Raw genomic sequence first — 72,089 nt, forward strand, 5'->3', positions numbered from 1 at the left:
TAATTTGGATGCAGTATTCCTGCAATTTTCTGTACTGCAGTACAAGTGTGGTAATTTGGATGCAGTTTTCCTGCAGTTTTCAGTACTGCAATACAAGTGTGGTAATATGGATTCAGTATCCCTGCAGTTTTCAGTACCGCAGTGCAAGTGTGGTAATTTGGACGCAGCATTCCTGCAGTTTTCAGTAATGCAGTGCAAGTGTGGTAATTTGTATGCAGTATTCCTGGAGTTTTCAGAACTGCAGTACAAGTGTGGTAATTTGGACGCTGTATTCCTACAATTTTCAGCACTGCAGTACAAGTGTGGTAATTTGGATGCAATATTCCTGCAATTTTCTCTACTGCAGTACAAGTGTGGTAATTTGGATGCAGTTTTCCTGCAGTTTTCAGTACTGCAATACAAGTGTAGTAATATGGATTCAGTATCCCTGCAGTTTTCAGTACCGCAGTTCAAGTGTGGTAAATAGGACGCAGCATTCCTGCAGTTTTCAGTACTGCAGTACAAGTGTGGTAATCTGGATGCAGTTTTCTTGCAGTTTTCAGTATTGCACTACAAGTGTGGTAATTTGGATGCAGTATCCCTGCAGTTTTCATTACTACAGTAGTACTGTGTCCAGTTTACCACACTTGTATTACACTTAAAAAACTGCAGTTATTTATTTTATTTTTTTTTACATACAAGGAGTCTAAGTTGATGGGTGACTCTGACTTAACATGCCATATCAATCAGTTATTCAGATATAGCACTGCATACAATATGCATACAGTTTTTAATATATAAACATAGTTAACAATTTATAATACAAAACAAAATACAATACAATCCTGAAAGGAATATTCCGGGTTCAATACAAATTAAGCTCAATTGACAACATTTGTGGCATAATGTTGATTACCACAAAAATTTATTTAGACTTGTCTCTCTTTAAAAAAAAAAAAAAAAAAAAATCAGGGTTACAGTGAGGCAGTTACAATGGAAGTGAATGGGACAAATCTGTAAACATTAAAATACTGTTTTAAAAGTATAGCAACAAGACATAAACACTATGTGCGTTACCATTATTTTATAAAATAATTATAAAATCGCTTACTAAGCTTTTCTGTGTAAAGTTATATACAATTTTATATTGTTGCCATGATGACGTAATACCGTAAACCCTAAAATGACCGTAAAAACAATGATTTCAACTTTACAGCTCAAATAATACACACATTTTTAATGTAAGGGCTTTTATAAAATAATAAGCTCAAATTTAAGCTTGGATTGGCCAAGAAAAAAAAAAAAAAAAATATATATATATATATATATATATAACTTGACCAACACAAAATAGGTATCGTTTTAAAGCTTAGAAGCTGTACATTACAACGCATGTAGGCAATATGACCAAAACTGAACAAGTGCTTTGAAATTTTCAGACAAATCAGAAGTGTTCCATTTTGATAATTTATATAAAAAAAACTGCATTGTACATGTTATTGTAATTGGTAAAACATTAAACTAATCAAATAGCCATGTGTCATATCTCGTTGGAAAGCTCTCAAAGAGTAGAATACAACAGGCCTATTGGTTTTACTCACAGACAAAAATATTGCGAGTAATAGCTGTCTTTGACATACGTTACATATAAACAGGTGTTGCTTATAAGCCGAGTTTCCACTTTAAACTTCACAAAAAAATAAACAGAACATAAAATATCATACCATTACTTAGAGGTGGGGATTCCTGTTAAATGAGCTACACAAAACATAATAAGGTGCATATATCATTAGATAATCCACATGAAGCAAAATGTGCAAACAGCACATAATGTGCTATCTGGCTAAAAACACTTTAGGTTTCCTGGATCAGATGACTTCATCAGAAATGATGTACTATGTTGTCCAGCATCATGAAATGCTAAGCCAATCATATTAGAATTCAGAACAGTGCAACCAGAGGTGGAAGTCATCTGAATATGGGCAGAGAGGATCATTTATCTAATTACATATGGCCAACAGTTCCCTATCTGTCACTCACTCGACGTTGTGTCGATGTAGTGACACTAGGGGTCACTCTTGGGAGCCCGAAACACCTCTGGTCTTTGATAAAAGGCCAATGAATATTGACGAGTGGTATTTGCATGCAACTCCCCCAGACATATGGGTATAAAAGGAGCTGGTATGCAACCACTCATTCAGATTTTCTCTTCGGAGCCGAACGGTCATGCTCATTGAGCTGAATTCTCATGACTGTTCATTCACCTCTGCTGGATCTGACGGCGCATTTCAGCGGCTTCTCCCTCCTCTGCACTGGTGCAATGCAGAGAATGCCCCTGGGCGCTTCGGCAGAAAGAAGAGAGTATATTTTTCTGAAAGAGTATATTTCTCTAAAAGAGCAGCACACACGGAACGTCTTTTTAAAGACAAGTCTTTTTAAAGATGCCTTTCTGATTGTGTGTTATTCCTGGTTGCGGTCGTTACCTCTCAACTTCAGACGGTCACGATCGCTGTCTTTCATGTCTGGGCGCGACCCACATGGAGGCAGCCTTCATGGATGGTTCATGTTCTCACTGTGAGAACATGACCATGGCAACGTTGCAGTCGCGGCTTGCTTTTGTAAGAAAGTAAGCCAACCCAGCGGCTCCCCGCCTCGGTCCTTCTACCTACGGGTTTGAGGCCAGCGCGGCTAGCACTGGGGGCAATTTGGGGACTCAAATGGGATTGCCTCCGCCGGGTATCACCCCGCGGACCTCCCATTCCCCAGCATGCTCGTCTGCCCTGATCAGGCTTCCGGATGAGTCTGCAGGCTCGTCTCATGGCGAGTCTGGCTTCTTCTTCGGAGCCCGCGAAGATGATGAGATCTCAAGCGCAGCATCGGAGAGCGGGCTTGTCCAGTCGGACACAGAAGCCTCAGCTGGGCTTCCCCCTTCGGGGTCGATTGCCCAGTCACAGGCTGATGCAGAGATGACAGGCATGCTTTCCCGGGCGGCCGCGAGCGTCGGGCTAGAGTGGAACCCTCCGCTCTACCCTGAACCCTCGCGGCTCGATGATTGGTTCCTGGGCTCGCGGTGCCGCTCAAAGCAGCCATGCCCCGCTCCAGTGCCTTTCTTCCCGGAAGTGCACGAGGAACTGACAAAATCATGGGAGGCACCTTTTACTGCCCAGTCCCGATTTCTCAGTTCCCCCGCCCACACTACCCTCGATGGCGGGGCGGCCAGGGGCTATACAGCGATTCCCCCGGGGATAAGGAGCTTGCGGTGCACCTATGCCCGCAGAGCGCTGCCACCTGGAGCGGATGCCCAAAGCTCCCGTCTAAGCCCTGTAGGTTCACGTCATCCCTGACGGCCAAAGCCTACAGCGCTGCAGGACAAGCCGCCTCTGCCCTGCACGCCATGGCTCTCCTGCAGATCCACCAAGCCAAGGTGCTAAAAGAACTGCATGAGGGTAGTTCCGTACCAGATCTGATGCAGGAACTGCACTCGGCGACCGACCTTGCTCTCCGAGCGACGAAGGTCATGACGCGGTCTCTCGGGCGGACGATGTCCACATTAGTGGTCCAGGAGCACCACCTTTGGCTCAACCTGGTTGAGATGGGTGAGGCCGACAAGACACAGTTCCTTGCTGCCCCCATCTCCCAGACTGGCCTATTTGGTGACACCGACGAGGACTTTGCCCAGCAGTTCTCGGTGGTGAAGCAGCAGACGGAGGCTATCTGGCATATCCTGCCCCAGCACGGCTCAAGATCCCACACCCCGTCTGCTCGTCGCCAAGGGCGTCCCTCTGCGATGACTGCACAGGCTCCGCCGTAGCCCATCCCTTCTGCCCAGCCCCAGCGTGGAGCCCACCGCAGGAAGCAGATGCCACCCGTCTCACGGCAGGCCACTAAGAACCCACGAAGGTCGTCAAAGCGCCCCTGAGACGGGCAACCCAGGGTCGACGAAACCCACAGCATTGGAGCTGGTAGTAAGACCACTCCATCCCCCGGTGGAGGGCCGGGTGGAGAATCTTTTGCCGCATGCCCAAGTGGCTGCGGTACCCAACAGTTCAGCAAAAGAGCAGTTTCCTCCTTCCCTGGGTCACATACCCAGTGTGCACGGTCGTCATCACGACCACCGTCCACGGGTTTTTCCTTGCAGGATTGGCGCGCCAGCAGCGGTCTCCCCGCCCCTGCACGCCCAGCTGTGGCACATATCCGCCCCCCATGTGACAGTCTCCACGGGTTGCGAGGACAGGCCTCTTCCTCCCCTGTCCCAGGCTGTTCCGGGGGTGGTCACAAGGAGCCAGGTAAGTGCTTCGATGTCCCTATACTCAGCACGGCCACGACATGGTGTGGCACCTTGAGCTCCGCCCTGCCGCGAAGCCCCACCTGCCGGTACGTCCGACAACATTGTCCCTTTGATCCCCCTTGCACGGAACTTGGATGCGTGGCTTGTGCTTTCCAATCTGTTGCGATGGCTGGTCCGGACCGTCCGACTCAGCTACGCAATTCAGTTCGCCAGGCATCTGCCCAGGTTCAGCGGTATCCACTTCACCTTGGTGAAGGTCAAAAACACTGCTACCTTGCATGTGGAGATCGATACCCTCCTACGGAAGGGTGTGATAGAACCTGTCCCTCTGGCCGAGATGAAGAAGGGGTTTTACAGCCACTACTTCATCGTACCTAAAAAAGGCGGTGGATTGCGGCCAATCTTGGACCTGCGAGTACTGAACCGACCTTTACACAGACTCCCGTTCAAGATGCTGACGCAAAAACGCATCCTGGCGAGTGTCCGGCATCAAGATTGGTTCGCGGCGGTAGACCTGAAGGACGCGTACTTTCACGTCTCGATTCTACCTCGATACAGACCCTTCCTGCGGTTTGCATTCGAGAGTCAGGCGTATCAGTACAAGGTCCTCCCTTTTGGCCTGTCCTTGTCCCCTCATGTCTTCCCGAAGGTCACAGAGGCAGCCCTTGCCATGTTAAGGGAAGTGGGCATTCGCATTCTCAACTATCTCAATGACTGGCTAATCCTAGCTCACTCTCGGGACATGTTGTGTGCACATAGGGACTTGGTGCTCTCGCACCTCAGCTGATTAGGGCTTCGGGTCAACTGGGAAAAGAGCAATCTCCTCCCGGTTCAGAGCATCTCTTTTCTCGGTTTGGAGTTGGACTCAGTCTCTTTGACAGTGTGCCTCACGAACGAGCGCACACAGTCGGTGCTGGCCTGTTTGAAGGTGTTCAAACAGAAAACAGCGGCTCCACTGAAACTCTTTCAGAGGCTCCTGGGGCATATGGCATCCTCAGCGGTGGCCACCCCTGAGCTTCAGACTCGAGTCCCGAGATGGGCATGGTGTTGCGGGACACATCGCATGGTCATCCTGCCGGTCTGTCACCATCTCTTCAGCCCTTGGACCAACCTCTCATTTGTACGGGCAGGTGTTCCCCTAGAGCAGGTCTCCAGGCACGTCGTGGTCATGACAGATGCCTCCAAAACGGGCTGGGGCGCTGTTTGCAACAGGCACGCAGCCGCCGGCTTATGGATGGGCCCACGGCTGCATTGGCACATCAATTGCCTCGAGTTGTTGGCAATTCTGCTCACCCTGCGGAGGTTCCGGCCGTTGATCCATGGCAAGCACGTGTTAGTTCGGACAGACAACACGGCAACGGTAGCATATGTCAACTGCCAAGGCGGTCTGCGCTCTCATAGTATGTCACAACTCGCCCGCCGTCTCCTCCTCTGGAATCGGCAGCACTTCAAGTCGCTGCGAGCCACTCACATCCTGGGCAACCTCAACACTACAACGGACACGCTGTTACAGCAGGTTACCCTAAGGGGAGAGTGGAGACTCCACCCTCAGGCGGTCCAGCTGATTTGGAATCGATTCAGACAGGCACAGGTAGACCTTTTCGCCTCCCAAGAATCCTCCCACTGCCCGCTCTGGTATGCCCTGACCGAGGCAACTCTCGGCATAGATGCGCTGGTCCCCTGGCCTACGCAAATATGCGTTTCCCCCAGTGAGCCTACTTGCACAGACTCTGTGCACGGTCAGGGGGTACGAGGAGCAGATCATCCTGGTAGCACCCTACTGGCCCACACAGACGTGGTTCTCGGACCTCACGCTCCTCGTGACAGCCCCCCTCTGTCGAATTCCCCTGAGGAAGGACCTTCTTTCTCAGGGACAGGGCACCATCTGGCACCTGCGACCAGACCTCTGGAATCTCCATGTCTGGCCTCTGGATGGGACGAGGAAGACCTAAACGGTCTACCACCCACGGTGGTAGACACAATCACTCAGGCTAGGGCCCCCTCTATGAGGCGCCTGTATGCCTTTAAGTGTCATCTGTTCGCTAAGTGGTGTTCTTCCCGACGGGAAGACCCCCAGAGATGCGCAGTCGGATCGGTGCTTTCCTTCCTGCAGGAGAGGTTGGAAGGGCAGCTGTCCCCTTCCACCTTGAAGGTGTACATTGCTGCTATAGCAGCACACCACAACACAGTGGACAGTAAGTCCTTAGGGAAGCACGACCTGATCATCAGGTTCCTGAGAGGCACCGTGAGGCTGAACCCGTCCAGACCGCGCCTCATTCCCTCATGGGACCTCTCTGTAGTTATTCAGGGTCTACAGAGAGCCCCCTTTGAGCCTTTGCAGTCAGCTGAGCTTAAGGCACTCTCCTTGAAGACTGCCCTCCTGACTGCGCTCACTTCCATCAAGAGGGTAGGAGACCTTCAAGTGTTCTCTGCCAGCGAAACGTGCCTGGAGTTTGGTCCGGGCTACTCTCACGTGATCTTGAGACCCCGACTGGGCTATGTGCCCAAGGTTCCCACAACCCCTTTTTGGGATCAGGTGGTGAACCTGCGAGTGCTGCCTCAGGAGGAGGCAGACCCAGCCCTGTCATTGCTGTGTCCGGTGCGTGCATTACTCATCTATTTGGATCGCACGCAGAGCTTTAGGATCTCTGAGCAGCTCTTTGTCTGCTTTGGTGCACAGCGGAAAGGAAGTCCTGTCTCCAAGCAGAGGATCGCCCACTGGCTCATTGACGCCATAGCTATGGCATATCACGCCCAGGATGTGCCGCCTTTTATCAAAATAATCAAATAATAAGGTATGAAATTCAGAGCTATATTGTGAATATAGTCACGACTGAAGGCACAACACAAAGTGGAGTGTCTGCAACCCCTTCAGCTGTGACTATATTCACAAAATGGCACAGACACAAATGCCTTATTGCTTTTATAAAACAGTAAACATGTAGTAAAAGTCCTAAAAAACAATTAAGTAATATGATTAAATGCCATCCTTCTACTTAAAGATATAGTTCCTGACAGTAAACAGTAAACAGAACCTTGCTATGCAACAACATTAACTGTCAGTGATGATAGTTGTGCAGTGATACAAATAGAAGATCTGTGAAGAGTTCATTACTGTGCTTTATCGTGAATAAAGAATGGTTACTGACCAATCAGCATCCAGGACCAGGATTATCCTTTTATAAAGTACAATATTCAACAAAACACATACAAGTAATGGTTTGCTGGGTGAAGAGTGCAGTTATGGGCAGAATAAGTAGAATTTTAATAAGAATTAAAAGTGGTAATCATTTAAACAGTATTAAATTGTATAAGTTATCTAGTCTGTACATGCAATATACTACGCAGCTGATGCATGTTCTCAATAGTAGCATTGTGTTCCATTTCAATGCAGGTCCAACAGCTTAAAAGCATGAATCTTATTAAAATGTTTATAATCCCTTTGATTGTATTAGATAGTTATGCTGCTATAACATTGAAATGGCAACCCTGGCAGAGGAGAGACTGTTGGTCAGTGTTGGGTGACTGCAGTAGACTATGGTTTAAAGATCCAAACAGAGCCTTGGACTCAGACCCCATCTGTACCATACACACAGAGTGATAGTGCAGTGCTGTGCACACTTTCTGCTGCTGTAAAATGACACCACTGGCTGAGTGGAATAGCACAAGTGCCAAAGTCATGCACATAGACCCAACCTGCAATAAAGTACACCAAATTGATGTAAATGTATAGACTTTCGCCTTCACTCCTCCATTTTTAACTCGCTGACCCTCTCTCTCATATATGCAGTCACACACACACGCTGTACGCAATGGCATTTACAGTCTCCAAGCTTGAGTCAGCCATTAGCCAGTAAATAAAACAGATGTTCTCACAATACAAAAACAATAGTCAAGGCTGACTACTCTGGCACATACTCATAATGTGAAAAAGGAGAGGCTTACAGACACTCAGCATGAATCCGAGCGCCCTTTCAGTATGTGCCTGAGCGAGTCAATACATGAAAATATAGTTAAGCTAACACATTCTCACACTCTGGCAAAGCTACCCACACCCAGGGACATGCACATATACACAGCTACACACACCACTCACTTAAATGTGTGCTGGCAGTTGTATTTTGATCCCCAGCTGACTACATTTATACATTTTAACTGGGCTTGAATTGGATAGGACAGAGCTGACACAATCTGACGCCCTCTTCTGAAGTCATTATAATGATTAATTTAACAGCTCGACAAGTGATACAGCATCCCAACTCTCTTTCCGTGCACACGACAATTAGCACTTGGGTTGGTTAGATTAAGGAGGCAAGGCAATGTTTAGATAGAAAAGTGTGCGTATGTGTAACGATGCTGGCAACAGGCAGATGAAGAGACGATGATGTGTGATGAACCCAAGTGCAGTTTTATTTCCAAATGTGAAATCCAAAAACCCTAACTATAAATGTAAACAAATACAAAACATGGACTTGACTGTAACTTGACATAACATTACTTGACTATAAACTTGACATAAATATGACTTAACTTGAACCAACATACACAAACAAACAATACCTGACAATGGACAATGGCAAACATGAGGCTTAAATACATGGACAAGGGTAACAAGACAAACAAGTTAACCAATGACAAGACAGAACTGATAACAAGGTAACTAGACAATAAACCAATGAAAACAAGACACATGAACATGGAGGGAAACATGAAATCACATGACCAGGGGACCACATGACAAGATCACATGACAGGAACAAACATGGCATGGAACACATACAACCCTGACATATCCCCCCCACCCCCCAGTGGCGGCTCCTGCTGCCCCTAAACAAAAACACAAAGTTCAAGAGGGAGCTGGGGGGGTATGACGACTTGACGTGGTTACGTGTCAGGACATGGAAACATGGTGAAACAATGTGTGGGCCATGGTCTGGTGAAAACATGGTGTGGAGCATGAGACCAGGGCAGAGCCTGTGAGGGGTGGAGCCATGAGAGGCTCGAGGGGCGGAGCCATGGAAGGCGGAGCCATATGAGGGTCGAGGGGTGAAACCATGGAGAACTGGATACCTGGAGAGTATCTCCTGGAGTGTCTGGGATATCTCAGAGGGCGATGATCGAACCAGTGGCTTGGGGGGAACCGGCAGATCAGGAGAACTCAGGGTGGGCACAAGGGCGGGAACCAATTCAAACTCAAATAGCCCAGTGTGAGATGGCTCTGGAATGGACGAGGTTTGCAATGCTGGCTCTGGGATGGATGAGGCTTGCAGCGCTGGTTCGTTGGACGTGGCAGACGTGGGCATTGGCTTGTTGACCGTGGCAGGCTTGGGCGTTGGCTCGTTGACCAGAGGTGAGCCTGAGACATTGCATGGAGCAGACTCAGGCGCGGCTGTGACATGGCATGGAGCAGACTCAGGCACGGCTGTGACATGGCATGGAGCAGACTCAGGCACGGCTGTGACATGGCATGGAGCAGGCTCAGGCATGGTTGTGACATGACATGGAGCAGACTCAGGCGTGGCTGTGACATGGCATGGAGCAGGCTCAGGCGCAGCTGTGACATGGTATGGAGCAGACTCAGGCATGGCTATGACATGGCATGACGGAGACTCAGGATCCGGGGCAAAAGATGGCACTTGCTCAGCAACCATGATGAAGAACTCTGGCTTGGCGGCCATGATGTGGGACTCTGGCTTGGCGGCCATGACGTGGGACTCTGGCTTGGCTGCCATGATGTGGGACTCTGGTTTGGCATCCACCTCTCCCACAGTGAACGATGAAGCACATATTAGTAGGGCAAGGTCAATATACTGAGCCAGGCTGTGGGTACTCTGACTGCCTGGCATCAGGGAAGAGATTGGCTCATTCAGTCCATGCGAAAACAGTTCTTGAGGGCAGTCTCATTAAAATCGACAAAGTAGCAAAGACCACAACACTCTGTGACATAATCCTCCAGGGGACGATTCCCCTGGCATAAACAAAGAAGCTGGATTGCTGGGTTCATTTTGGTCGGTCAGGTATTCTGTAACGATGCTGGCAACAGGCAGATGATGAGACGATGATGTGTGATGAACCCAAGTGCAGTTTTATTTCCAAACATGAAATCCAAAAATGTGAACAAAAACAAAACATGGACTTGACGATAACTTGACTTGAGATAACATGACTATAAACTTGGCATAAACATGACTTGACTTAAACCAATATACACAAACAAACAATACCTGACAATGGACAATGGCAAACATGAGGCTTAAATACATGGACAAGGGTAACAAGACAAACAAGTTAACCAATGACAAGACAGAACTGATAACAAGGTAACTAGACAATAAACCAATGAAAACAAGACACGTGAACATGGAGGGAAACATGAAATCACATGACCAGGGGACAACATGACAAGATCACCCTGACAGTATGCCCTCAGATGGAAATATTATTGACATTGTATCAGAGGTTGTTCTTTTATTACTCAGGAGATGTAAGGGAGTTATCAGTTATCATGTTATATTGAAATATCAACTTTGTCTCCAATAATTCTCCTAAAGATCCTTAGGAGAAATAAACAGAGAAACAAATGACACATTGGGCCTCATTCATAAAGACAAGCAGATTAAATCTCTGTGTAAATCATTCGTAATTTGGTTCTCATGTAAATTGTTGCATTTAATTGAAAGCAACCATACACTCACCGAGCACTTTATCAGGAACACCTGTACACCTACTTATTCATGCAATTATCTAATCAGCCAATCATGCGACAATAGTGCAATGTAAAAATCATGCAGATACGGGTCAGGAGCTGCAGTTAATGTTCATATCAGCCATCAGAATGGGGGAAAATTTGATCTCAGTGATTTTGACAGTGGCATGATTGTTGGTGCAGATGGGCTGATTTGAGTATTTCTGTAACTGTTGATCTCCTGGGATTTTCACACACAACAGTCTCTAGAGTTTATCTGTATGGTGCCAAAAAAAAAAAAAAAAAATCCAGTGAGCAGCAGTTCTGTGGATGGAAATGTCTTGTTGATGAGAGAGGTCAACAGAGAATGGCCAGACTGGTTTGAGCTGACAGAAAGGTTAAGGCAACTCAGATAACCACTCTGTACAATTGTAGTGAGCAGAATAGCATCTCAGAATTCACAACACATCGAACCTTGAGGTGGATGGGCTACAACAGCAGAAGACCACGTTGGGCACTTTGTTAGGACCATAGTGTTCCTAATAAAGTGCTGAGTGAGTGTATGTAAGAATGGTCTCATGAATGATTTACACATAGAAATTTGTTAATGTTTCATGATGGTCTTGGGAGAATTTGATGTTTGAGTTATATTTTTTGCAGACTTTGGTATCTTGGCAAATTTGAGCACAGTTTGTGACATGCTTGAGATCTCTTCTGAAACTCTAAAGGAAATGCGTAAGATTTCTCTGGCCTTTTTCTCAGTAGAAAAATCTGAGAAAGAGGAGACTTTAGCAAGTCTTCATTTGATCTGCCATTTAATCATATTGCTGTTTAGGAGGAACAATTGAGCTATTAAAGAGATCTCATTTGTGATTTTAATATCGTAAAGGTACCTTTGGTCAGTGAAGGGGCTCAGGGTTGAAACCTGCTGTCCTCCTCACTGCCACAAAAGCATGTTTCAGTTTACTTAAAATAAACTAAAACAACACGTCTAGAACATTTTGTCACTACTTGATTTCATTACGTTCTATCCATTTAAATTTGTAAAATGGAAGTTTACTCAATCAATTTGAGTTGGGACTACGTGAAGAACAGTTTTTGTGGTGTTAATGTAGCTGGGAAGAGGATTTCCATTTCCCGGCATGCTTTGCATGGGACTTGATAGGCAGAGTAGATGTTAAAATTAAGTGTTATTTTATGTGTTTCTGTGAAGGATGAATATATATATGTATATATACACACAGTGCATCCGGAAAGTATTCACAGCGCTTCACTTTTTCCACATTTTGTTATGTTACAGCCTTATTCCAAAATTGATTAAATTCAGTATTTTCCTCAAAATTCTACAAACAATACCCCATAATGACAATGTGAATGAAGTTTGTTTGAAATCTTTGCAAATTTATTAAAAAGAAAAAATGAAAAGAAAAAAAAATCACATGTACATAAGAATTCACAGCCTTTGCTCAATACTTTGTTGAAGCACCTTTGGCACCAATTACAGCCTCAGGTCTTTTTGAGTATGATGCTACAAGCTTGGCACACCTATTTTTGGGCAGTTTCTCCCATTCTTCGTTGCAGGACCTCTCAAGCTCCATCAGGTTGGATGGGGAGTGTCGGTGCACAGCCATTTTCAGATCTCTCCTGAGATGTTCAATCAGGTTCAAGTTTGGGCTCTGGCTGGGCCACTCAAGGACATTCACAGAGTTGTCCCGGAGCCACTCCTTTGTTATCTTGGCTGTGTGCTTAGGGTCGTTGTCCTGTTGGAAGATGAACCTTCGCCCCAGTCTGAGGTCCAGAGTGCTCTGGAGCAGGTTATCATCAAGGATGTCTCTGTACATTGCTGCATTCATCTTTCCCTCGATCCTGACTAGTCTCCCAGTACCTGCTGCTGAAAAACATCCCCACAGCACGATGCTGCACCACCATGCTTCACTGTAGGGATGGTATTGGCCAGGTGATGAGCAGTGCCTGGTTTACTCCAGACATGATGCTTGCCATTCAGGCCAAAGAGTTTAATCTTTGTTTCTCATGGTCTGAGAGTCCTTCAGGTGCCTTTTGGCAAACTCCAGGTGGGCTGTCATGTGCCTTTTACTGAGGAGTGGCTTCCATCTGGCCATTCTACCATACAGGCCTGATTGGTGGAGTGCTGCAGAGATGGTTGTTCTTCTGGAAGGTTCTCCTCTCTCCACAGAGAAATGCTGGAGCTCTGTCAGAGTGACCATTGGGTTCTTGGTCACCTCCCTGACTAAGGCCCTTCTCCCCTGATCGCTCAGTTTGGCCAGGCGGCCAGCTCTAGGAAGAGTCCTGGTGGTTCCAAACTTCTTCCATTTATGGATGATGGAGGCCACTGTGCTCATTGGGACCTTCAATGCTGCAGAAATGTTTCTGTACCCTTCCCCAGATCTGTGCCTCGATACAATCCTGTCTCGGAGGTCTACAGACAATTCATTGGACTTCATGGCTTGGTTTGTGTTCTGCACTGTTAACTGTGGGACCTTATATAGACAGGTGTGTGCCTTTCCAAATCATGTCCAATCAACTGAATTTACCACAGGTGGACTCCAATCAAGTTGTAGAAACATCTCAAGGACGATCAGTGGAAACAGGATGCACCTGCGCTCAATTTTGTGTGCACACTGGGACCTTGTGCTTCAGCGCCTCGACCGACTTGGGCTTCAGATCAACTGGGAGAAGATCAAGCTCTACCCTGTGCAGAGCATCTCTTTTCTTGGTATGGATTTGGACCCAGTCACCCTCAAAGCATGAAGACCTTCAGGCAGAAGATAGTGGTGCCAGTGAAACAATTTCAGAGGCTCCAGGGGCATATGGCATACTCGGCGGTGGTTCTCCCCCTCGGGTTGATGCACATGAGACCGCGTCAGCACTGGCTACAGACTCAAGTCCCGAGGTGGGCATGGTGCCACAGCACCCACCATGTGACCATCATGCCACAGTGCCATCAGACTTTCAGCCCTTGGTCGGACCTGGCATTTCTACAGGCAGGTGTTCCCCTACAGCAGGTCTCAAGGCGGGTCATGTCACGACGCAAACTCGGGCTGTGGTGCCTCCCAAGAGTCCTCTCACTGTCCCCTCTATGAGGCGGCTGTATGCCTTGAAGTGGCGTCTCTTCACGAACTGGTGTTCTTCCCGTGGGGAAGACCCACAGAAATGCACCGTTGGGTTTGTGCTGTCTTTCCTTCAGGAAGGGCTGGAGAGATGGCTGTCTCCCTCTACCCTGAAAGTGTATGTGGCTGCCATAGCAGCATACCATGATACACTGGAAGGGGGACCCTCACGACAGTGTGACCTGATCAGGTTCCTCAAGGGTGCGAGGATGTTGAATCCTCCTATACTGCACCTGATTCCCTCTTGGGATCTCTCTGTGGTCCTACCTGCCCTACAGAGAGCCCCCTTTGAGCCCCTGGAGCAGGCCGAGCTCAGCACTTTGTCTCTGAAGATGGCCCTTCTGGTGGCGCTCATTTCCATCAAGAGGGTGGGGGACCTGCAGGTGCTCTCTGTCACCAGCAAATGCCTGGAGTTCGGGCTGGCACACTCTCACGTGATCTTGAGACCCCGGCCCGGTTACGTGCCCAAAGTTCCCACCATTCCCTTTCGGGACCAGATGGTGAAACTTCAAGCGCTCCCTTCAGAGTAGGAAGACCCGGCCTTGTCGTTGCTGTGTCCAGTTCGCACCCTGCGCATCTACCTGGACTGCACACAGAGCTTTAGATGCTCGGAGCAGCTCTTTGTCTGTTTTGGAGGGCAGCAGAAGGTGAAAGCTGTCTCCAAGCAGAGGCTGGCCCATTGGATTGTGAATGCCATTTTCCTTGCATACCAATCGCAGTACTTGCCGTGCCCCTTGGGAGTCTGGGCGCACTCCACTAGAGGTGTTGCGTCCTCCTGGGCACTGGCAAGAGGGGCCTCTCTAGCAGACATATGCAGAGCTCTAGGTTGGGCTACACCCAATACCTTCATGAGGTTTTACAACCTACACATAGAGCCAGGTGTACCACTTGCATTGCGCCTTTCCCCTTTTTCAAAGGTTATAATGTGCGGCTTTTGTCCACAACAGTTCCCCGCATCCGGTGAAACCCGGACGCCTCTTTAATTCTTAAGCACTATTCGGTGACTAACTTGGTGAAGGAGTTATGGCACCAGGCCCAGAACTCGTGGTATGCCCTCTTTTCAGGTGAGTCTGTGTGCTCGGGCTCAGTGCTCCATATGTGGTGATTCCCCTTGGTAATCCCATATGATGAGTTTCCACTGTTCGGTTTCCCCGTAGGTGAACCCTGTGTTCCCCTTGCCAGAGCTTTCTCTGCCTCGGCCACTGTTGCTGCGTACCCTCTCTGTAGATATGGTCCTCCGGTGGTATCATTCCATCATCCCCGTTGGTAAGTCCATGTGAGGTATTCTCCACATGTTAACCTCCCTCCGGTAGGATGTGGTCTCCATAGTGCCCTCCCTCCAGGAGAGGGAAGAGCACTTCCCAGCATTATTCTAGAAAGTGCTCAGCGGGAAATTGCTTAACAGCAAATCAGGAAAGGCTCCGCCGGTAGCCTCCTTAGGTAAGTGCCTCCTTTCCCCTTAACGGGACTAGGGAGATGCCTTACCTAACTCGCTGGAAGGTCACGATGTGGTTGAGCGCTCGCTGCAAGGCACGCAGCAGCTTGTCCATGTCCACTCTTCCATACCTCGTGACGTGGTTCAGTGCCTGCGGCGTTTCCTATAGGAACCCCTTGTGTCACTACATTGACACAACGTTGATTGAGTGACAGACAGGGGACATCTTGGTTACTGATGTAACCTCTGTTCCCTTATGGAGGGAACGAGACTTTGTGTCCCTCCTGCCGCAGCGCTGAACCGTCCGCTGATATGGCCTGGACTCTCTATCGGCTCCTCAGCATAAATCTGAATAAGTGATGCACGCCATCTCCTTTTATACCCGTATGTCCGGGGTAGAGAGGCATGCAAATTCCACTCGCCAATTCTCATTGGCCTTTTCTATTTTAAGCAAAGGTGATTGGGGCTCTCAAGATCGAACCCCTAGTGTCAATACATCGACACGTCTCGTTCCCTCCATCAGTAACCAAGACATTATTTCTACAAAAATTGTTTGTGTTGAGAGTACATAGTAATTTTAAGTTAAAAAAACTCATTTAAAACACGTGGAACCACTGTCCACAACTGTATCAGCCAAAGAGCTATTTTTTGAGTGTACCTTCCAGCACCACAAACATAGTTTTTTATTTGAGTTCACCAGCACCACAAACAGTGTCAGAAATGTACAAATGTAAGAATGTATATAACTAGGCTTAGAACCAAATATTAAGAACTATAATATTCTATATATTAATCATAACTATATTATGTTTAAGAAAAAAATAAAATAAAAATTATGTGGGCATTTTTTGCCACGCATTTTGAAAATGAAAATGTTAATTTCTGACACAAATGGCCTTTATATATATATATATATATATATATATATATATATATATATATATATATATATATATATATAAAGTGATCTGTTAGTAATATCCGCCACTAAATAATTTACTAAATAGCAATCTGAATGTAGTACAGTGAAGTGTTTGTGATTTAGCTGGCTACCATCTACACCATCAAAGTATTTAAGCAATACCAGGTTTATTTGTATGTTAGGCCCTGCCACGTAGTCTAAACTAATAAGTATGCTTACTGTATTCTTTGTGTGTTGACATCTGTGTGCTTCACAATATATCATAGTTCATTTTGGCTTGTCATCTGCTGAAGGAAGTGTTAAGTGTTGGGAATAGGGAAGTATCTTTAGCATTGTTTAGTTTTAGTCATCAGCACTGTTGTTGCCAACTACTGTAAGTTAAAAGGCACATTTAGTCATATACATTCCGTCTAGATGGAATACTAAGCTAATGTTTTATCCTAATTAAGGATCGTCATGACACAACTATAACAGGCCTAATAAAATCAGCTGTATTACCTATTAAATACTAACTCTTCCTAAGGCACATGGGGTCGTACGTTCATTGTTTTGTCATGTTTTTGAAAGCTTTTAGTTCGAAATTCTGTTGGGTGCATTTGTTGTTTTGTTGTCTTTTATTTTGGAATGTCTTGTTCTGTTTCATGTTGTAGTCATGTGCTCATCCTGATTGTCTCCTCCTGTGTTTAATTTTGAAAACTAGCCAGGATAAACAGGCATACCATTGTGTTTGCCTCCAAGGGTTCAAGCTTTGACTAGTTAGCAAGCATGGTCCAATTAGCACCTGATGGTAGATGCCTAACTATTCCATTCTATGGGGGAAAAAAAAAGTTCCGTTCTCCATTGATGGCCTTTCAAAAGTAGCAGTGTATTAATATAAATGCCATTAAATTATAGTAGATGTTTCACCAGTGACGTTTTTGGAGCATTTTTAATAGTGTTACTTAGATTTTTCCCTGTCTTCTGCCTTTTACATCACAGCTCACATACCGACAGGGCAGTCGCTATTGAAGGCCTTGGGACTGTGTGTGTTCTTGTAGAGTGTCATCAGCCTATCAGTGTTGTCAGGACATCAGATGGCAGAATGCAAATCATGTATATTCAGAGGATTCAACTGCATTTGAGATAAATATGAATGCTAATGGACAGCTCTATCCAAGTATTGTTTGTTTGAACTGGCATTTGTCATGTAGTAAATGGTTAATGGTTTGTATTGCATAGTTTAATAGTTCTCCTCCATTGGTCTATGGATTTTTGCTGACACCTAATGGCATAGATGCAGCTTTTGACCTACACTTTTCATTGGACAGATTTGAAACTCAGGAAATAGTGTAGATCTGTTAAATCTGTTTTTGCACTTGCAGTGAATCTAGAAATTCTAGAATTTTCTAGAAATGTCCCACATCCTTAAAAATAAATTAATAATAATAATAATAAAAAGTTGAAGTTTATTCATTCAACCAGTAGAGAAAAAAGAGAATATGCATTTTATGTTGGATTATTGATTTTCGAGGTGACAACATTGGAGATGGCTTTTGGAGATCAGCAATATGAGACATAACAGGACTAAACAGGACTGTACTTTATTTTTGGCAACTTTTAAACTTCATAAAAAGTTTGTTGTTTTTGTAAACACTTGAGCAGCTAATATCCATCCGAACACTATGAAATGTCAAACTGTGTGACCGTTGCATGTTGTGGCACTCAGAAAATGCAGCGTCTAGAGGGATGTGGGGTGAGCGCATGTGGAGGAAACTTACAAAAGATCACAACTATGGAAGCACGTGGTGCAGAGCAGGGTCAGGTTTTATGTGCAGTCTAATGAGAGAGCCAGCTGGTCCTGTAAGTGATCCTGACAATTCTTTATGGCATGGCCAGGGTACATGTAATGTTGTTTCTCACCTCCACAGCTTGTTTTGGTTCACAATGGAACACAATGAGCAGTGGAGGGCAGTAGGGGATGAGGCTGGGGGTTTGGTAGTTCTGTAAGTAAGGTTTTAAGGAGAAGGAAAACATGCAACAGTGTATCTGTGCAAGTGATAGGGTGATGGAAGTGCCCTGAAAGGTACAGTCCAGGGGCCAATTGCATAAATCTATTTTAGACTAGTCTTACAAGTTAGTTGTTTAAAATTGTCCTTAAAGACTGGTCTTAACACTTAAATTCAGTTGCATAAAATGTAAAATCTGTCTAATTTAAGACCTAAAAGTGATACTGCATAGTGCATACTCTTAGGCTAATTTTGTTAACATTCTATGTCGAAACAGAGCTGGGATGATTTCTATGTATTTTCTGTCACTATGGGTAATGCCCTACCGGTAACTCAGCTTTCTCTCCCTCCAGGGATTCCCCAAAATATTAGAAATTTCTTACTATATTTCTATTGTTGTTTTTAATTAAGCACTTGTTCCCCAACTGTTGCTAGTTTTTTTTTCTTTTTTTTTTTTTCTTCTGTTGAATAGCTCCTCATTTGCCTCTTGCAGTAGGTTTTTAAAACATTTCTTAACATCTTTGATGGTCTGGGTGATGGACAGATTGACAAAATTAGCTTTCTCTGTTATTGTAGAACATTTAACAGCATTGAATTCCTCTAATATGCAGGTGTTTTCTTTGAGGAAAACTGTGTCAAGTGCCTACTGTCTGCCATTTTTTCTGAAGTTGTTCATTGTCTTACTTTTCCTACAATGCAGTATGAATTATAATTATTATTATAACATCTCGGGACTCAAGTCTGAAGCCATTGCTGAAGCGGTCTCATATGCATCAACCCGAACTGCGTGACCGCTGCTGAGGATGCCAAATGCCCCAGGAGCCTCTGAAATTGCTTCAGTGGGACCACCGTTCTCCGCCTGAACGATTTCAGGCAGTTCAGCACCGACTGCATGTGCTCGCTCGTGAGGCACGCCATCATCAAGACTGAGTCTAACTCCAACCCGAAAAAAGAGATGCTCTGAACCAGGGAGAGCTTGCTCTTTTCCCAGTTGACCTGAAGCCCCAGCCGGCTGAGGTGCCTGAGCACCAGGTCCCTGTGTGCACATAACAAATCCCGAGAGTGAGCTAGGATTAGCCAGTTGTCGAGATAGTTGAGGATGCGGATGCCCACTTCTCTTAGTGGGGCAAGAGCTGCCTCTGTGACTTTCGTGAAGACGCGTGGCGACAGGGACAGACCGAAGGGGAGGACCTTGTACTGGCATGCCTGGCCCTTGAAATCAAACCACAGGAAGGGTCTGTGTTGAGGTAAAACCAAGATGTGGAAGTACGCATCCTTCAGGTCTACTGCCGCAAACCAATCTTGATGATGAACGCTTGCAAAAATGCATTTTTGCATCAGCATCTTGAATGGGAGTCTGTGCAAGGCCCGGTTCAGAACTCGCAGGTCCAAGATTGGCCGCAACCCACCGCCTTTCTTTGGTACGATGAAGTAGGGGCTGTAGAATCCCTTATTCTTCTTGTCTGGAGGGACAGGCTCTATCGCGTCCTTCCGCAGAAGGGTCGCGATGTCCGCACGCAGGGCAGCGGCGTTCTCGCCCTTCACCGAGGTGAAGCAGACGCCGATGAACCTGGGCAGATGCCTGGCAATCTGCATAGCCAAGTCGGACGGTCCGGATCAGCCACCACGACGGGTTAGAGAGTGAAAGTCACGCCTCCAAACTCCGGGTGAGGGGGACCAAGGGGACAATCACATCGGACGTACCGGCGGGTGGGGCCTCGCAGCGGGGTGGAGCATGAGGGACTCGAGCCCTGAATCCGTGGCCGTGCTGAGTTTGGGGATGTTGAAGCACTTACTTGCTCTGGATACCCACCATAGGACCAGTCAGGGAGGGGGGCACTTCCTCAGGTCCTTGGCGGCGGGCCGTGAGACGGGGGGCGTCTTTTTCCTGCAGGTGGCTCCACGCCAGGGCCGGGCCGTGGGGGCAGGCTGCGGCGGAGCCGGTGTTGTTGCCGCAGGGGGACGCCCTTGGTGACGAGCAGACGGGGTGCGGGATCTTGATCCGCGCCAGGCAAGGATGTGCTGAATAGCCTCCATCTGCTTCTTAACTGCCGAGAACTGCTGGACCAAATCCTCGACGGTGTTGCCGAATAGGCCAGCCTGGGAGATGGGGGCGTCAAGGAACCGTGCCTTGTTGGCCTCCCTCATCTTGACCAGGTTGAGCCAAAGGTGGTGTTCCTGGACCACGAGAGTGGACATTGCCTGCCCGAGAGTCTGCGCCATGACCTTTGTCACCTGGAGAGCGAGGTCAGTTGCCGACATCACTCCCGGGTCAGAACTACCCTCGTGCAGTTCTTTTAGCATGGTGCACTTGCAGGAGAGCCATGGCGTGCAGGGTGGAGGCTGCCTGTCCAGTGGCACCGTAGGCCGACGTAAACCTACAGGCCCTGGATGGGAGTCTAGGGCGGTTCCACCAGGTGGCGGCACTCTGTGGGCATGGTTGCACCACGACCGCCTTATCCTCCTGGGGAATCACCGAGTACCCCCTGGCAGCCCCACCATCGAGGGTAGTGGAGAAGCTGAGAGACAGGGTTCAGGCAGTGAGAGGTGCCCACCACATCCTCGTAAGCTCCTCATGCACCTCCGTGAAGAAAGGGACCGGGGCAGAGCGCGGCCGTGAGCGGCGCACTGGCCCCAGGAACCAATCGTCAAACCGCAAGGGTTCAGGGGGGAGTGGAGGGTTCTGCTCCAGCCTGACGCTTGCAGCTGCCCGGGCAAACATGGACGCCATCTCCACGTCGGCCTGCGACTGGGCGATTACACCTGAAGGTGGGAGCCCAGCCGAGTCCTCAGCATCAGATTGAACGAGCCTGCTTTCTGATGCTGCGATCGACAACTCATCCTCTTCATGAGCCCCAAATGAGACCGTGAACCTGCCCTGAGATGAGCCGGCGGTCTCATCCCAGAAGTCGACAGGGGCAAACGAGCGTGCTGGGGAATGGAAGGTCCGCGGGGGCATACCCGGCAGAGTGGCTCCCATTGGGGTCCCCAAATTGCCCCCAGTGCTAACCGACCCGGCCTCATAACCGTAGGTAGAAGGACCGAGGCGGGGAGCCGCTGGGGTGGCTTTCCCTCTGATGAAAGAAAGCCACGACCGCAAAGTTGCCATGGTCATGTTCTCGCAGTGAGGACATGAACCGTACATGAATGCTGACTCCGCGTGGGCAGGGCCCAAACACGTAAGGCAGCAATCGTGGCCATCAGAAGCGGAGAGGTAACGACCGCAACCAGGAAAAATACACAAACGGAAAGGCATCTTTAAAAAGACGCTCCCCGTGAGTGCCACTCTTTTAGAGGAAAATATACTCTTTCAGAGGAAGAATATACTTTTTTAATCTGCCGAAGCACCCAGGGGCGTTATCTGCACTACACCAGTGCAGAGGGGGAGAAGCTGCTGTAATGCGCTGTAAATCCAGAAGTTTGTAGAGGTGAATGGATTGGCGGAGGAATTCAGCTCAGTGAAACACAACCGCTTGGCTCCAAAGAGAAACTCTGAATGAGTGGTTGCAAGCCAGCTCCTTTTATACCCGTATGTCTGGGGGAGTGGCATGCAAATTCCACTCGCCAGTTCCCATTGGCCTTTTCTCAAAGATCAGAGGTGTTTGGGGCTCCCAAGAGTGACCCCTAGTGTCACTACATCGACAAAACATCGAGTGAGTGACAGATAGGGAACCGAAGAACACTTTGGTCTGAAGTGAGAAATGTCTGATGAATCCTTAGGTGCACCATCAGACATAAACCAGGCACACCTCATTCTTTTCTGCAGTCATCTATGACTATTTCATAATCCCTAGTTAAAGCCATGACTCTGACAGACATGCTGAAGAAGCATATTTGATTTGACTACATCTCTAAAGCTCATGTTGTTAAGCATGGTTTTATAACCTTGATCAGGTTGAATCCATTACAGCTGTTTAATACTAGTTTCATTGTCCAAGATCATATCCCTACTTCTGTATTTCACTCTAGCTCATTCCAGTGAGAGTGTTGAACATCCAGAGACTGGAGGCATGAACAAGAGGTTTCATGACCAAAATTCATTGTGTTAAAGCATTTTAGCAAACAAGACTAATGGGTGAAATCAGAGGGTAACTGTGGGAGCACCGGCCCCTGTTTAAGTCAAACAGTGATTAAATTGCAGCTCTGCTCTCCTCTTCACTCCTTGTAACAGTGGGACTCAGGACTCTGTCTGTACTCTCTTCCAGCCCCTTTCTCAGAAACATCTGCTTCTCATTAACATGTTAGCTCTACTATGAGAGGTAAAAAAGTACCAAGTGAAAACAAAACAAAAAATGTGGATGGACACCCAGTTGCCTCTTTTTTGTTATTAATAAACATATACCCTGGAGTCAGAAGTGGACTTCAAGATGGTCTACACTAGGGTTTCCTGCCTCTGTTGTGTTTATCCTAATATTCTTTTTTTTTTTTATTTCCAGTCATCAAAGTTCAGGATGGATGGATCTTTATTGAGCCAAGTGCTCCATACAAGACTGAAGCTCATTGCCCATTCATGTTGTAAGATTAAGGCTATTACCCCAGATCATAGCCAACTCTGTGGTACCCTTCCAGCATGCACAGGGTTTCCACCTTCAAAGTTGAAATATACGGGACCTCTTTGAACAATTTTACTGTCCGACCGGGGTCTGTCAGGACAACAGGAGAAATTGCATCCCATATTGATTCGATACGGCATGCTTCAATCCCGTATTTAACGGGATGGTTGGAAACCCTTAGCATGAAAACATTTGAGACACACTGTGACTAGTCGGAGATATTATGATCAATTTCAAACTGTTTTGAAATCTGGCCAACCAGTCATCAGGCGTGCACTGTCCAAACAAGAGAGCAGAAGTTAGCAAAAACCAATGAGGAGGGTCAGGCAGTGGGAAGCGGTAGCCAACAAAAAATGAAAATAAACAAAAACTGCTCCTACATCTCCCCAACCACTGTATCATCCATATTTTGGAATATAAACCACACATTCTTTTTTCATGAATTCAGAAACAACCGTTCCTCTTTTTTTGCCAAAAATCAACTTTGCTCTTGCGTTGTTATGTGGGTGAGTTTGTGTAACACAATTTCCGGATCAAAACTACAGTCTGGATGCAGAATGATTAATGCACCTAGTCTGCGATTAGTTATTTACAGTGCATATCAACAAAACAGAAATTACCTTTTGTCTTTTAATGTACTTTTGGCCGTATTTGAACTGCAATGAGTAACCGGTGTTAACAATTACTGACTTGCTTTACCCACTACAAAAGTCTTTGTAGACACATATAACTGTTTCTCCACCTTTACTTTTCCTGATACCAGAGGCATTATTACTTCTGGAAGTGGATTGTAGTTTGGTCTGTGTGGCTGTTAAAGTTTGTAAAAAGCTTCGGCTGCATCTGTCAGCGCAACCTCCTCAGCACGCATGCCTCTGCATCTGGAATTGTTTCTTTTCAACACCCTTTCATGCTAGCACAGGACATGTGATGCATATATTTTCTCTTCAAACATTGGAGGATGGTGCCTTCATGCACACATGTGACCGCCCAACCGTTATCAAGTCATTTGATCATCTCTTGTTGTAATCCCAATCTTAAGTCTGCCTATAATCGCAGTAAAGTTTTCTCAGGCTTACATTTCACTCTTCCATAATGGTTCTTTGCAGCTGTGGTTTTGCCCCGACCATTGTTTTGTGTGTTAAGTAGTCCATAACCCACGTTAAGATGGCCAGATTATATACAGTATGAAGTAGGCCACTGCGGACCACCTCCCGTGAGCATGGAAACTCGACCTACACGTGTTTGGTTTACAATGCCTTGGTTATGATGGAAGACAACTTGCTTTGACTTTATGTAAATTGTTCAGTGGGTCAGATGGTTTGAGTTAGCCTACCCCCCACAGCCTAAAACAGCCAACGAGACGGCCGTTAGAGCTAAACAAAGACACTGCACCAGAGAGCTGGAAATGAGTTTTCAGTATTTACCTTAGTGCAGGACATGGGATCATTCAGGGAGGGAAGGTTGGTGTTATACAGTAGTGGTTTAAGTTTCACTAATTCAATCATCCTTGCTCCACTCACATTTTGCAGTGAAACAAACAGGTTTTGAAAAGTGCTTTGACCGTCTTATCTCGGTATCAATTTACTCTTTGTGTTAACTTTGTTGGGTTATCAGAGCTGCTTTGAGGGAAATAAAATACAGCCCATGTGTACCTCCCTGTTAGCTTGACCCATGAACACTACCACAATGGCAGAAGGTGAGCCAAATGCAGAACATTTATTCATCTTTGACCTTCCAACAATAAAGTGGTAAGGCTTGCTTAAAATGTGTGTCTATAGGCCACACATTTGTTGGGTGACTGCGTTCACCCTGTTGGTGTTTGTTTTGGCAGTTTGACAATAACAATTACACCATGTCTACAAAGGACACAAATGATGTTGCGTCGTGTCGTGCCGCAATGGCTTGAGGTTCTCTACACTGGACACTACGAAATGAACGTTCTAATTCATTTATTTGTCTTGTTAGCAGGAGTAGCGCCAACATGTGCAGCGCAAAATGGCCGTTTACTCTCGGCGCAGCTCTAGTCTGGTGTAGACAGGGTGTTATACTTCACAACATTCTAAATCAACTTCAAATTCAGCTTTAGAATGTTGATGTTTGTTGAGGCAGTGTGAATTGGCCTCTGTGATATTAGACTAATTTCTCAATACCTCATTGCCTTGAGACTCACAAGTATGAGAGTGTTAAAACAGAGATGTTTTAAATAGTCTCTGGTTTAAAATTAAAGGGATAGTTCACCCAAAAATGAAAATCCTGTCATTACTTACTAACTTATTTTTCCAAACAAGGGGTTCGTTTAATCGTTTGCCAACTATGCTCACAAGTTCCATCGTTACCAACATAGTTCAATGATTTGGCAAAAAGCATCGTAAAGTTGTGTGGTTGGAACTACATCTCTTTACCTGTGGTTAGAAGCATAGTTCCTTGTTAGTTTGCTGTGTTGACATCATTTGACTTCGCTGAGCCTTCTATATCTTTCATTCCATATATATCTTTCATTCTGTCAAGAATTTGACCACATTTACATCCATTTAAGAAAATTATTTATTTCTGTTTTTTACAGAAAGCGGCATTCTGAATTAACACGCAAATGTGAGGGATTAAAAGGATTAAAGGCTGATAGGAAAAAACACTTCATCACACACAGTTTCTGTTGAAGAATTTATTACTCCACCCCCTGCATAACGTCATTAACGACAGCTCCACTAACGTTGTTAGAACGATGGATGTACGACATAGTTACAATGGTTTCAGGAAACAGTCGTAACTAGCTAGTTCATTTCTACATCGATGCATCATACTATGGTGGTTACGCAGTAAGTTACGTCATTGTACGGGAAATGCACCTCTATATGACTTTCTATCTTTTGGGTGAACTATCCATTTAAGTAGCAAAAGTTGTGTTAGAGTTAATTAATTTCTGTTAATCACTTCAAATAGTCTGTATAATGAATCAGTTCAAAACTTGACAATTTAATTATTTGTTTGCATTATCACTCAAAAATGTTCATGGATTTCCCCATGTGCCATTTTTTTAATGTAATAAAATGTTTAAGTAAAGATACATGTAAAGGGAATATTGCTTTGTATCACTATGCATTGTTATATTGGTACATATAAAGACAATTTCTTACAATAAACTAAAGCAACAATGTCTGTTTGGTTGAAATATGGTTCAAATAACATCAAAAGATTGAAAAAATTATATAATTTGTATTACCACTATATTGACCAACCCTAGTACACATGCCCTTGTTTAGCAGTAACAGGCTGACCCAAAGAAGACCTGAAGAAAGTTCTTACATCCTTTGCAGTTGTTGCTGACATGGCCGCACATGTCCTCACGATACTGTGTGTGGTCGACCTGGCATGCTCAATTTAACAGCAGGCTCTGTCCAAATATTCCACAATTTTTAAAGCACTTGTTTCTGAAAGAATGAGCATAATACTCAGTGCAAGAATTACTTTAAAAAGCCATTTCTTAATACTAAAATGTTAATAAATTGATTCTGTAATTGTATTTTAAATTCAGCCTGAACATGTTTGAGGTTTGCTGGATATTTAAAAGGAAGTGGAACTTTGTTATACCTCAAATATCTGGTTTGCATAAACCATGAAATAAGGGGTCTGTTCTCAGCTACAAACCAAACTGCTAACAGGACTAAATCATATTCTGTTTGGAAACTAACAGATTAAATGTATTTGGGTGGTAGACAGTGGTGTGTGGTAAACCAAAGTCTTTTTTTCTTTTTTCTTTTTCTTTTTTTGACAGTCTGTTACTGTATTGGTTATGAGATTACATGGGATTCAAATAGGCCTGTAGAATGGCCAAAGCTAAAACTGTAATCGAAGGCAGTATGTACTGATGAATCAGATGGAAAAAACTAGTTGCATGACCTTCAACAGAGCTGCAATCCCTTTAAAGAATTTGAGTATTGGAGCTAATCTTGGGGAAAAGAAAAATGTCAATGCATGTTCCAGTAAAGTGTAATTTTCTCTCCTATTTCCAGTAATATGGATTTTCTTTGTGTAATAATAGTCTTACCACTCACTAGGGTACATGTGAGTGATTGCTATTCAAATTGAAGAAAAAATAAAATAAAATGAATAAAAAAAAAATGTGAAATTGTTTTGAAAATGATGACTAATATGAAAAGCTGTTTCACTTGTATTTGGTTGTCATCACCTGTGCCACATTTTTAAAGGGAACATGTACCACAACACACACTGTTCACAACCCGTTTTACTTCCATAATCTGAAGTATTTCCAAATGAAATGGCATATTTAACAAGACAAATATGTTATCCATCAGGAATTGACTGGATTGTGAAAAGAGGGCGTTCCATACCACAATGGAGCCAAGTGTTTAGAGTGGTTGAAAATGTAAGAGGGATTTGTGACGTCAGCAGAGCAGAATAGTTTCCGTTTTAGAGATGGAGCAAGTTTTAACATTTTGATAAAAGATTAAGCCAAAAATGTATACAGTATATTTGCAATAATGGGCACTAATGAACTGAGCACAATAAGACCAAGAACTGGCATCAATTTAGATTTTGTGTCAACTTTAAGGAAACACTTTTGGGTTATTCCATGTTAAATCAACAAATCAGTGTTTCAGAAACTTCTGGAAATTTTTGATTTTGTTAATACTTTTTCAGAAGAAAGATAAACATAAATGTGGATGAAAGCCAATATATTAAATGCAATGGATCAATATTTACTAAGTAATCCATTGTTTTGTAGAGGGGGGTCAAAATGACAATTTTCACCTACGATTTTGGAGAAAAACTACAGGTAAAAAAAAGAAAAAAAAAAAAAAAAAAGAAGAAGAACATAGAAAGGTAGCAGCTTCATTATGTCTTTTACTAAAAATCAGTTGACTTCAGCACCTCTTGTTGCATTATATGCCAAAGCTTTTTTTTTTTTGTTTTTCTGTTTTTCCAAAGTTGGAGTGCTATAACTTCATTAAAAATATCTTAATATCCTTCCAGATTTTGGTTCAGGTTCAAATTTTCTTTTTGTATCTTCATTGTTAACCTCCTGAGACCGGAGTGTGACTGCTGTGTGCATTTTCCATTCCTCTTTTTGATTTGTAACTAGTTGCACCTAATAAACATGCCTATATATATATATATATATATATATATATATATATATATATATATATATATATATATATATATATTTTTTTTTTTTTATTTTTTTTATTTTTTTTTTGACCAAATAGTTTTTTTTTTGTTTTTTTTTTAATTGATGTCCACATATGTGAATATATGAATTTTAAATAATACCAAGCTATAGAAAGTCTATCATCCTTGACATAGAAAGCTATTACAGTTTATTATGTTTCCAGGAGTGTTGGTTATTCATGTTTTTGAGACATTACAGACATTACATCAAAAATTTGCATAAATAATTCTGATCCAATGTAATGACCAGCATCATCCAATCACTGCCAACCATTTTGCAATAAAATTTTGCATGAAAAATTCTGAAACTGCATTGATTACCATTACCATGCCTGCCAAACATGTTGAGTGGTCCAAACATCATCTGCAGCCTGAAACTGAACTTTTGATTGGAAGTTTGGATTGAATGAACTATGCTGCATAGAGAGCTACATGATCCTCCCTTGCTCCCTATTTAGTGAATGACTTAAACTCCAGTGTGCTGTCTGTCTGCACTGTTCTCAGTACAGTTTGAAATGCACCTTATTTTCATTCTAACTCTGTATAAAGCCTCTGAAAGCAACATTTTTCATCTTTTTGATGCATCCATTGATTTTTAATGTGATAATGCACAGTGAATATAGAATATTATAAATGAAAATGAGCATTAAGGCCACGTACGTGGTCATTGTGTTTAACAGTGTGCTGTTTTGCAATAAATCGCTCAAATTAAAAAAAATTTGCATATCAGATGAAACTAGAGACTCTAATCTTTTGACTTAAATTGGTTTCAGTTGAAAAAACGTAATTGTTTTTTTTTACCAGATGTACTTTTATTGGCATTTCTCCTAAAGACAAACTCTGCCGTGATCTATGCCGTGTTGTTTGGTCACATGATTATGTAAGTCAAAAGTTTAACCCTTTACTGACAGCCCAGAGTCTCCTGAACTGAAATCAGTCTGTTTAAATTAAATTAAATTATGCATAGCGTATAGTGAAGCCAAAATACATTTCCACGTATGTGGATGCGGGGTCGCACAAGGTTAAGGCCCTTTATGGTGAATTCCCAAAGATATAAGGCTCTCAGTTTGGCTCCATCTTTCAACTGTTATATTTCACCCATTTTCAATGGTCAAAAAACAAATATGGGTCACATGGTATGAAGCTAGTTTTTCTTGTCCAACAAAACAAAGGACTGAAATACAAAAAATGTTGAAACTAAATAATTGATCCATTGCTGTTAATATACTGGCTTTCATCATCATATGTTTATCTTTCACCTGTAAAAAAAAAAAAAAAAAAAACAAATATTTTGAGGCTGGGACCTCTGGTTGAGTTGACACAAAATTACTCTATTGCATAATGAGTGACCAGGGTCCAGCACAAAATAATCTCAAAACATATTGAAATATTGACATGTTGCCAAATTTGGCTTTGAAGAGCAAACATTTGCATGCTTCAGGTCAAGCAACAACTTGAGCCCAAGAGGAAAGAAGCCAGGGTGATAAACAACAGCTAACCCTATATTTAGTCTATTCCAAGGTGGGCTTACCTCCTTGTTTCGCTGTGAAATGGAACTCCAGCCTCAAGAAGACTTTTAATACTCTCTCCATTCCAAACAGCTTATTACATTTACACTTTTCATCCTGGGCCAAGACAGAGAAGGAAAAAAAATCACATAAGAGAAAGAATAAAATTTACTGGGACTCATCATTGTCCTCATAATCTTGGCCGCCATCATAAGACGATAGTTTATAATGTAATCTTTTAATTTTCCTTTGCTAGATATCTTTAGTTCAGTTAACCAAAAGTGGTGTCAGCCTTTACCTCTAGAAAAGCCAAAAAGAGTCTAGTCCAAATAAATGTTCATTTATGGCCGACCGAGGAAAGCCACTACTGGGCATTTTAAGAATCAGCCATGTCAGTCACTTCATTAAGCCTAATTATGGTGTTATAAATACAGATGCCGGTGGCCATTTTAAAGGGATAACAATGGAAGTAGAAGATGTCCAAAAAATACACGTTATCAGGTGTGGATCATTTTTAGTGCTATAGCCGCCCTTTATAAATATATTACACATTTTACACAAAAAAGTCACAGACCTATTAGGTTATTTTGTGGTTCACAAATGCTACAGCTCCTGTCTGGCATTGATTCCAATGGTTGAGCATGAAACTGTTTTTAAAATAAGAAGAGGACAACAACAGCCTTGAATTGCTTTTTGTATAAAGTCCAACTTAAATGAACCTTGATTCACTATGTCACCCCAGTTTGGAAATGTGATTTTAGCTCAGAGCAGGCCTGTGCCTTGTCAAGGTAATTGGAGGAGAGTAGAAAGGGGGAGATGGATTGAGAAATGGAGTGAGCAGCAAGATTAGCACCACCCGAAGAATACATGTAGCATATGTATAAAAAAAAGTGTGCAATTTCTGTGCCACTAGCGTCACCAAACGGAACTGAAAATGTACTTTTGATTTTTTTATTTAAACAGGTTTCCCCTACACTCCCCTTGTGTTTCTTGGTTGGTCGTACAGATTATCCTGCCCTCAACTCATGCCATTGGTTGAGCCAATGTTGCTGTGTCGGGTTGGTCGGGATTCTCAAACAAACAGGGCCTCATTTTCCAATAACAACTGATTTTAGCTGTTAAGAGCATTTTCTACAAGCAATTTTACAAAAGTTTTTTTTTTTATTTACGTGTGTTACCCAAAGCTGCACTTAAAGGGATAGTTCACCCAAAAATGGAAATTCTCTAATCATTTACTCACCCTTATGCCATCCCAGATGTGTATGACTTTCTTGCTTCTGCATAACACAAACAAAGATTTTTAGAAGAATATTTCAGCTCTGTAGTTCCTCACAATGCAAGTGAATGAGTACCAAAATTTTAAAGCTCCAAAAAGCGCTTAAATTAATAAACACATAAATGTAATCTATAAGACTCCAGTGGTTAAATCTATATCTTCAGAAGAGAAATTATAGGTGTGGGTGAGAAACAGATAATTTTTTTTTACTATAAATTCTCCTCCCTGTCCAGTATGCACAAAGTATGCGAATCGTTAAAAAAAGAAGAAAAATGTGAAAGTGAAAGTAGAGACTGATAGAAAAAGGGCCAAAAACAAGTAAACCCCAGAGGGTAAGCTACCTTTAAAGCATACTCGGTTTAGGATTTAATCCTACATAAGGTGTGTGCAACCTCTTATCGATCAAATTTCATCAGTTCATTAACAGTGAGTAACACCATTTTCATCATCTTCAGCTGACGTTTGACTCCACTGAAGGACTTTGTGATGCTCCACACTCCAGCTCAGTAGGTGGCGGTAATGCACCATAATCTGGACTGCCAACACTTTCTTGCCTGTGACAGCACTATGGATCATGAAAAAACGTTTAACTAAATAGTACATCATTGGTGTTGATGTTAGATTTGCCGTTGTGTTCAGTCAATATGCGATATGAGAATCCAACATGATCCACAACGTGATGTTTCCAAAGGGGAGGAGATACTACAACAACAACTAAACTACCCCACCAGGCAATAATGATCTAGCGATTTAACCTAGTTACCTTTAACAGAAATGAGAGCAATGATAATGTAAGGTTATGGAAGATTCTTGGATTTACTTTTTCAAGACAACGTCACTCTGTTCCCCACTGAATTCATAGCAGAACCAAAAAAGGAATCAGCACTACCTTAATTTGACATTTTCAGAGTGGGATAATTTCATTTCATGTAATAATCATTTCATTCCAAACTGCTATCATGTAGCTTCAGAAGATAATGGTACTCATTAACTTTTTTTATGTGGAAACGTGGATATTCTTCAAAGATTAGCCTTTTGTGTATGGTTTCGTAACAGCATGAGGAGTAAATGATGACAGAATTTTCAGTTTGGTTGAAGTACTCCTTTACATGCTATTGTCAGACTTGGTAGTAATGAAGACAAACTCATTTGTTAACATAAGGTTGGCAATGCCATCTTCCAGCCTGTATATGTGTGATAAGATAAATGTGGTTCAGCAATGTGGGACCAGGTCTGGTTACTGGCAGGGCCTTTTCCATGTGTGAGGTGCTGTGCAACATGTGTTCCTGCTTTCTCATGAACTCTCCTGACCTCCTGTGAAAACAAGCTGCTTTCCATGAAGAACATGCAGCTTGGGAGCCACTCCCCATAAAATACTCAACTGGAGCAGGTAAAAGCTGAGATATTTGTGTCTCTGCGTTTGAATGGTGTGTACACTTCTGTAAAAGAACGGGTGAAAACTCTTGTTAACGTCTAAAGCATAAACATTTGACATCAGTTTCAGAGGTGGTGCCTCGCTACCACCTAACATTTCCATCCCAGACGCATATAACCCCCAAATTGCTCTCTCCGGGGCTGAGGTGGGGCATGAGGGGAAAAGGGCGTCTTTGTGCTCTTCGCGGCATGTAGCTGTGGTCTGTAAACAAGAGCTTGTCACTGGTAAAGTGTTGGCTGGGACACGTTGTTGCAAGTGATGTCATCTGTGTTTTTCCACCTTGGGTGTACAGCACAGTGTTGTGGACGTGGTGAGCTTTGCATTGTCACTCTCGGCAGAGGTTTTGACGCCTAACCTGGGTCTCGAGACCACACCCTAACTACACCCAGAGTTTCCCGGTGACTGTGTGTTTATGCTGTCTGCTGTAACGGCTGGCTGACACAGCACACTGAGCTAATAGAGCAGAGCAGAAAGAGCCTAATGCACTCCTGCTCAGCAGTCTGACTCAGCCCTGCCTGCCAGGGGAAATGTCACTGTCCTCCACAATACAGTGACACTCCTACAGTACGTGCCTGCAGGAGTTCAACAACAGTGAGATCAAACACGTACAATTAAAGGGATAGTTCACCCAAAAATTATAATTCATTCATCGTTTACTCACCTTTATGTCATCTCAAACTCGTATGACATTCTTTCTTCTGAAGAACACAAATGAAGTTATTTTGAAGGATTTATGATGTGCAAAACTTTCAATCTCTAAAAAAAAAAAAAAAAAAAAAAGAGACAAAGGCAGCATAAAAGTTATCTATTCGACTGGAGTAGTTTAATCCGTGCCGACTGGAGTGGTTTAATATGTGCCTTCAGAAGAAATATGAACGCTTCAGGAGAGAAACTGACCAAAATGTAAGTCTTTATTCACTCTAAATCTTGACATTTGCAGTCTCTTTGGCACATTCATGAGAGAAGCCCATTCACACTTCATCACGCTTGACATATGCATGTTTACAGCTTACTCTGTGTACGTCAAGCTTGTGGAAGTGTGAACAAGTATCTCTCATGAACGTGCCAAAGAGACTGTAAATCGCTTTAGAAGGCATGGATTAAACCACTCGAATTTACTCAAGATTATTTCTATGCTGCCTTTATGTCCATTCTGGAGCTTGAAAGTTTTGGACCCCATTGACTTGCATTGTATGGACAAAAACACAGCATAATGTACATCTTTAAAAAAAAAATCATGCGAGTTGGAGGTGGTATGAGGGTGAGTAAATGATGAGAGAATCATAATTTTAGGGTGAACTATCTCTTTAAGCAATGGTATCTTAAATAATAATAATAATAATAATAATAATAATAATAATAATAAAATTTTAAACTAGTTGTCACTTTTCTCCAATCACTATTTTAATTAAAGTGATAGTTTACCCAAAAAATGTAAATTCAGTCATTGTTTACTCACCCCTGTGTTTTTATAAACCAGTATGACTTTCTTTCTTTGGGTGAAATTCTGAAAAAAATAAAAATAAAATTTGATTAGTGATGTCATACAATGGCAGTTTATGGTGACCACCTCTTCAAGCTTCAAAAGGACACAAGTATAATTCAGAAGTCTAATAAATTATTGTATGCGACTCGTGCCTTGTTCTGAAGGCATACGATAACGTTTGGTGAGAAACAAACCGAAATATAATGTATTATTAAGGGAAACACCTGACCGGCCATGCTGTCCTATTTGTGCTCATGAGAGTGCACGAGAGCAGCAGTTATGCTGCACCCTTTCGCAAGATGGGGTGTTCAAATGAAATCTTGTTTTGTTTATCTAAAAACAGGCCCGCCACAGCGATAGTAACAACAGAAAACACAACTCAGCTGCACACAAACCAGAAAACAGAAATTACAAAACATGTCTGAAAAGTTTGTAGTTGAAGAATAGATGCATTTCTATGCCTAGCCTTATTTGTTTGTACTCAGTCAAGTACTCAACCAAACAGATAAAGCTAGAGGACCTGAAGGCAGCCACACATTCAAACTCAGATGCTACAATCAGACAGAGAGTACAGGAGACCGCAGTCTTTTGGAGGTTTCGCTTCCCGAAAGTGAACTGGAAGAACCGGAGAGAAAGGCAGAGGGAGTAGGAATGTCTGTTGTCTTCTCATTTCTGAAACGGCACCCTTAAAAAAAATCTAGAGTTCTGGCAAACTAGCCGCAAACTTTCTACAAATTTGCCATAAATTTGCAACTCATTATTTTCACATGCAAATGAGTAGGGATGCTCCGATCGATTGGCCACCGATCGGTATCGGCCGATATTCATGTCCTATGACTCATTCTGTAATTTGGCCGATCGCATAAACCGATTGCTCATGTCACAAAAGACGCGCTGCTCCTTTAAGATTCAGCACCACTGTCATGACATCACTCAGTGTGGGGAATACTGGCATAGGCTGTGTCTCATTTGGAAGGATGCGTCCTCCGGAGGTCGCATTTGTCGGCCGCATACATCATCGAGGCTGTCTAAAAATAAAATAAAATAAAAAAATGAAATGAGACAGCCTCGATGACATATGCGGCCGACAAATGCGACCTCTGGAGGACGCATCCTTCCAAACGAGACACAGCCATAGTGTTGTAAGACAACAAACTTGATTCAGCAGTTAAGAACAATGCAGTGGGAGAGGTATGGCGAATATGAAAAATTGTGTACTGTACTGTTAATGTGACATTTCCCACACGACAAGGCAAAGGGAAAACAGCGTGAGCTGTGAAACGGTCCTTATTATCATTCATTATGGAAGTTTCTCAGTCTCGGCCGGGCTTAGGCATCTCAGAAATAATTCGGGTTACAAGATGTGGTGTAATTCAAACATCTTTGTTCAATATCTCCTGATTAAACACCATTAACAATAGTAGCACCCGTAGAGTCCAGAAACATGCACTCTTTCTCTGCTTACCTTTCATCTCATGCCCTCATGAGAAAGCACGTGTTTCCTTAATTAAAGTTCAAGCAGCAAAAAGTGAAAAATGAACTAATACAATAATCCAACTAAATGAAAAGGCAGGGAAGGAATTTATAAATATAATGATTCTTTATACAATAATAAGATACCATAATATAATGTAATATATTGCAAAAATAAAATAGAAATAAAATTAGGAATTGAAATAATGTCAATTAATCAATAACCAAAAAATGTCACATTAAGTTTAATTGCACCTATGGGTTATCAGTTTGTCTTCAGTTTGACACTAAGCTTAATTTTTTATAGGGCTATCTATCGTAATATAGATAATAATTTGTTAGCCTATACTTGTTTTAAAGTCTTATTAAAAAATTTACAATTTGCCGCAAGTTTGCTGTAAAGCTCATTTGCATGTGAAAATAATTTCCGGCAAATGAACTCTCGATTTGTGTAAGGGTGTGCATTTGTGACAGACCTCCACCTGAAGAGTGTGAGACCTTAGCGAAAACAGTTGGTAGTTGTAACATTCTCAACCAAAATCAAGTATTTTTTAAGAGGCAAATGAGATACTGGCTTCACTATAATGTTCTGAGAAAGATTTTGGACCAGTGCCAGTTCATAGCGGACAGGGCTGCAGCTGCTTAGGACAAAAACTCTGATTAACATAGAAAATATAACTTTTATTGTGTGTCGTTTAGCGTCTGGTTAGGACACGGTGTGATTGTGGCTGCCTCCTCAATCTCTCTGTTTGACAGAGTCCTCTGGTTTAAACAAATACGGCAAGGCATAGAAATGCATCTTTCCCTATCTGTCACTCACTCGACGTTGTGTCGATGTAGTGACACTAGGGGTCACTCTTGGGAGCCCCAAACACCTCTGATCTTTGAAAAAAGGCCAATGGGAATTGGCAAGTGGAATTTGCATGCCACTCCCCTGGACATACGGGTATAAAAGGAGCAGGTATGCAACCACTCATTCAGATTTTCTCTTCAGAGCCGAGCGGTTCTATTCATTGAGCTGAATTCGCTGCGATTTTCATTCACCTCCTCTGCTGGATTCTTATGGCGCATTTCAGCGGCTTCTCCCCCTCTGCACTGGTGCAGTGCAGAGAATGTCCCTTGGTGCTTCGGCAGAAACAAACAAACAACAAAAAGAGTATATTCTAAAAGAGTATGTTTTCTTCACTAAAAGAGCGGCACACACGGAATGTCTTTTTAAAGATGCCTTTCCGTTCTTGGCGGTGAAGCAGCAGACGGAGGCCATTCAACATATCCTGCCCCGGCGTGGCTCAAGACCCCGCACCCCATCTGCTCATCGCCAAGGGCATCCTCCTGCAGCAACAGCACTAGCTCCTCCACAGCCCACCCCCACGGCCCGGCCCCGGCGTGGAGCCCACTGCAGGAAGCAGACACAACCCGTCTCACGGCCGGCCGCCAAGAAACAGAGAAAGGCTTCAAAGCGCCCCTGAGATGGGCGACCCAAGGACGAGGAGACCCGCTACTCTGGAGCTGGTGAACAGACCACTCCATCCCCGGTGGAGGGCTGGGAGGAGAATCTTTTGTTTCATTTTCATTTAATTTCGCTGCATGTCCAAGAGGCTGCAGTACCCAAAAGTTCAACAAAAGGGCTGTATTCTTGTTCCCTGGGTCACATATCTGGTGCGCACGGCCATCATCACAACCACCGTTGCGGCCAATCTTGGACCTGCGAGTACTGAACCGGGCTTTGCACAGACTCCCGTTCACCCCTTGCCCCGCTAAGGGATGTGGGCATTCGCATACTCAACTACCTTGACGACTGGCTGATCCTAGCTCACTCTCAAGAGTTACTGTGCGCACATAGGGACCTCAGCCAGCTGGGGCTTTGGGTCAACTGGGAAAAGAGCAAGCTCTTCCCATTCAGAGCATCTCTTTTCTCGGCTTGGAGTTGGACTCAGTCTCGATGACGGCACACCTCATGAAAGAGTGCGCACAGTCGGTGCTGAACTGTCTGAAGAAGTTCAGGTGGAAGACAGCGGTTCCACTGAAACTCTTTCAGAGGCTCCTGGGGCATATGGCATCCTCAGCGGTGGCCACACCACTCGGGTTGATGCATATGAGACTGCTTCAGCACTGGCTTCAGAATCGAGTCCCGAGATGGGCATGGAGCCAAGGAACACATTGCGTGGTCGTCATGCTGATCTGTCGCCGCCTCTTCAGCTCTTGGACCGACCTGACATTTCTATGGGCAGAGGTTCCCCTAGAACAGGTCTCCAGGCATGTCGTGGTTACGACGGATGCCTCCAAGATGGGCTGGGGCGCCATATGCAATGGGCACACAGCTGCCGGCTCCTGGACTGGCCCGCAGCTACGTTGGCACATCAACTGCCTCGAGTTGTTGGCAGTACTGCTTGCCCTGCAGAGGCTTTGGCTGTTGATCCAGGGCAAGCATGTGTTGGTTCGGACAGACAACACGGCAACGGTGGCATACATCAACCGACAAGGCAGCTTACACTCCCGTTGCATGTCACAACTCACCCGCAGTCTCCTCCTCTGGAGTCAGCAGCACCTCAAGTCGTTGCGAGCCACTCACATCCCAGGCGAACGCAACACCGCAGGGGATGTGCTGTCACTACAGGTTACGCTCAGGGGAGAGTGGAGACTCCACCCCCAGGTTGTCCAGCTGATTTGGAGTCAATTCGGTTGAGCACAGGTAGACCTGTTTGCTTCCAGGGAATCCTCCCACTGCCCGCTTTGGTACACCCTGACTGACGCTCCCCTCGGTATAGATGTGCTGGCATACTATGCAAATATGCGTTTCCCCCAGTGAGCCTACTTGCACAGACCATGTGCAAGGTCAGGGAGAATGAGGAGCAGGTCGTCCTGGTAGCACCCTACTGGCCAACCCATACATGGTTCTCAGACCTCACGCTCCTCGCAATAGCCCCCCCCCCCGGCGAATTCCCCTGAGGAAGGACCTTCTTTCTCAAGACAGGGCACCATCTGGCACCCGCGACCAGACCTCTGGAACCTCCATGTCTGGCCCCTGGATGGGACGCGGAAGACCTAAGTGGCCTACCACCCACGGTGGTAGACACAATCACTCAGACTAGGGCTCCCTCTACGAGGCACCTGTATGCTTTGAATTGTTGTCTGTTCGCTAAGTGGTGTTCTTTCTGATGCAGAGACCCCCAGAGATGCGCAGTCGGATCGGTGCTTTCCTTCCTGCAGGAGAGGTTGGAGGGGCGGCTGTCCCCCTCCACCTTGAAGGTGTATGTAGCCGCCATTTTGGCACAACATGATGCAGTGGATGATAAGTATTTGGGAAAGCACGACTTGATCATCAGGTTCCTGAGAGGCACTAGGAGGTTGAACCCCCCCAGGCCGTGCCTCATTCCCTCATGGGATCTCTCTGTAGTCCTTCGGGGACTACGGGGAGCTTCCTTTGTGCCGTTGGAGTCAGCCGAGCTAAAGGCACTCTCTCTGAAGACTGCCCTCCTGACTGCGCTCACTTCCATCAAGAGGGTAGGGGACCTGCAGGCGTTCTCTGTCAGCGAAATGTGCCTGGAGTTCGGGCCGGGCTACTCTCACGTGATCCTGAGACCCCGACCGGACTATGTGCCCAAGGTTCCCAAGACCCCATTTAGAGATCAGGTGGTGAACCTGAAAGCGCTGCCCCAGGAGGAGGCAGACCCAACCTTGGTGTTGATGTGTCCGGTGCGTGCTTTACCCATCTTTTTGGATCGCACGCAGAGCTTTAGAAACTCCGAGCAGCTCTTTGTCTGCTTTGGCAGACAGCGGAAAGGAAGCTATGTCTCCAAACAGAGGATCACCCACTGGGTCATTGACGCCATCGCGATGGCATATCACGCTCAGCATGTGCCGCCCCCCGCGGGGCTACGAGCCCATTCTACCAGGAGTGTGGTGGCCTCCTGGGCCCTGAACAATGACACCTCTCTAGCAGACATCTGCAGAGCAGCGGGCTGGGCAACACCCAACACCTTTGCGAGGTTCTACAATCTCCGGGTTGAGCCAGTTTCGTCCCGTGTTTTGTCAGGTACGAACAAGTAAGTTCCGGGACAGCTGGCCGGGTGTACTGCTTGCGCATAGCACCTTTCCCTCCTTTGAGTTGAAGACGTGCGCTGTTGACTCCCAGTAGTGTTCACAAAGTGGTGATCCCTGGATGACTTTCCTCCTTAGCCCTGTGGCAGACGAGTTTGTGGAGAAACTCGCTGCCGGCCCAGTACATGTGCTAACTAAGCCCTGTACTGGGGTAGGTGCTCCACATGTGCTGGTTCCCCATAGGTGGACCCATGTGATGTAAATCTGCTGCTAAATCGTTTCCCTGTTGGTAAACTGCATCTTCCTTGGTTCCTCTGCCCCCGGTCACCGTGTTTGTAGAGTTCCTCCCCTCTTGGGTAGGACCTACCATGGGACTTCTCCACATGACATACTTCCGACAAGACTCAGTAAGACCATGTGACGTATTTCCACTCAAAATACCCCCCCCGGGTGGGGTGTGGTCTCCGCGGTGTCTTCCCCTTGGGAGTGACACCCCCCCGACATAGACACTTATGGCCCCAGTCGGTAAACAAATTCCACTCTTTTTGGGGAGAAAATAGAGGAAAATAGGCCACGACTGGGCTAGCCTGTCCCTATTTTTTGGGCAGTCGACTTATTCCCGAAGGACCGTTCGATGCTCATAAATGCGTTGGGGGAGGTTACGTGACGGCCTGGTGCACTGGCTATGAGGCACACAGCGTTCTGCCCATCTCGCACCGCCAGTCCACTTAACACAGTTCAGCTTATTGTGGTGTTTCGTATAGGGACCCCTAGTGTCACTACATCAACACAACGTCGAGTGAGTGACTGATAGGGAATGTCCTGGTTTCTTTCGTAACCTCCGTTCTCTGATGGAGGGAATGAGACGTTGTGTCCCTCTTGCCACAATACTGAACTACCCGCTAAAATGACCAGGACTTTGTCTCGGCTCCTCAGCACAAAACCTGAATGAGTGGTTGCATTCCAGCTCCTTTTATACCCATATGTCTGGGGGAGTGGCATGCAAATTCCACTTGCCAATTCCCATTGGCCATTTTTTAAAGATCAGAGGTGTTTGGGGCTCCCAACAGTGACCCCTAGTGTCACTACATCGACACAACGTCTCGTTCCCTCCATCAGGGAACGGATGTTACGAAAGTAACCAGGACGATTATTCGACTACAAGCTCTTCAGACATGTTTTGAAAGTTCTGTTGTCTGGTTTGTGTGCAGCTGTGATGTGTTCTGTTGTTACTATCGCTGTGGTGGACCTGTTTTTGAAACGAGTTTTCACTTAAATGGCCCATCTCGTGAGCGGGTTCAGCATAACTACTGCTCTCGTGCAGTCTCATGAATGCACACAGGACAGCAACGGTCGGTCAAGAGTTTCACTTAATAATAAATTAGGTTTCGATTTGATTCTCACCAAACCTTATCATGCCTTCAGAACAAGGCATGATGCACATACAATAATTTATTAGACTTTTGAATTATACTTTTGCGTCTTTTTGAAGCTTGTAGGGGTGGTTGTATGACATCACTGAGCACTTTTTTTTCCTCAAAATTTCTCCTTTAGTGTTAAGAAAAAGAAAGTCAAATGGGGTTATAACAACACAGGGATGAGTAAACAATGACTGAATTTTCTATTTTTGCCTGAACGTTCCCTTTAAGTTTTTTTTTTGTTTGTTTGTTTGTTTGTTTTTTTAATACATTGAACATGTTCATTGAACACATGTTCATCATTTGTGAGAACATAGCATGAAACTGCAAAAGTGAAAACATTACACCATTGTTTTGGCAAATAGATATTGTAATTAATTAATTGTATAAATTTACATGGTGTGCTGCCCCAGTATAACATAAATGTGACAACCTCTCTCGACCAGACGTTTATGAAAAATACCCTTTTCCTAAGCTAGTTAAAATCTACAGTACCTTCATTATATACAGTAGTTGACCCAGTATGGCACTTGTTTACCCAACAGCTATTATAAAAATGTGATGATTTTGTCATTTCAGTTTGGAGAGCAGAATTCACAAAAGTTTTGAAGGTGCATTTTGAACTAGGTTTTCAAAAACAGCATACAAAAACCACTGCTTCACAAAACAAGCCTTTTTGTAATTGTACTTTTGACAATAACACAGCTCTTTTTCACAAAACCTTAGAGCTACCGAGATGCAGCTCTTGTCACAACTTCTCAGTGTGACAACTACTGTAGCACCTGTCTCTCATATTTGATGCTGTACTGAACCATTTAAGATGTTAGTCACTGTGTAACGTTTCAATATTTGCCATTTATGGGGTAGAAGCACATATACTGAACAACAATTTTTTTTCCCCACTCATTTGATCTTGTTGTTTATTTCTGGCATAGCACCTCTGATCACATGACCATAAAGCTGTCAGTATCAGCAGCCACCTCTGGACTTAGAGAGTGCTAATCCCTGTTAAAGTCCACACTTCCACAGCCTTCCACTCAACTGTGCTCAACATGCTTGTTTACCTGCTGGATAAGTCTGTTTTATATGAATGAGGTCAGCACCTCATATCCATGGGCCATTCAGTACCCTTTATTTCTCTGTAATTGTGTCTGCTTGCCCTTAATTATTACTATAAAGCATGTATTAGTCTCATAGTGGCCTGCAGTGCATTTACTAGCTTCACAAATTATGTCAAACTTTGTTCTATTCACTAGGAACATTGTCCGAAGTCGTTAAAATAGGAAATGTGTTTACATAGGTTGCAGGCTTCTGGTGTTGGTGAGGTCAAAGTGTCATACAGGCCGGCACTTGTAATAATGTCATTGTTTAATTTAGACTAGACTAGCATTTTAGGTAATTATTTGGATAAGTAAACATAGATGTAATCAATAACAAGTGTGTCAATCAAGCAATAAGCACCAAATCTAGAATATTCCAGAAAGTAGTAAACAGATAAAGAGATAAGTGGTGTTTTTGGCTCTTGTTATGACATAATAGAAAGCCAAAGAAGTGGAGAAGTAAGAGGTTAAGAACTAAATTCTTTAATAAAAAAAAAAAAAAAAAAAAAAAAAACAGTGTGAGTAGAGAGGTAAAGTGCAGTCACGCATCAAAATGTCTAGTGCAGTTTTGCAGAGGGCAATTTTAACTTATTCAGTGGTGTAAAATGAGATAATTTCTACTTGATTTTGCAATTTCAAATGCAAAGTTACTGAGAATTGTGGTTGAAAAGGGGCAATGCGTATAATAGCAGGTTTTAACTTTCACACCACTTTTTACTAAAAAAAAAAAAATAAGAGAAAAAATTAAGTTACCTTTTAGAATTAGGAATAGTTCACCCAAAAATGATAATTCTCTCATTATTTACTCACCCTTATGCCATCTCAAATGTATGTTTTTTTTTTTTTCTTCTGCAGAACACAAAGATATTTTCATAGATGTATGATATGTTTACATCTGTACTGTGCAAGTCAGTGGGGTCCACAGGACATAATGGCAACATAAATTTAATACAAATGACTTGAGTTGTTTAATCCTTGGGCAGTGTTTCCATTGCCTGAGGATGCAATGCTAAACCAAACTGCCAGGCACATAGTAATGTGTGGCTGCCGTTGCATACACACACAATCACTTTCTGCTCCAATGGAGAAGCGGCCACACTGATAGAAGGTTGCAGACCCAGAGTGCAGACCCAGACCAGATTGTAAAGGCATGCAGTAATTCAGCCTTATAATCCCTACTCACTCTCTTTCTTTTTATCTTACTCTCTTACCTCCTTCCTATCTCTTAGAAATCACCATGTGTATTCTAAAGATTTGAGACCTTCACACCAAGTTTGGGATACCTATGATTTACAGTCTCTGACACCCAGACACTTTTAGGGCAGAAAAGGAAAAACAAGAAAATCAATGCTAAAGCATTAGAATTCAGCACCTTTGGTGTTTTGTCCCCTAATGAAGCATTACAGAGTTTTGAAGATGTACATTTCTGAAATCCAAAAACTAGATATATGTATTGCACTAACTGAAGAGCCACGTGTCACTTATTCTTAATTATAGTGCATTGTTGGACTCTTGAAAATCGAGATTTTGACATTATTGTTTTTATGTGAATAAATAAAGGTATATTTCTAGTTTCAACATAATTTGTACTTCAGACCTTTGTTTTGTTGGGCAATAAAAAATAAGCTTCATCTCATGTGACCCAGATTTGTTTTTTTAACCATTGAAAATTAGTAACATTTAACAATTTACTGATGGAGCTACACTGACCTGTGATTTAACAATATAGAGCCTTAAAAGTATGTTCTGAACAAGTATTTAAAAGGATATTAAGATACCCTTAATACTTCTAGAGTTACAGCCGTACATGCATGCACACACACACACACACAGACACATGTTGGTGCAGCTATCATTATGAGGACTCTCCATAGACATAATGATTTTTATACTGTATGAACTATAGATTCTGTCCCCTAACCCTAAACCTACCCCTAAACCTAACCCTCACAAAAAACTTTCTGTATTTTTACATTTTCAATAAAACATCGTTTAGTATGTTTTTAAGCGATTTGAATTATGGGGACACTAGAAATGTCCTCATAAACCACATTTATAGCATAATATCCTTATAATTACCAGTTTGTAACCTAAAAAAAAAGTCCACACATTTGGACTCACATCATTGGCATATACTGTAAATGCAACAAGGGGTGCTGAGGTCAACTGATTTTAGTAATAGACATATCTCTGTGTGAAAATAAAATAATGATGCCGCCACCTTTCTTCTGTATTTTTTTCTTGTAGTTTTGCTCCAGAATCCTATTTGAAATTTGTCGTTTTAACAACCCTCTACAAAACAATGGACTAATCTGTAAATATTGATCCAAGGCATTCAATATTTTTGCTTTCATCATCATTTATGTTTATGTATCCTTCTTCAGAAAAAAATAAATAAATAAAAAAACACTAAATAAAATATTTCAGCTGGGGAATTTTCTAGAAAATTGGTTAATTTGAAATGGAATTAAGTATTTTGGTGTAATCAACAACAAAGCTGCATATGAGTCTGAAGCTCAGTGTAGAATTTCTGAGTTAACATCTCATAATTACGATAATTCTGACATGAACGCAGCATTTTAATATGCAATGTATCATCTGCCCACTGGTTGACACACGCTTTGCCAGTAGCACACTGCCAAATTTGTCAGCCATGTAACCATGGACTATAAGTTCCACATGCAGTCTTTTTCTATACATTTTGCACTTTTCAGACTGCCTCACCATGCATCTTTGTATAACCCACCCCTGCCATGTCTGTGCTACAGCCACAGGAACTCAGCCCATAACAGTGCTCAGTGTCCCTTAGGACAAATTAGTGTATAGATTTGTACATTAGGAGGATAAATAGTGAAACGTAAATGTGTTCTATTCAGGCCACTGGCTGTTTCAATTTTGTTATTAGTTTTACCACCAGCCAGAGAGCACTTTCGCGTAAAGCTCAACCTTTTCGGCACTAATTTAACAAACCAACTCGAACCCTTAGACACACCCTCTCTTGTTCCATTCAGCTGTAAAGATAAGCGCTCTGTCTATTTTTGCTCCACATCAGATTCCATGGTGCCAGAATGAGAGTGTTTAGACATAAATCAACTGGAATAGCCTTAAGCTAAGAGCCACATATGGACCAGAAGGTTGACAGGGGGCTTGTGCAGCTCTAATGTCTCAGTTTTGACATTATTGCACTTTTGATATGAGATATTACAACAGGCCCTGTGCTGGCTTGGGCTCCACTAACCGGAACAGCTTAAATGAGGGCCACATAGAGGCTGCACATTGAGGTCACTCACTAGGAGCAAATTACTGTGATGGCTTACCTATTCCCCTCTCATTCATCACACAGTCATGCCAGTTTACCACAAGGATACGTTGCTCAGATTGGTAGCACTCACAAACACACAGCACCATAAACTTGCATGAATTTTATATATATATGAAGAAAGAACTAGCCATGGGGAACGCTAACAGTTTGTGTCATTTGCCTCATAAAGAAGCATTTCTTCAATTCATCTTGAACTGTTATTTTACAGTGATTGGCACGTATGAAAATGTTATGGCAATATAACAGCGGATAAGGTGTCGGGCTGAAATAGTGGCCAAGGTATGGAGCAAAGAGAGAAGTCTCTTTAGCGCTGCCCATTCAGCTATTGGGAGTCCAAACCCGAGCTAAAATGTGATCAAAATGAACAAGAATGGCTCTTTCATTTAACCTCTCTCTCTCTTCCCCCTCTCTCTCACTCCAGGTTGCATTTGTCTCTCTCACTCTCTCTCTGCATCTACAACCCCACCCCTCCCCCTTCTGTTGATCTTCCATGTGTGGCTATAAGCCACATGGTGGAGTTATGGATTTAGAAATCACTCGCTCCAGCCCTCCCTGTCCATTCGTGGCAGAGTGGTGGAAAAAAGTGCCAGACTATCAGACTCCAGTAGCACAAGGCCACCACTGAGTCAAAGAGGCCCTCAGCTCCTGGGCCAGTGAGGTAGGGGAGACTCTGACCACCCTGAACCTTGCACCACCACCACCTATACACTTTTCCTTAGCTCTGGAAACAAACACACATGTACATCCAATTGGACACACACACTTCCACATATACACAAATGTATACGTAAACATGTATGCTCCCAAACTGCTAGTGTACAGAACACACCTGCCAGTATGCTAGACAGCAGCTCTACTGTATGTGAAAATATTCTCTCTAATTAGCCCATTCCGAAACCATGGAAAAGTAGGGAAGAAAGTTTTGATTGAGTCTTATGGTGTTTGTGTTTGCGGTATTGTTCCTCATGGACCTTTTGAAGACATTCCCATAAGATTCCAGCTCTTTTTACAGGTCAGTTTGTGTGTATACCCATAGCGTCACTCACTGTATGTTATGCTCAAAATTTGTGTTCTTTTACTGTTTTGGTGAACAAATAGTCTGAACTGACTATTTATTGACATAAATGTGATTTATCAGGACTGTAGTGGAGTATTTGTTAATTTCCTAGTCAAACTGAAATGTTTATAATTTACAGTACATACAACATTACTATTTGAAATGATATTGTGTAAACAACAGCACATTGATTCACCATTGTTTGACATATACTATGCTGTCATTAAACAGTGATTTGAGGGAGAATTGTTTTTATTTTTTATCTTAAATTTTACTGCCAGTCCCAGAATTTGGTAGGTCAGATTTCAGGGGCAGACTGGGAAGAAAATTCGGCCTGGGATTTTACATAGAAACTGGCCCAAAAGTTGTGCGGCCCCATTTCACTGCCGGCCCACCAGGAAAAGTCCCAGTTCTCCCAGTGGCCAGTCCGCCACTGTCAGATTCACAGATTAGTGATAAAATATCAGTTTTGATCTAATGGTAAAGAGGGGTTCAGAGTTTAATCTGCCTTAAAACAAGTTTTATTTTTTTTTTATATTTTTTTATAAACCAAGATTGCATCAGTGGATGTACTTTATCAGTTGTGAGAACACATTTGTTTGTTTTGTTTTGCATTGTTTTTTCACAACAGATATGGACCCAGGGAAAAGCAGTAGAAAAGAGTAGCATTTGACTGAAAGCTTTGTGAATGAGAGAACATTCCCACTATCACTTTCCACCACTGATGACAACCTCAGCAAATACACAGCAAAACATTAAAAATAACAAATCCCAGTGCCAGATCACCTCTAAATATATTACCCTCTAATAAAATGAAAATGGATTAGAGATGATTCCTCTGTATATGATACATCCCTGCAGCAAGCTATTTAAAAAAAGTTGTGGGGACAAAATCACCCATAGGAAAAAGTGGTGGGCACAGAATTGCCCATGGCAAAAAATTGTGTGGACAAAACCAGCAATGGCAAAAAGTGGTGGGGACAAAATCACTCTCGGAAAAAAAGTGGTGCGGACAAAATCAGCCATGGCAAAATGTGGTGAGGACAAATCCGAAGCATCAGAGGGGGAGAGTGTTCGATACAACTCACCTGTTAGTACCAAAAAGCCGTTGGGAAACACTTTTCCAGGTGGCTCACTATAATCCAATGGCTGGTCACTAAGGTCACGAAAAGACTTTGAACCGTATAATGGCCTGTTCTTTTGGCCAGGCATTCATGGGACATTCGCAAGTGGTGTGCGGTGTGCCGTGAATGTCAGTTGGTAAATCCACCGGCCACCCCAAAAGTGCCATTGCGCCCACTGCCGTTGATCGAGATCCCCTTCGAGAGATTTGGCATGGATCTTATCGGGCCATTAGAATGGACTGCACACAGCCATTGCTTTGTATTAGTTCTGGTGGACTATGCAACGTGATATCCGGAAGCAGTGCCTCTAAGCAACATCTCAGCATGTAGTGTTGTGGAGGCACTCTTCAAAATTATCTCCCGAGTGGGGTTTCCAAAGGAAATCATCACTGATCATGGCACTACATTCATGTCACGTACACTTCATGAACTATATGAATTATTAGGTATTAAATCGATTCGCACCAGCGTTTATCACCCGCAATCCGACGGGTTGGTCGAACTATTTAAAAAGACCTTAAAAACATGATTCGTAAGTTCGTACATGAAGATGCTAAAAACTGGGATAAGTGGCTCAAACCCCTGCTGTTTGCAGTACGAGTGGTCCCGCAAGCCTCCACCGGGTTTTCCCCGTTTGAGCTACTGTATGGGCGCCAGCCGCGCGGCATGCTTGACATCATACGGGAAGCTTGGGAAGAAGGACCTTCGAATAGTAAAAATCAAATTCAATATGTTCTTAACCTTAGAGCAAAACTCCACACTTTGGGATGGGTAACACAGGAGAATTTGCTCCAAGCGCAAGAACGGCAACGCTGACTGTACAACAGGGGCACTCGACTACGGGAATTCGCACAGGGAGATAAAGTGCTTGTATTGCTGCCCACCTCGAGCTCCAAATTACTCACCAAGTGGCAAGGACCCTTTGAGGTCACACGACGAGTCGGAGATCTCGATTTTGAGGTTAGGCGAACGGATAGGGGAGGGGCACGTCAAACCTACCACCTCAACCTCCTAAAACCATAGACGGAGGCGGTATCTGTAGCCTTGGCGACGGTAGTTCCGGAGAGGGCGGAGCTCGGGCCAGAGGTATCTCCCAAATCAAGTTCATTCACCCCGGTCCCTTGCGGAGACCACCTCTCACTGTCACAGCTTACAGATATTGCCAGGTTGCAAACGGAATTCGCGAACGTGTTTTCACCCGGGGGTGGTGGTTCGTAGCAGCCTCTATCGTCTTACTGAACACAAGAAAAAGATTTAAAAGAGTGTTCGTCAAACACGACAGCCTGTACTCAGAGAGAGAGAGAGTTACGGACAACTGTCCGATACCTGTGTGTGTATTTGTCTTTTTGGTTAAGTTTATCATTAAATTATCATTTATATTGTCAAGCCAGTTCTCGTCTCCTCCTTTCCATTGAACTGTGTTACATTCACCTAGTGAAAAAAGTGATGGGGACAAAATCGCCCAATGCAAACATTGTTGAGGATAAAATCAATCTTGGCAGAGAGTGGCAGGGACAAATTTGCCCAAGGCAAAAATTGGTGGGGACAAAATGGCTCTCAACAAAAAGTGGTGGGGGAAAAAAGCTGGTGTCAAAAAGTGGTGGGGGAAAAAACTGATGTCAAAAAGTGGTGGGGACAAAATAGTGAAAGGCAAAAAGTGACAGAAACAAAATTGCCAAAGTCAAAAAGTGGTGGGGACAAAATCACCACTATCAAAAATTGGTGGGGACAACTCGACAATGTCAACAAATGGTGGGGACAAAATTGATCTTGGCAAAAAGTGGTGGGGACAAAATTGCTCTTGAAAAAAAGTGGAGGGGTAAAATAGCTTATGTCAAAAAATGGTGGGGACAAAATCGCTCTTGAAAAAAAGTGGTGGGGTAAAATAGCTTATGTCAAAAAGTGGTGGGGACAAAATCGCTCTTGAAAAAAAGTGGTGGGGTAAAATAGCTTATGTCAAAAAATGGTGGGGACAAAATCGCTCTTGAAAAAAAGTGGAGGGGTAAAATAGCTTATGTCAAAAAGTGGTGGGGACAAAATCGCTCTTGAAAAAAAGTGGTGGGGTAAAATAGCTTATGTCAAAAAGTGGTGGGGACAAAATCGCTCTTGAAAAAAAGTGGAGGGGTAAAATAGCTTATGTCAAAAAGTGGTGGGGACAAAATCGCTCTTGAAAAAAAGTGGTGGGGTAAAATAGCTTATGTCAAAAAATGGTGGGGACAAAATCGCTCTTGGCAAAATGTGGTAGGGACAAAATTGCCCATGGCATAAAGTGGTCGGGACAAATTTCTCTTAACAAAAAGTTGTGAGGTAAAAAAGCTGATGTTAAAAAGTGGTGGGGACAAAATAGCCTTAGGCAAAAAATGACAGGAACAAAATCAAAACTGTCAAAAAGTGGTAGGGGACAACTCGACAATGTCAAAAAGGGGTCGGGACAGTATGGGCAAAGGAAAAATGTTGGAGGCAAAAAGTGCTGGGGACAAAACTGCTCTTAACAAAAAGTGGTAGGGACAAATTTTCCCTAAGCAAAAAGTGGTAGGGACAAATTTAATCAAGGCAAAAAATGTTGGGGACAAAATCACTAAAGGCAAATAGTGATGGGGATAAAATCGCTCTTGGCAAAAAGTGGTGGGGACAAATTTGTCTAAGGCAAACAGTGATGGGAACAAAATCGCTCTTGGCTAATAGCGACGGGGTAAAATTTATTTGGACAAAAAGTAGTATGGACAAAATTGCCAATGTCAAAAAATGGTGGGGACAAAATTGTCTACGGCAAAAAGTAGTGGTGACAAAATTGCTCTTGGCAAATAGCGATGATACAAAATTGCTTTTGGCAAAAAGTGGTATGGACAAAATAGCTAATGACAAAAAGTGGTGGGGACAAAATCGCTCTTAGCAAATAGCGATGAAAAAAAATTGCTTTTGGCAAAAACTGGTATGGACAAAATTGCCAATGTCAAAAAGTGGTGGGGACAAAATCGCTCTTGGCACAAAGTGCTAGGGCTAAAATTGCCCATGGCAAAAAGTGGTTGGGACAAAATCGCCAATGTCAAAGAGTGGCAAGGACAACTCAGCGATGTCAAAAAGGGGTGGGGACAATATTGTCCATGGCAAAAAATGTTGGGGACAAAATCGCTCTTGGCAAAGAGTGGTAGGGACAAAATCGCCTAAACCAAAATGTAGTGAAGACAAAATTGCTCTTTGCAAATAGCGATGAGACAAAATTGCTTTTGGCAAAATGTGATAGGGCCAAATTACCCATGGCAAAAAGTGGTGGGGACAAAATTGCTCTTGACAAAAAGTGGTGGGGAAAAAAAGCTGATATCAAAAAGTGGTGGGGACAAAATAGCCAAAGCCAAAAATGGTGTGGACAAAATTGCTTTTGACAAAAAGTGGTGGGCGCAAATTCACCCAATGATAAAAACAGCCAGGAAAACAATTGCCCAAAGTAAATAGTGATGGGGATAAAATAGCTCTTAGCAAAAAAGTGGTGGGGACAAATTTGCCTAAGGCAAAAATTAATGGGGACAAAATCACTCTTGGCAAATAGCAATGAGACAAAATAGCTTTTGGCAAAAAGTGATAGGGTCAAATTACCCATGGCAAAAAGTGGTGGGGACAAAATTGCTCTTGACAAAAAGTGTTTGGCACAAATTCACCCAGTGATAAAAACAGCAGGGAAAACAATTGCCCAAAGTAAATAGTGATGGGGTACAAAAAGTAGTGGGGAAAAAATCACTCTTGTCAAATAGCAATGAGACAAAATAGCTTTTGGCAAAAAAACTGGTATGGACAAAATTGCCAATGTCAAAAAGTGGTGGCGACAAAATCACCAATGTCAAAAAGTGGCAGAGACAACTCAACAATGTCAAAAATGGGTGGAGACAATATCACCCATGGCAAAAAGTGGTAAGGAGGACAAAATCGCTCTTAGCAAAAAGTGGTGTGGACAAATTCGCCCATGGCAAAAAAGTGGTGTGGACAAAATCACTCTAGGCAAATAGCGATGAAGTGGTAGAGACAAAATATCTAATGTCAAAAAGTGGTGGGGACAAAATCGCTCTTGACAAAAAAAGTGGTAGGGACAAATTTGCCCTAGGCAAGAAGTGGTAGGGACAAATTTACTCAAGGCAAAAAATGATGAGAACAAAATCACCCTTGACAAAAAGTGGTGGGCACAAATTCATCCAGTGAAAAAAACAACAAAAAAACAACAACAAAAAAAAAACAGTGGGGAAATATTTGCCCAAGGCAAATAGTCATGGGGAAAAAAATCACTCTTGGCAAATATCAATGAGACAAAATTGCTTTTGGCAAAAAGTGGTATGGGCAAAATAGCTAATGTCAAAAAGTGGTGGGGCCAAAATAACTCTTGGCACAAAGTGCTAGGGCCAAAATTACCCATTGTAAAAAGCGATGGAGACAAAATTGACAATGTCAAAAAGAGGCAGGGACAACTCGACAATGTCAAAAATGGGTGGGGACAATATCGGCCATGGGAAAAAGTGGTGGGGACAAAACCACTCTTTTTGCCAAGAGTGGTAGGGACAAATTTATCCAAGGCAAAAAGTGGTGAGGACAAAATCGCTCTTGGCAAAGAGGGGTAGGGACAAATTTGCCTATGGCAAAAAATGGTGGGGACAAAATCACTCTTGATAAAAAGTGGTAGGGACAAATTTGCCCTAGGCAAAAAGTGGTAGGGACAAATTTACCCAAAGCAAAAAAAAAATTAAAAAAAATGGTGTGGACAAAATCGGTTTTGACAAAAAGTGGTGGGCACAAATTCACCCAGTGAAAAAAGTGGTAGGGACAAAATCGCCCAAGGCAAACATTGGTGGGGACAAAATCGCTCTTGGCAAAAAGGTATGTGGACAAAATTGCTAATGACAAAAAGTGACGTAAATGACACCCATGTGTATATCCTTATTTCTGTAGTGTGTTATTGTTTACAATACCTGTTTTGCTTCACATGAAGCATATACTTTTACAGACTGTGTCTGTGCATTCATATCTATGTGTGAACATATTACATACGCAGTAAATGACTCTGTGGAGCATAGGGAACAGGATGTATCGGGCATGTGTCAAAACTTGGCCCGGATGATGTAGCTGGCACTTTTGCTTGCTCCCCACCAAACCTCAGCCAAACCTTTAGAGATATGTACCGTTTGCCAATGAGCAGGAACTCAGCAGGCCAGTGTGATTGTTTTCTCATCAAACCTGGCTTATTTTCATGCAGGTTTGCCTCTCGCAAACGGTGTGATTATTTGCTGAATGGAGGTCTTTTACTTAGAGGCTAAGTGCCACATGTCGCATTATGAATCTCTTCAGTGATTGGCTGTTGGGGAAACATTGGGCCATGTTACAGCATGGTGCCAGGATTGAGTTACACCAAAATTAGAGAGAAACTGGCAGGGCCAGTAGTAAAGAATTGACATGGTTTGCGTTTACAGATGGGGGTGAATGGGGGATGACAAGGAAAGGAGGATGTGTTTGCTATCATAGGCTCTCAGACACAGTTTAGGTTATTCTATAATCATCAACCGTATGAGCCACCATAACCAATATGTATTTCGAAGTATTTGTACACTTTTGCCTTAATGACAGAATACCCTAAAGCTGGCATGGACTCCACAGGTTTGCGCAAAACTTGATGTTCCATGTTTTCCAGCATGATTTGAGAATGTTCCAAAGACCATCTTGTGTGCTTTAATGGAAACAAGGATATCTGATCTTTTGTACAAATGAGTTAATCTGACCTTTTGTACAAATGAGTTAAATGTCAATATCACAAATTTTGCTTTCTAGGTCACTTTGATAAGTGACCTAGAAATAGTGCATAATCTAACATTCTGTTTATTTTGAAGTTTAAATTAAACAAAATCCCAGATTTTCAATGTAGTCTTAGACTTTTGGACCCTACTGTGTGTAGAAGAGAAAAATGGGAAATCAAGGGAAGAGATTTTAGGGTATTAATTGATTGGTCTCTATTAATTAACTGTGCACATCTCAGTGATGTTGAAACACACACACACACACACACACACACACACACACATGCACGCACACACACTTACTGTTCCAGGAAAGGTATGGGAGATGCTCTCTCATTTCCCGTACAGCTGTAACCTCAAAAAGTGATCCATTATATTGTTTATCATTCTTTCCTGAGAGACAGGTTATAAAGGAGAAGTCTGCATGCTCTGTTTATTGACACACTGATTCTACAACCTTTACTGTAGCCTGAGGCAGCACCTTAAAAATGATCATCGGCCACCTAAAAACCCCTTTTAACCTATCTTTTATTTTTCACATGCACCTGATCTGGGATCAGTCATGCCAATACACTCAATTACCAAGGGAGAATCACCACCATGTTACAAACAGACTTCGTTAGAACAGCTTGTTTACTGTAGTTCCAGATAGGATGGTTGAAGGGGGTGTGTGTGTGTGTGTGTGTGTGTGTGTGTGTGTGTGTGTGTGTGTGTGTGTGTGTGTGTGTGTGTGTGTGTGTGTGTGTTGTTTAGATGGGTGGAGCGCTAGTCACTGCTTTAAGTGACATACTCTTCTCCACAGTAGAAAGTTCTATTAAAAGTGGCACTGAAAATAGGTTGTTTGACTTTGTCAGACATGTGTTTGTCTTTCCTGCTCTTAAATCAGAAGGCGTCTTTCATTTTCCCAAAATTGCCAGTAAATAATAGAGAAATTAAGAGTTCCTTTAGGTGACAAACGTTTTGTGTTTTTGAATGTGTAGTACAAGCAGAGTGCTCATATAAATATTTATAAAAATAAAAAATAAAAAAAAATTGAAAGCATTGACAGGGATGACACAAAGTACAGGATTATATTTATACACAATTAAATAGCAGCAACCACAAATCAATGCTCAGTTTCCCTAAGCATCCAAATCTACCTTTAAAATGGCTTTTAGTGACTTTACAAATACCATTTTTAGGATTTTTTAGATGATTCATTGGTACTTAAAAATGGAAGATTATTGGCCAAGCAAGACTGCACATTTGAGGAATTTTATTTAGTGAAATGTATGGTAACAAGGAATTTGTTTTGGTGAATAGCTCCCAACTCTAATCACAACTTAATATAATGCATTATAATATAATATAATTATATAATATAATAATTTAAATACTAATAAAGTATGTAAAAAAAAAATAAAAAAAATCTATATCTATAAAATATCTATATATATGTGGCGTTTTCTAAGAAACACTTTTCTTCTACATCCATGGTACTCAACAGGCGGCCCACGGGATGCGTCCGGCTGGCAAACCATCTTTTTGTGGTCCACGCGATGTTGTCATCACATAAAAGTATTTAATGTGTATGAATTTTGAGGTGTCAATTTTCTAGACCATTTACGGTAAAATAGATTTTACCGTTGACTGAGAGCGCGCGTTGATAACAGTTTGTGCTCACTCTCAGTTAGGGATGGGCGATACCACTTATTTTCTTTTCGATCCGATACCAAGTAATTTTAGGGCCAATATTGCCGATATCGATACCAATACCGATACCTCTATTAAATTGAATTTTTACAAATTCTTTGTATAAAATGAGTAACTTTATTATTACTTACATTTTTTATATATTTATGGGCCTAAACAGAAAATTATTAGGCTGCTTTGTTTACCCTTTAAAAATTTGTTAGTATAAGCCACATATAAAACCTCAAAATTAACCATAGATATTATTATATTGTTACTATTACTAAAACCAAGTTACCATATGGATACTACAGTAATGCTGTAGTAAAAGCAATGTTAATTGTATCAAAACCTTGGTTACTGGCATCCCTGATGGAGGGAATAAGACGTTGTGTCGATGTAGAGACACAAGGGGTCACTCTTGGGAGCCCAAAACACCTCTGGTCTTTGATAAAAGGCCAATGAAAATTGGCGAGTGGTATTTGCATGCCACTCTCCCAGACATATGGGTATAAAAGGAGCTGGTATGCAACCGAGACAAGGTCCTGGCCATTTCAGCGGGTAGTTCAGCGTTGTGGCAGGAGGGACACAATGTCTCGTTTCCTCAATCAGCAAGTAACCAGGACGTTCCCTGTCTGTCACTCACTCGACGTTGTGTTGATGTAGTGACACTAGGGGTCCCTATACAAAATGCCGCAACTGGCTGAACTGTGTTACGTGAACTGGCGGTATGTGACGGGCAGACGACTGTGTGCCTCGTAGCCAGCGCACCAGGTGACACGTAACCTCCCCCATCATAGTTATGAGTGACGAACGGCCCTTTGGGGATAAGTCGACTACCCAAAAGATAGAGACAGGCTAACCCAGTTGTGGCCTCTTTTCCCCTTCTTTTTTCCACTCCCTAAAAAACAAGGGGGATTATCCGACTAGGCCGCCAGGTCTAGTCGGGGGGTGTCCCTCCCAAGGGAAGGACACTGCGGAGACCACAACTTGCCCAAAGAGAGGGGGGGATATTTAAGTGGAAAAATACATCACATGGTCTTGCCGACCATGTGGAGAGTCTCATGGTAGATCCTACCCAACAGGGGAGGAGTTACTACAAACATGGAGACTGGCAGAGGGGGCTCTGCCCAAGGAAGACGCAGTTTGCCAACAGGGAAACAAATTAGCAGAAGATATACATCGCATAGTGTTACCTTACAGGAAACCGCCACATGCGGAGCACCTACCCCAGAACAGGGCTTTTAGTTAGCACGTGTACTGGGCCAGCAGCGAGTCTCTCCGAAAACTCGACTGCCACAGGGCTCGGAGGAAGTCAACCAGGGAACATAGTTTGTGAACACTACTGGGAATTAATGGTGCACGTCTTCATGCATCTAGGGGCTGTAAAACCCGTTCTTCATCTCGGCCGGAGGGACAGGTTCTATCGCACCCTTCCGTAGGAGGATAGCGATCTCCGCGCGCAAGGTAGCAGCATTTTCGCCCTTCACCAAGGTGAAGTGGATACCGCTGAACCTGGGCGGATGCCTGGCGAACAGAATCGCGTAGCCGAGTCGGACGGTCCGGACCAGCCATCGTGACAGATTGGAAAGTGCCAGCCACGCATCCAAGTTCCGCGCAAGGGGGACCAAAGGGACAACGTCGTCGGATGTACCGGCAATTGGGGCCTCGCGGCAGGGCTGAGCTCGAGATGCCACACCATGTCGTGGCCGTGAGTCTAGGGACATAGAAGCACTTACCTGGCTCCTTGTGACCACCCCCGGAACAGCCTGGGATGGGGGAGGAAGAGGCCTGTCCTCGTAACCCTTGGAGACTGTCACATCGTGGGTAGATGTGTGCCACAGCTGGGGAGACCGCCGCTGGAGCACCATATAGCCCCTATCAAGGGTAGTGAGGGCGGGGGAACTGAGAAATCGGGACCGGGCAGTAAAAGGTGCCTCCCACTATTTTGTCAGTTCCTTGTGCACTTCCAGGAAGAAAGGCACTGAAGCGGGGCATGCCTGCTTTGAGTGGCACTGCAAGCCCAGAACCAATCATCGAGCCGCAAGGGTTCAGGGGAGAGTGGAGGGTTCCACTCTAGCCCAACGCTCGCGGCCACCCGGGAAAGCATGTCCGTCATCTCTGCAGCAGCCTGTGACTGGGCAATTGACCCCGAAGGGGGGAGCTCAGCTGAGGCTTCTGTGTGCGGCTGGACAAGCCTGCTCTCCGATGCTGCGCTCAAGAGCTCATCAGCTTTGTGGGCTCCAAACAAGAGGTCGAACTCGCCGTGAGACGAGCCAGCAGACTTATCCGGAAGCCTGATTGGGGCAGACGAGCGTGCTGGGTCCGCGGGGGGATACCCAGCGGAGGCAATCCCATTGGAGTCCCCAAATCTCCCCCAGTGCTAGCCACACTGGCCTCATACCCGTAGGTAGAAGGACCGAGGCGGGGAACCGCTGGGGTGGCTTGCTTTCTTATGAAAGCAAGCTGTGACTGCAACGTTGTTATGGTCATGTTCTTGCAGTGACCCCTCCGTGTGGGTTGCGCCCAGACAGGAAAGACAGCGATCATGACCATCTGAAGTTGAGAGGTAAAGACCGCAACCAGGAATAACACACAATCGGAAAGGCATCTTTAAAAAGATGCGTCTTTAAAAAGATGTTCTGATGTCCATCCCCCCGGTTGATAAGTCAGGGCACCTATGCCCGCAGAGCGCCGCCACCTAGCGCGGGCGCCCAGAGCTCCCGTCCAAGGCCTGTAGGTTTAAGTCGTCCCTGACGGCCAAAGCCTACTGCGCTGCTACTCCAGCAGCGGTCTCCCTGCCCCTGAGCACCCAGCTGTGGCACAAATCCACCCCCAATGTGACAGTCTCCACGGGTCATGAGGACAGGCCTCTTCCTCCCCCATCCCAGGCTGTTCCAGGGGTGGTCACAAGGAGACAGGTAAGTACTTCAATGTCCCTGAATTCAGCACGGCCACGATACGGTGTGGCACCTCAGGCTCCGCCCACCGCGAGGCCCCACCTGCCGGTACATCTGACGAGATTGTCCCTCCGGCTGAGATGAAGAAGCGGTTTTACAGTGCCTACTCGTTGTACCAAAAAAAGGCGGTGGGTTGCGGCCAATCTTGGACCTGCGAGTACTGAACGGGGTTTTACACAGACTCCCGTTCAAAATGCTGACGCAAAGACACACTTTAGCGAGCATCCAGCATCAAGATTGGTTCGTGGCGGTAGACCTGATGGACACGTATTTACACGTCTCGATTCTACCTCGACACAGACCCTTCCTGCGGTTTGCATTCGAGGGTCAGGCGTATCAGTACAAGGTCCTTCCTTTTGGTTTGTCCTTGTCCCCTCGCATCTTCATGAAGGTCGCAGAGGCAGCCCTTGCCCCGCTAAGGGAAGTGGGCATTCGCATTCTCAACTATCTCGATGATTGGCTAATCCTAGCTCACTCTCGGAATGTGTTGTGTGCACACAGGGACCTGGTGCTCTCACACCTCAGCCGACTAGGGCTTCGGGTCAACTGGGAAAAGAGCAAGCTCCTCCCGGTTCAGAGCATCTCTTTTCTCGGTTTGGAGTTGGACTCAGTCTCGTTGACAGCGCGCCTCACGAACGAGCGCGCACAGTCAGTGCTGACCTGTTTGAAGGCGTTCAGACAGAAAACAGCGGTTCCACTGAAACTCTTTCAGAGGCTCCTGGGGAATATGGCATCCTCAGCGATGGCCACTCTGCTCGGGTTGATGCATATGAGACCGCTTCAGCATTGGCTTCAGACTCGAGTCCCGAAATGGGTATGGTGCTGCGGGACACATCGCGTGGCCATCACGCCGATCTGTCACCGCCTCTTCAGCCCTTGGACCGAACTCATGTTTCAGGCCCCTCTGCCCCAGTCACCATGCTTGTAGTAACTCCTCCCCCGTAGGGTAGGACCTACCATGGGACTTCTCCACATGGCATACTTCCGACAAAGCTCGGCAAGATCATTTGACGTATTTCCACTTAAATACCCCCCCTCTCTCTGGGTGGGGTGTGGTCTCCGCGGTGTATTCCCCTTGGTAGGAACACCCCCCAACTAGACCTGGTGGCCCCAGTCGGTTAATTCCCTTTTTCAAAAAAACATATTGACCTATATATGACTATTATAATACTAGTATATCACAGTTTTTATTTTTTAAAGAACCACACTTTTACAAGAATTTTACTATATATCTATTTATAATGTTTTTATTTACTTGTGTTTATTACATGTGTGCATGATGTATTAAATAGCATATAGCATAGTCTGCTCATCTCATTAATGTGAAACATTTATTAAAATAAGTTTTTATAAAAATAAATTATTTTATAAAAATAAAAATTGTGTGTGTTTGTGTGTGTGTGTGTGTGTGTGTGTGTGTGTGTGATGTCTTTTCCACTGCAGGCAGCAGCAGCAGCTGGATCAACTTAACCCAGAATAGTACATTATCATCAGGATACCCAGCAAATCTCAGCCTTTTTTAGTTTTAACACACTCAAGCCAACCCCAACTCCCTGCATTTGGCCTGCATCTGTTCCCTCTGCTGAGATGTGATGAGAAAACACTAGTCTTCTGGATAAACAGCTCTTAGAATGGAAGGAGTCTTGGATAGTTTTCTGTTTACAAATCACAGACAGGTTAGCTACAGCAAATATATTCTGTTTAATATTGTCCTAAAAAAACTATTCCGAGAAGAGTGTGTGGAAACAGCTTAATTTCTAGGGTCGAACTGAAATGATTATATGCTAAAAAAAAAATAAAAAATCTTCCTTCTTTTAACATTCCCTCAATAAGAGCACGACTGCACTCATGCCAAGACTATAGGTAATGAATTTAAATGGAGCTACTGTAGGACTTGGACTACAGTGGTCGATGAAGGACAGGCAAAATTGATTGATCAGATTTGTGAGATTCCAGATTAAGCAAACCCATAGCAAAGAAAAATCACAAATGAGATCTCTTTAATATCTTATTTGTTATCTTAGGCAGCACTGGCATTAAATGGGGAGAAAATTAAAGAGCACCTATTATGGTTTTTAAACATGCCTAATTTTGTTTTAAAGGTCTCATACAATAAATTTACATGCATCCAAGGTAAAAAAAAAAAAAAAAACACTTTAATTTGCTCATAATTTAAACTGCAGCATTACCTTTTTTTCCTAGTGTCAAAAACGACTCGTTCAATGATCTGTTCTGAAGAATTCATTCTAAACTCCTCCTTTCAGAGGGCTTACTCTTCTCTGATTGGTCAGATGTCCCAGTCTGTTGTGATTGGTCTACCACTTAGTGTAGTGTTTGAGGGTGGGTCAAAGCTGTTCGCAAGCAGCCAATGAAGACCAGAGGCGGGGTTTTTTGTTACCAAATTAAGTAGGTTAGTACAGGAAGTAAGTCTGGAATTACTAATGACTCGTTCCAGGTGTTCAGAATCGGTTCTTTCTTTTGGGAGTCACTAGATTTTTGAAACTTTGCCGAATTTTTTACATTCACAAACAGCTATATAACACACTACATAAAAGATAATATTTGAAAAACCATAATAGGTGCTCTTTAAGACATATGCTCAAGTTTTTCTTTTTTCTCAGATTATATTTAAAGGAATATTCCAGGTTCATTACAAGTAAAACTCAATCGAAAGCATTCGTAGCATTATACTGAATACCACAAAAAATTATTTTGACTTACCCCTCCTTTTCATAAAAAAAAAAAAGCACAAATCTGAGTTACAGTGAGACAATGAAAGTTAATGGGGCCAATCCGTAAATATTTAAATCTCACTGTTTCAAAAGTATAGCTACAAGACATAAACAATATGCATGTCAGTATGATTTTAGTGTGATAAAATCGCTTACTAACTATTTCTGTGTAAAGTTATAGCCAATTTTACAACTTCGTTGCCATGATGACATAATGTCAACAAAAACCCTAAAATGACTGTAAAAATTAACATTTAAACAATTTTACGACTCAAATAATACGAGTTTTAATACAAGAATTAATGTAAGTGCATTTATAAAATTGTAAGCTTCAAATTTCTGCGTTTAAAGCCTCCAAAAATTGGCCACATTAACTTTCATTTTAAGTGCCTCACTGTAACTTCGATTTTTGCTTTTTTCTTTAAGAAAAGGAGGGACAAATCAAAATTATTCTTTGTGGTAATCAACATTATGCCACAAATGCTGACGATTGAGCTTAACTTGTATTGAACCTGGAATATTACTTTAATTAGGGTGACATTCTTTTATGAAAATTAAACATGGTTTTACTGCTGTGACCATAGTTTAACTATGGTAATTGTAGTAAAACCACAGTAACCACAAAATTAACTATAGTTATACATTCATGGTTACTGAAATATTACTATAGTCAAACTAGGGGTGCAACCAAGGGCGTAGATTTGGCTTGAAAATTGGGATATGGGGTATCCCCCCGGAATCTACGCCCCTGGGTGTAACAGTATGAGATTTTCATTGTATGATAAGAGTCACAAAAATACCACTTGCTAATATACTGTAAGTTGTTTGATATTTAGTTATAGCTAAATTTAGTCTTGAAAAAAGACATTCCCTTCTGTAGTTAAATTGTATGCCTTGATGTCAAAAATAATTTTTGAATATTTTTTTTAAGATTTATGAAATTGAGCCTAGAATACCAAAAGTCTGCAATTGAAGCCAGATATTTTATATGAACTGATCAAATTAATCCAAGACCATATTATCTCAGTCTTGCTATCAGTTTTTTAGCTCTGTACTCTTGAATGTCAGTGTATATCAGCAATTTTCTATTTTGTGTCTATTTCTCTATAATGCATTTTCTGAGAAACATCTGAGACAAAGTTTATTCTTAGGCCTTGTAGACACCTGGCATTAAGATGCATCTTGGTGATCCGGTCACACATGTGGTCAGGAGAGACACATTGCTGTTTACACCTGGTCACTTAAATGCGTCTCCTCTTGTGTTCGGATTTTGAGGGGAGGGTCTCTGATTATCAATCACTATGTCATTGTGTTACTGCATGATAATAAACCATGAAAAAGTCATAAAAGACAAAGAAAGCATGACAAAAAAAAAAAAATGCTGTAGTGTTTTTCTCAGATGCAGTTAAAATTTAATCTAAGCAAAAATGCAACAATTCTCAGTTGTTTTAGTGGAGTACCTCTGTTAGTTCAGCTTTTGATGTGTGTGCTTCTCATCTGTGTCCCTGCATGTTGATATCAGACACACTGAAGAAGATCCGTGAAGTTCTCGTGATTGTGTATGTATCCGCCTTTTCAAATTTTCCGATCGGACAGTTATTTCCTATTAAAGCAGCACATAACCTCAAAATTTAAAGTATTGTTTTAACGCATCGTTTAATTGAAATGTGAGGGGTGGTGCTTCACTGCTGTCCGGGATGCATTTAGGACGGATTACTGTTTACACCTCTAATGTATGTTGTTTTTTGTGATCCGGTCAGAAAACGTTTTAGACCCGTTTAGACCTGTATTTAGCGCTGACCACTTGTGACTCCACCACATGTTAGGCACAAAAAAAAAAAAAAAAAAACTGTCTCTGCTCACTTCAGTCTTATGAGTGAGCCAAACCCATCTGAACCACATTTTCAAAAAGTTACAAGGAAACTTGTTTTAGACACTTGCTTCAGCTCTGCTCACTTTCCCCACCCTGGAAAGAAGAAAGGCTATCCTACAGATACAAACCCTATGAAACAGTATGTCTTTAAAATTAGTAACAATTTGCAAAAACACTGGCTTCTCTCTGCTTTGAACAAACAGTGCGCGCTGCTCATGCCATGTCTTGCCAATAGCCATCACCACAATTTGCCCCGGCTTTCACAAATGCCTGGTATTAACTTCTCCCTATGGGGACAGGTTACCAAGAGGACCGTTGCCAACAATGTCTACTGAGTGCAAATGTTTATTTAAAAAGTTATGTTTGACTATTGATTTGATTTCTTTTCTCTCTCCCCCTTTCTCTCCTCCTGTACTTGGCTTAAGTACTCTGTCTGTCCATCATGCATTTCAGCGCCAGTCAGAGCTAGGCCAATCTCATTAAGGTCCTCTCTGCTCCCAGCTAGCTATGATAAGAGAGACACAATGTTGGCCTGGCCAAGAAAAACACTTAGACCCTGAGCTGGTTTCATGTAAGAACCTGGATATAGAATGTCTCACCTTGGCGAGGAGAAAAAATGAACAGAAAATATTATTATCCGACATGTCCTTTCCTCTTTTTCCTCTGTCGTCCACAGTTTGTATTTAATTACCGCCAAATGAGGTCATGTTTCATTTGCAGTGAAAAAAACCTTCCACAATTCTAATAAAATGTTCTACATTGCTCTTATTATGGTTTCCCGTGTACTCGATGTCTGCCCCCTCGGCACTAGGCCTAGGTAAATGGCAAGTAGTTCCAATGGAACCCGCAAAACTTGCGTCCGCTGGCATTGCTGAGTCGTGCCAAAGAGTCCATCTCATTTCGAAAACCTAGACGCATCAATATACCTCTTCCAAATGAGGGCAGGAAAAATACATTAAAATGGGAGAAGGTCTGTTTTGGAGCTGTCCGGACAATTTTGACAGTTAAACATAAACCATTCCCTCTGTGAGCACAGTTTGCTTTGTCAATACAGGTCTATTCATTAGGTCCAGCTATTTCAGCACTAAAATATTATGCACTGGTTTTTAATTTTACCCTCTTGAGATACGTATCATAAATACTGAGAACTGCTCAGTGCAGGTCTGATTTCAGTAAATATTCAAGAATATCCAAAGTTAAAGGAATAGTTCACCTAAAAATGAAAATTCTGTCATCTTTTACTCAACTTCATGTCTTTCTAAACATGTATGACCAGTGGCGTCTCTACATTAGGGAACACGGGAGAGCGGAGTCCACGGAGTGATTTTCATTTGGGAATGCCGTTCCTCTTCAAACTGGCTACATTTGTTAAGGGAATAAAGAGGATTTCTATCTTTTCTCCACTAAATAGCATACGAAAGCTATGTGAGTTCCACACATAAATGCGTGGGATTTTCTGCATCTGTGTTGCAATGTGGACCATAGTGAGTGGCCAGAACACATGCACGCAAGAGATCGACAGATGCACACGGGAATCCACGGGCATCCGATCCACACATGCACGCAACAGATCCACACGTGCTCAATTCACAAATCCACACACCAGAAGAATGCACAAATATATGGTTTTCTTTGCTCACAATACATCCACAAGTACATAAGTCATGCATGTGTAATTTAATGCACAAATAAATGCTGAACCATTTGTATTTGTATTCTTCGAGAATGTCTGTTCTGCAGTCTTGACAAACACACACAAAAGATGTGTTCAGAATGTTCAGTTTCGACCAAGATTACAAAAATATAATCTATATTATACCTCTATATTACACACTACAATTCAAAGGTTTTAGAACACCAAGAAAAATTTTTGTTTAAAAAAAACAAAAACAAAAAAACAACAGATGCTTCTCTTCACCTCGGATGCATTAAATTGATCAAAAATACTAGCAGAAACATTAAAAATATTGCAATTTATAAAATATTTAATTTTTTCCCATGATGGCAAAGCCCCATTTTCAGCTGTCATTACTCCAGTCTACTAAGAAAATAATGTGTCACATAATCCTTAAGAAATCATTTAATATGTTAACTTAGTCCTAAAGTAACATTTCTGTTTGTTAGAGCAGTTAAAATGGTTGTGCTATTTAATGAAGTGTGGAAATCGCAATATAGTGTCTTTTTCAACTATATTGAAATTAAAATATATATATATATTTATTTTTTGTGTGTGATTTTCACCCCTTTTCTCCCCAATTTGGCATTCCCAATTCCCAATGCACTCTAAGTCCTCGTGGTGGCGTAGTGACTTGCCTCAATCTGGGTGGCAGGGGACGAATCTCAGTTACCACTGCATCTGAGACCATCAATCCGCGCAACATATCACGTGGCTTGTTGAGTGCGTTACCGCGGAGACGTAGCGCGTGTGGAGGCTTCACGCTATTCTCCGCAGCATCCACGCACAACTCACCACGCGCCCCATCGAGAGTGAGAACCACACATTATAGCGACCACGAGAAGGTTACCCCATGTGACTCTACCCTCCCTAGCAACCGGGCCAATTTGGTTGCTTAGGAAACCTGGCTGGAGTCACTCCAGGGGTGGTAGTCAGCGTCAATACTCGCTGAGCTACCCAGGCCCACTCCAGCTGAGGTATTGAGTACATTTGCAATTTTTATAAATTACTTTACACTTGCATGTCAAATTTCGGTTTTAAAAATAACCAAAAAGAAAAATATTTCTCCTCAAATTCATTAATCTATTGTTCTTCTGAGAGATGAAGGCTATTCCATGCATAGCTGCAAGTAGAGGATTCTTGGATGCACAGAAAGTTTGAATAATACAGCATTTATTTTTAAAGAAATAGTCAATTATAGATCATTATAGATGCCTTTACTCTAGTTTTTCAAATATTTTCAATAAATTTAATGCATCCTCGACAAACATCCTGGAGTCCAAGCAATTGTAATGAATGGGGACTGGAGCTTTCAAGCAGAGGTGGGTTGTAACACGCTACATTTACTTGAGGAACGTTTTGGGGGAAAAAAATACTTTTAGAGTAGGTTTAAAAGTGGGTACTTTTTACTGTCACTCAAGTAAATTTCTTCTTTTTACTTTTACTTTGTTACATTGGGTGGCATTCCTGTTGTTACATTACTGGTTTTAATTTAATAAGTGTTAATAAATGCGTATTTTATTTAGATATTTATGAATAGGACTTTTACAGCACCAGAACTTTATAGCGGCGCTCTGTCACTTGAATTGAGTTCATCACTGCAGCAACAGCAGCAGGCCAGCAGCCAGAGCTCAAAATAAACACTATTTTCACTCCACACAGTGAAAATGAAGAGTTATGTTTATGTGATACCTTCATTCAACACCAAAACAATGTCAGCATACATAATTACGGATTCAAAAAAAACACGTTGCGGTAAGTTGTGTTGATGATGATATTGCTGGTTTGTTTGCTGTGGTAATGGTCAGTGTTGTTGGGCCTCATGTATTCAGATAGAAGACAAAGGTAGGCCTAACAGTCGTAAAGCCTGACTGAGGCCCACACACAAAGTCATAAATCTTACTGATAAAAACCACGCCAAAATCAAAAAAAAGGGAGTCCAAAACAGAATACAAATCCCATGAAGCCTTGCTCACTAAAGGATCGAACTCTCAACTCCTATTGGATGAGGCACACGACAGAATGCCCCTCAACCATGATGTCATCAGGAGTAGAAATACCTCTGAGATCCTTCTGGGCATCGCTTCCAGCAACTTTGCTCTCCATGCATAGATGAAGCTCATCGCTGCACTCAGGTGTAGCCTTGTGGCACAAGGAAGCAATGTACGACTTGAAACTGTGGCCATACAATCTCCATCTCGCTGGACGAGTTGAGATTACTCTGTGTTCCACCGAACACTCTAACGGATCTGAAAGAGATCGCCGAGCAATCAGCATCTTCAGCCGTTTGCCTGCAGAAGTGAAGAAGTTGACGTCGCTGATTTCTCCGCCAGCCCGCCGAGAATCAGCAGCCATATCGCCCGCCGACAGAGCGATGAAACAGCCTCCCGTCATCACCCGAGCCTCGAGGAAAGGAGTCGGAGTCAAACGATGGATGAACACACATTCTACCTGCGCCCTCATGCGATTCAAGTAAGAGGTTTATGTCTGGGCAGAGATAGAATATTATAGTGTGTTATTCTTGTGTATCAAGGTTATTGCTTGTACAGTTTACGGACCGCCGAGTCCACTCATTGCTGCTAATAATACTCAAGGTATTACTGTAATGTACTGTTATCACGAATGAGATCTGCTGTGTTGTAGTCCAACCACATTGGACTGTTGTGTATTTCCGCCATCGCGGGTGAGACTGGCATGATGAGTTTATCCATTAAAGAACCAAAGACCGCGGGATGGTTTACGAGTTGTCCACCACATCTCTAAGTGACAAACTAACAGTTGCTTTCTCTCCCACAATCGCGAAACCGGCTTTGGTGCCGCCACTTTATTCTCTCTCTCTCTCTCTCGTACTAACCACACACACACGCGACCCCTCACAAACATTCTCGCACAGGCTTTTGGCTAGTAGATAACTTCGTGATAAAGCTCAGCTTTGTCCCTAAGTTATCGTACAAGCGGAGACACGTGGTAAACAGGGAGACGCCATTAACCGGCTTCTCTCTGCCCACATTCGCGGCCATATTCTCTGGCTGGAAATCTCGCATGAAGTACTCTCCATGAGAGTCATGTCCGCCATTTTGTGCGTGTCACTCCTTACACACACGCACACACCCATTCACACTTTCACACACACACACACACACACACACACACACACACACACACACCTTCCTCTCATGTGTTATAGGCTTATTTTGGTTACCATATCTAATCATGTCACTGTTTAGTTTGTAGTTGGAAGTTGGAAGTTTATTGACTGCATTGTATTGATTATTAATTGATATTACTGCATAAATAAACTTTGTTATATTTCAAAGAGAAGTGTTTTCATTTGTTTTGCATACACCTGTGTCAAATGCTGGCAGGGGATGTCAGTGCTCGGATTCAAGCCTTCATTGTTTTCTTCTGAATGTCGATTTTCCTAAGAGAACAATCTAATATTGAGACTGTTATACTGTCTGGTTATTAGTCCCTGATTCCAGGGTGGTGCCCCGGCGATATTAATCCTTATTAATATTCTATTGATTTTGATAATTGATAATTATCTTTGTTGATTGTTGAATTTGAAGGATCAATAAGCTAGTGTTAATTCTAATCAATGTTCCATTGATTTTAATAATTAATGATTATCTTTGATAATAATTAATATTCTATTGAATTTGATGGTTATATTTGATTGTTGATGTGAAGGATTAAAAGAGCTAACATTGATTCAAATCAATGTTCTATTGATTTTAATCATTTATAATTATCTTTGATAATGATTAATTATTGCTAATAACCAAACCCGCTCCTGAACGTAGCGCACTACATTTACTGGTGCCCTGTATGAGGCTTTAATGAGTTAGATTCAATTGATTAATTTAAATATTAATTAATAACTACAGAAATAATTATTAATTATTTCTGATAGTAACACTGATCTAAACAACCAGTAAAGCCCTACAACATCAACAGGTTAAATAATTTTATTTAAGTTTTAGTGGTGCTGTGCAGCTCACAAACTACCTACGCTGTACACAGTGCTATTTTTTTTTTAATTCTTTTTACTTGATTCCGTTAAAGCCAATGTCAGCCTTTGTTTTTGTGCCAGAGATGCTAATAAAGTCAGGAGCCCCTCCAAAGCAGTGATGGATGTGCTTAACAGTTGACAATTGTCTCTTTGCAGGAACATTAGTCTAGTGTCGATTAGTCATCAAGATTGGGCAAATTTTAGAATTGAACTCCTTCAGGGGTTATTCTAGTAATTCAGTCTTAGGGGGCCCCTGTCTCAAACATGAACTGATGTGGCTCACTCTAATATTTCTTGTAAATTGAAATATTTCTTGTAGTAGTTTAAATTTTGCCTGCTTTTTTTAATGAACAAATTAAAATTGCTAGTGTTTGTATATGTGAGTTGCATTTTATTTTGTTATTCCACTGGAATGGATAGCATTCAAATGTGAGAAAAGAAGAGCACTTCTTTGCAGCTGTGTGCGAACATTTCTGCTCACTGGCGTAGAATTGGGGGAGACAGGGGGCACACGTCCCCCCCAATACTGTGAAGGGGGCAATTTCGTATGAGATACCTTGCAATTGCATGGCTGTGAGTCTGACATATTGAGACAAAAAACTGAAGAGTTGGAATCGCCCAGCTAGATGGCGGTGTCACGTGGTACCTGTTAATTTTCTCAGCGCTTGCCAGGATGCATGAACTCACAGTCGTTTATTATTACTGGATGAAGATTTTTAAAAATGCTTTTATAGATAATGCTGATACCTGTGAATGTGGATTTTCATTCACAGGTATGAATCCTTGCAATTATCAGTTTTTATTAATAATAACTATCCAGTGTAAAATGTCTCCAAAAGGATATAATGTGTTCTTAGATTTAAATGCGGATGCATGGAGGATTCAGTTTTCAGAGCGTCAAGTGCCCTCTGCAGGAATAAATCCCACAAGACAGTCAGTGGCTTACAACATTCAGTCCGTAGGTCTGTTACCCACACAAAACTTTCGTGTGAATTTAGAAAACATGAAATACAACACATGAGTCATATATGTGGAGTCAATGATCTAATGCTTTTTTCTGAATATTTGAATATTTGATATGATACAGTGTATAAATCTTTAAGAGTATGCATTGAATTAGACATTAGGGACTATTAACCACGATTAAAAATATCACAGTTAATTTAACTGTATGAATTTAGAATCCACGGTTAAAAACCATGAAATGCTTTATTTACACGTGGCAAAAATTTATTTAATATAAAAGAGTTTTTCGTAAGATTTTGTAAGCCTAAATGGGAAAACTCTTGTGCCTGTGTGGGTACTGGAGCTGTTGCTATGGTTACAGCCGGTGGCCGCGTGGTGCTTTAATGGCCAGGTGTCGCGAACTGAATGTGAAATTTCAATTCATGTGGAACTGAAGCTTTAACACACGAATTCCAAAAATATGGAATGATCTGTTGATCTATCAGACACATATCCATCAAAAAAGCGACTTAAATCTGCTGTTTGGTAGCATTTAAATGACTGACTGAAGACGACGGATATAAAACAAGCAGACAGTCCTAGAAAGACAAACATTCTATAAACTGGACAGGATGCTCCACTAGTCGTCCAACAACAAGCTAGTAAATTTAATATTTTTAGCTGTGGTGATTTTAAATGATGAATTAAAAAATGCCACTTTTTGTGGGGGCCTGGGTAGCTCAGCGAGTATTGACACTGACTACCACCCCTGGAGTCGCGAGTTCAAATCCAGGGTGTGCTTAGTGACTCCAACCAGGTCTCCTGAGCAACCAAATTTGCCCGGTTGCTAGGGAGGGTAGAGTCACATGGGGTAACCTCCTCTTGGTCACGATTAAGTGATTCTCGCTCTCAATGGGGCACATGGTAAGTTGTGCATGGATCGCGGAGAGTAGCATGAGCCTCCACATGCTGTGAGTCTCTGCGGTGTCATGCACAGCAAGCCACGTGATGATGGTCTCAGAAGCGCAGGCAACTGAGACTTGTCCTCCACCACCTGGATTGAGGTGAGTAAACGCACCACCATGAGGACCTAGTAAGTAGTGGGAATTGGGCATTCCAAAAATTGGGGAGAAAAGAAAAAAAGATGCCACTTTTTGCATTGTTTAAGCGTGCTAACAGCGTGTAGTGCATTTGCGTGTAGTTACTATCAACAAGTAAACATGAAAAGTTGCGTCTTAAATCATCTTCATTATTTAAAGCATTGCTTCTGTACAAATTCACCGCATTCAACAATAAATGTGAATTTTAGTCATGATCGCTCTTTAAATTGCCTGCTGTAAGCAATGTTCCCATTAGTATTCATAGTCAAAAGGTTTATTTGTAAAGTGGTGTGGACAGTATTTAGAGTCTGTTGCTGATTCTTTATGTTGGGGTGTCTGACAGAACAAATGATTGCTTCAATAAACTGAAGTAGAAGAAAAAAAAAACTGTTGAATGCTGTGAATTACATGTTGCGCACCCACAATAATATTACATGAACACTTTTGAAACACTAGTTACATTAGCACATCACTGTGCTCAGGATGCGCAAAAGCGGTGTTGTGCCCTAGATTGGAGCGTCTCTTATTACCTCCTATTTTTAATTTTTTTGTGTGTGTGTATTTATCAGTTTTCATATTATAGGGCTTCCCTTGGTGTCCACGTATCCCCCAGAAATACATCCACTTAGAAGTTCAATTGTTATATGATATGCATTTTTTGCATCAGTGCTGTTGCATAATAAGAAAATGTTTTTTTTAATTATTATTTATTTATTTCTGGGTAGTAAGCGTTATTTCCTAATTGCTTATGCCTCAAAAGTATAGAGAACCGGCCATATCAGCCGTGTCATTAGGTACGGAAGAGTGGACACGGGCAAGCTGCTGCGTGCCTCGCAGTGAGCGCTCAACCACGTCGTGACCTTCCAGCGAGTGAGGTCTCTCTAGTCCCGTTAAGGGGGGGGAGGAGGCACTTACCCAAGAAGGCTACCGGCGGTGCCTTTCCTGATTTGCTGTTAAGAAATTTCCCGCCGAGCACTTTCTACAATAGCGCTGGGAAGTGCTCTTCCCTCTCCAAGAATGAGAGCACTACGGAGACCACATCCTACCGGAGGGAGGTTAACATGTGGAGAATACCTCACAACGGGCTCACCTGAAAAGGGGCATACCACGAGTACTGGGTCTAGTGTCGTTACTCCTCCACAGAGTTCGTCACCGATCAGTGCTTAAGAATTAAAGAGGTGTCCGGGGTTCACCGGATACGGGGAACTGTTGTGGACAAAAGGTGCACATTATCAACTTTGAAAAAAGGGGAAAGGCGCAATGCAAGAGGTACACCCAACTGGCCGCCCGGTCTACCTGCTGTTACTGCGTAACACTCGGGTCGAAACCGGGTCTATGCGTAGGTTATAAAACCTTGCAAAGGTATTGGGTGTAGCGCAACCTGCAGCTCTGTATTTGTCTGCTAGAGAGGCCCCCCTTGCCAGTGCCCATGAGGACGCAACACCTCTAGTGGAGTGCGCCCGGACTCCCAAGGGGCACGGCAAGTCCTGAGATTGGTATGCAAGAGAAATGGCATCCAAATTCCAATGGGCTAGCCTCTGCTTGGAGACAGCGTTCCCCTTCTGCTGTCCTCCAAAATAGACAAAGAGCTGGTCCTACCAGAGGTCAGCTGTGACAAAGGCACACATGCCGAGGGGATCCTTGGACAGGGAGTACTAAAGGGGGCAGTGAGAGAACTTTTGGGAGGCGAACAGGTCTACCTGCGCCTCCCTGAATCTCTCCCAAATCAGCTGGACTACGTGGGGGTGGAGTCCCCACTCCCCACGGAGCATTACCTGCCGTGAGAGCGCGCCCACTGCACAGTTGATGACACCCAGAAGGTGAGTGGCTCGCAGCAACTTCAACGTCTGCTGACTCCAGAGGAGGTGGCAGTGGGCGAGTTGCAACATGCGATGCGAGCGTACGCTGCCTTGGCAGTTTATGTATGCTACGGTCGCTGTGATTT

Source organism: Myxocyprinus asiaticus, chromosome 32 (genome assembly GCF_019703515.2).
Source record: "Myxocyprinus asiaticus isolate MX2 ecotype Aquarium Trade chromosome 32, UBuf_Myxa_2, whole genome shotgun sequence".
NCBI lineage: Eukaryota > Metazoa > Chordata > Actinopteri > Cypriniformes > Catostomidae > Myxocyprinus > Myxocyprinus asiaticus.